Below are 72,089 nucleotides of genomic sequence, written 5' to 3' on the forward strand. Positions count from 1 at the left end.
TACTGTCCTACATTATTCTCTTTTTTTTCATTAAAGATAGAGAAAGTACTTCTGTGGTTGCAAAATCTGTTCCTCCTCAGCAGCTGTGCTTTCCTTTGTAGAACCAACTATAAAAATGTAGCCTGCATGTCCTGCTAAAAGATGTTTTTTGGAGATTCTCCACATTCTTTGCAAAAACACTGATTGAACCAGAAGCTGTGAATACGGATCTACTTGAATCTGTAGTCTGGAGCAAGGGCCTGTTCTTATTTAAAAGCCATTCGTGTTCCACTGGCTTTTAACATGAACAAGGCCAGTAAAATCATCTGACGCAATTTTCTTTTCAAAAGATATTCCTCTCTGTACTGCCCAGGCCGACCCCTATTCCCCACGGGCTTCTGAGGAGCCAGGTGTGCTTTACATGGGGGTGCTGAGCTGTGAACAAGCTCTGCTACTGATGGAGGTGTCAGGAGAAAAGATGATTTGAAAGAAATAAGGGAATCACCCTCACAAAATGCCTGCGGCTTTAACGAGTTGACAGTGCTCCACCTGGTGAGCTCAAAAGGCTCCCATCCTAAAATGGGATTTCTCTTATCTTAAGAGAAACTGAAACTGTCGCATGCTACTTTCCATGAATAAAATTCCATTTGTTGTCTGGTGCCATCTTCCTCTCCTGTCCCTTCTAAGGGAGAACAGTAATGTAGCAAAAAGAAAGACAGTTATATTAGAAGTAGCATTGTGTACACAGATGTCACTCAAGGTATAGCTAATAAGTATTCTGTAGACAGATATCAGTTTTCTTCACTCATATTTTAGGCTGGGCAGTGACAAGCCAGTTCCAAACCATGTAGTGTGGCACTGTGTTTAAATCAGTAAGCCTATAAAGAACATGTCTATTTGCAATCATATCCTCCATCTCATATTTACACTTTCTTCTTTCTAAAGGTAAATCTATGGTACTGAAATGGGGTCTTTGGAAAAAGTCCTTGCTGATTTTTCTGAAGGCATACAAATGTTGGAAATCTTGTGAGAATATCTGCTCTACTGAGTTTTCAGAGAGGCAAGAAAAATTGTTCCTGCAGCTGAGTAAAAATTCTAGATCTTGTTTGATGAGGAGTTAAGACAAACACAAATGCTATTTGTCAAATTCAGAACAGTTTTCATCAGGGCAAACAGTAAATGCCCTAGTGTGATGACCTTAATTACTGGAAGTATCAGCAAAAGATGGATTTCAAAAAGAAAAAAGAGTTTGGAGGGTCCTGCAGTCCTGGCTACTGTGCCTGCCAGCAAGGCCAATCACTCTTCCCTCCAACCCTGTTCACTCTGTGTTTGCAATAGTTAGCCCTGTCCTCCTCATCTCACCACAGCTTTGACTTTCCTCCTTCAGCTGATTGTTACTCACCCTCCAAAATTAAAGACTCCTGCAGTGATAAATTGGTGTTGAAACGGTTGTTCCTTTCCCCCAACTCATTTTCATTCAGTCACTCCTTTTATAATCCCCTCCTTTTTTCCCCTCTGTTTCTCCCTCAGTCACTGCTGCCAAATTCATATAGTCCCCAAGGTCTGATAAGTCCCCTCCTTCTCTAGCTCAGTGTAAGAGGCATAAACCCAAAGCCATGTGCTGGTGTTTATCAGATGTGGTTTAATCTCATCAGATCTTCTGATGAGAGAAAAATCTCTGCATAGATCAAGCAAGGCTTAGCATATTTAAGCTTATTATTCCTTCTTGTGCCCAGCAAAAATAAGTGTACCTCATATGATGTAGTTAACAAGGTATGTTATTGTGGAGATGAGGACAAATGTTATCTGAGAAAATTTTCATGCATGCAGTAGGTAATTTCTTTTAGTTTCTCTAATTTCTGGTACTTACTTATTTTAGGAATTTTGAATTAATCATGTGATCATGTATATTGTTTGGCTAATGCTTATGGGGGTTAATCGCTGTAAACCAGGGATCTTTTGCCCCACAGATATATCCACGTTGCTCCCTGTAACACTATTACAGACACACTAAGACAAGAGCCTGCTCAAAGTTTTGCATTATCTCCCTTAAGTACAAAAAGGCTGGTAGATCTTTAAGGCTTTAGAGATAGGTATTTTTACTTCCTTCTTCATACTCTGTTAGAGAGAGACCTGTTTGATTCCAAAAGATTTTCCTACATGGTGACAGGAGACAGGCAAACTGGTCTGGACAAACTCAGAATCTGTCTGAACGAAAGATGAACCTCTACACTTTGTGTGAGTTTTTAATAATTTAGGTATAACAGTTACATTTCATATGGTTCTTCAAAGGCAGTAGGTTGATAGCTGTTAAAATCAGCTCTTCTGTTTGTCTCCAATTATAAGTATAGCACAGTACGTTTTTTCAGATCTGTGATAGATATTACACTCACAAGGATGATGGTGCAGAACTTTTCAAACACAGTGATAAACAGTGCCTCCCCTAAGGTGCTTACAATCAAAATAAAGACTATGTCCTAAAGAGTATCAAGACTGGCAAGCCAGGTGCCAATTAATCCCCAATCAAATTGATTGTTTCTTATCTTGTGAACAGGATCTGGACTGAAACCAGCTCATTATATATAGGCTGCTATTCACCGTTAATTGAATGGCAACATTTTCTGTCATTATTTATTTGACCAGATCAAGTTAATGATGACCTAGTGGTGAAAAGTTCTTTATACTATTATCCAGTGCTTCATTTGCTAAGCTTGCAGAAGAACATTATTGCTATTATCAATGCAATTGCTTTAAGAACTGCTAACGTAACTTAAAAATATCTCTGATAATTACATAAGGATGGCAATCATAGGTCGGGGAGAAAAGAGAGGTAGCTTAAGGTCAATATGATGGTTTCTAGCAAGTCTACACAAATTCTCGTTATGCAAGTCATTTATTTTCCCCCATAAGTTTCCTTTTGCTCAGAACAATAGCTCTCTGCTTCCGTGTCTTCTGATTCCTGTGGGCATTCTTAGTTATAAGGAAAGCTATCTGTCGTGGCTATAGGGTCTGAAAATAACGGAGTTTAGACTCTGGAAAAATAACAGTGAATTTAGACTCTGGGAAAGCAATTAAAAAAAAGGGACCACCCTGAAACTGACTTTCCATATGTTGCTTTTCTTAGAGGCAATCTCTTCAAGTTAACCTTTCACTTTCTTTTTCATTCTTTCCAGGGCCACGAATATTCATGAGATGCTATTCAGTTCAACCTGAAATTTCACCTACTAGACTAACTGCAGGTATTGTAGCAAATTTCAGACTTAACATAGGTTTCCTCCAATTTTCCCAGCTCTTGAGTAACTGACTAAAAGGTTTCATTGTCTTCGTTCTTGTCATGGGTGATTCATGGCAAGGATAGAGCTCTCACATGAACAGATAGGGCAAACCACAGAATGTGTCCCCAAAACTAGAAAGCAGCCATAGAACTGGGTAGTTTGTGGATCCTCTGTGCAGAGCTTGAGCAGTCTAAGAGGGAAGAATGCCACAGACTACTGGTGAGAAGAAAAAATGGCAGGTTATTGTCTGTTTGAGAGGTCAGACAAGATCAGAACTGCCCTTTGGCCATACAGTTGACTGTGAAATGTCAGCTAAACAAAAATCATTGTTTAAACTGCATGTCATGGACCACTGCTTCTCTGCAAGAGACATGGAGCAGATGCATTATGGCATATTTGAAAACAGTGCAGAGCCTTGGAGAGTTGGAACCTAACAATGCTGAATAAAAGCATTGTCTATTTCTATATCTGAGTAAACTAAATGCTACGGACAGTTTTAGTAGTGATTGCATTGGCTTCCATAAATGGTCTTTTAAAGAACCTACATATTGTTGATACATGTTCATTCAGTAGCTATATACACACAGTGTTTTAAGTTGTACTTTCATTTCATTTTTGTAATCTCATCTATTGCATGGGAGTTTTAATCATCCTATAGCAGAGAGACGTACCTCTCTGTACGTTTTTTTCACACCTACCTTAACCTTTTTTCTGAACCACCTGGCAATGATGGTGCTTGAATAAGTAGCATCAACAATAAACTTAGAAGCTCTATGGAAATCTCAGATTCAATTTTTCTCTTTTTACAGTTGCCTCTAAAGAAGAAAAAGAACCAGAAAAAAGAAAGCATTAAAAATTTACTTTCCAACAGGGAATTTAACTTTCAAAACCAGAGGGCAGAAGGAGGCATGGTTGTAAACAATAGGTTGTGAAGGCTTATTGAAAACAATGCACAGTGTTGCTCAGTGTCATCGAACAAAGGAAAGGAAGTTATCCTTTCAGTTGGACTGAAATCACTCTAAAGAAAGCTGCTATCAGAGAATTGATCAATCCCGTCCCTGTAAGTAGCTCTCCATGAAAACTAAAATAGCAAGGGAAAATTGGAAGAATTTTTCACTGTTTCTGTTTTAGAAAAGAAAAAATATAATTCAAGACAAATAAATGGAGACTTTGTTTAGTGAAATTGTTAAACAGCAGACAGAAGGGAATTTAGTATATGGTTTAGTGAGCAACACCATTAATCCCAATAAGACTTATAATTACTCGATTAGGTGCCTTCACTATCCAAAGAGAAATGAGTTGGGCCCCTTAAGAAAGAATTTGTCTGTTAAGCAGTTTGAGGATGTATATGGAAGCTGTTGAAGATGCATTGTATTTGGATCCAGCTAAAAGAGCAGATATTGAAGAATATACTTTTTTTCTGTGCAGACTATCAAGTAATTTTAGAAATAAAGTACTAAACATTAAAAAAAAAAGTGGAGAAAAACCTCCATTTTGGCCTCATCTTCACAATCTGCTAAGCTAAAACAATGCAGAAAACTAATTAATGCAAACAGAACAACTCAAATAATACTACTCAGGAAGAAAAAAATTTTAAGCTGGCACATAACAGATTGATACCAATTTCTGCTGATGTAAGGAGTGAGTGGAGCAAGCTAGAGGTGGTAAATACCATTTAACAATCTCAGTGAAATACTTCTGAACATTGTGCTAGATGGAACTGTTATAATTACTCTCAAAGGCACTTGGATACCATAGCAATGAGCACAAAATTGCAATAAAGTGGAAAAAAAAGGTCTCTAAAAAGTGCAGTGACAATGCAGTTCAAACCACTGTTTCTAAGGTTGTGCACTTTTGTATTTGTACCAACGGGAATACTGAAAAATATTGCACAACCCCATGGTGTGTCCAGTACATTTATGCTACTCAACTGAATTGGTTGTCTGTAAGCACTATTTCAGACAGAGTAAATTTTAGGACTGAGAAAATATTCTGGAGCAGGCAATATATTTAGTAAATCAGGTTTGTTTTTCTCTTTATTAATGTTCTGCAAAACCACGCAGCACCCCACAAATTCCTGATTCTGCTCCTGCTCTGGCCTCCAGCATGGGCCTGTCCTGGCTTTTGGTGCATATTTCACTTGTGTGGAGCTCGGCACAGGGGAATGAGCACTTCTTGCAAAAGCGGTACTTGGGCTGGCAGCTGTCTTTCAAAGCAGTAGAGGAAGAGGATATATTTGGCTCTGGTCTCCGCTGAAAATATTTTTCTTTCCACCCCCTAATGCCACTGCATATCAGACTCCAGTTAGATTGGCCCACGGTTGCCTTCAAAAAATAGTACTGACAAAACGTGCTGTTAAACAAGGGCATCCACGGCCACTTTTCTGTCCATCCTGGGCTGAGCTGTCAGTGAAACATTTATGCAGCAGACCAGCCTGACCAGCCCTCACCACTACAGGGACCCATTGCTCTCTCCTTGTCTTTTGTTCTCTTTCCATCATTTCAGAGAAGTATTGAAACTCTCTTGTAGAGGCAATATCATTTATTCTGATCTCGTCTCCCCTGCCACAGATTCCCATGTTTCCTTCTTGTCCGTTCATGTCTCAGAAATGGATGCTTCTAGAGAATGAAACTGGGAAAATGTGTGAATTGGCTTGGCCACAGAAGGTTACAGGCATGTGTGCCTCTGTAGGTGCAGAGACTTCTGCAAGAAGGAGGCTTTACCTCACCTCCAATGTAGCCCTCAGCAGAGGAGCTGGCCTAAAAGATCCAGCCAATGTGAAGGAGAAGCCGGCAGAGAGAAGCAGCGGCTATCACTAAGGACTCTCCGTCAATGAGGAGGGTCATAACTGATGTGGGAGTATTCGCTTTCTGAGAATTTTGGTTAAGGTTGGTTTCGGTACCATTTTTTTTCTTTTGACTTGCCAGCCCCAAGAGGCAAACAATTATTTTGTGGGACTTTGATTTGTTTAGAGCCAAGTATACTGCTCTGACGATGTGGTTAATTTGGAGGACTTCTCTACAGGTCTCCAGCTGGAAAACCTCTCAGATGTTGCCTGCCTCTCAGGGAGCCTTTGGCTCAGGGCCCGGCCGGCCAACCGAGGCCTAGTTCTTCCTGAACTGGTTTCAGAAGACTTTAAAATGTGGCAGAGCCTCATTTGGGTGGCTGAAGTGTCAGTACAAAACCCTGAGACCCTGGGGAAGGAAGGGTTTTTTTCTCTGAGAAAGGAAAACAAAGATGTTTAGTACTGAACCAAAATAAAGGTTGCCGACACTGGTGGGCGTGAAGAACATGCAAGTTTTTAACATGTGTCCTGTTTCCTGATTTGGAGCCTGGGGAAGGGCTTTTCTCCCAAATTCAGTCCCTTTTCCCTGTGACCACACCGATCTGAAAGCTCTGGTTTCTGCTTTTGGCTGTATCCTTTGGCCAGTTCTGCACAGCCTCGGCTCCAGGGCACATCCCAGGGGGATGACAGTGTCCTTATACCAAGGTCCTAGGAAAGGTGGCGGCATGTCCTCTTCCGCACAGACATGTAGCATGCCTGCCTCCTGGGCCGGGTGCCTCGTTATTGTAATGCTGCCCAACACTGCAAACAAACTGATGAAAACAGTTCCCCACTGATGAAGGCTTCCCTGCTCTGGCCCATATTTCTTTTTTCCCACCAATCATCCTTAAAAATGCTGCTAAGTAAGGGAAAGAGGCACACTTTCTCTATGAGTTGGTGGGAGAGTGGGTGTATTTGACTCAGAAGTGGGTACCTGTGAAGTCTTCCCAGGCAAACACCACTGGTGGGATGAATGTCAAGGCTGAGTGTGTCCCATGCATCAGACTAAGGTACTCTCAAGGAGAATTAAGTCTTTGCGGTGTGGACCCATACAAGGATTTCCAGTCTGGTGTATTATCATCAAAGCGCTTTTAAAAAAATGTTGGTGTATTTGTTTGGAGGTGACTTGTAGTGGGAGGAAGAGCAAGCTTAAAAGGCAGTGATTTCTGTAAAAAGATAGTGAGCTAATGACCTGCCTCCTGACTTTTTGATTCCTTTTGTGTTCAGAGAAGCAGGAGATTATTTGCATTCTTTGAAAAAATATAGTATTCAATGGAAGAAATATCTGTCATCACTTTCTTTTCTTTATGGCAAAAACTGTGGAAGTCCTAAGAACTCGCTAACCACTCAGGTCAAAGGGGAAACACTATGGAAGACAGTAATAGTAATCTTTAATGAGGAGTCAGTCATCAATGCAGTTAATAACCAGCTTTTTGAAGGGTTAGCATCATTGGATTTTTCTCCTAACAAGCCTGTCATTGACTGCTGACACAAATTAATTGCTTTAATCCTGTTCAGTAGAAGCGATCTATGGCCTTCTGCAGCATGTTAGAAAGTTAAAGCCAAGCTTGATGGAGTTGGCTTTTGCATTTAGGTCTTTTAAGAAGCACCACACCCACCAGGGCAAAAAAATGTGCAGGTGTGTGTATTTAAAATACTGAGTGCACAGAAGGCCAGAAAGGGTTCAGTAATACTCATTTTCATTCTTTGTGTGCCAGCAGAGCTGTTGACCAGCTTTAGTTCTAATTAAGTTGGACAACGACATATTTATTCCTGGTGTGCTATGCTGTTGTTTCCCTGTGCATGGAACAGCAGCTCTTAGTGAGAACATGAGCTCTCAGATAGCTACATTGTTTAAAAAATATTAAATTCTGTAGTCATGCACTAATAGATTAAAATATGAACTCTGCTGTATTACAAACATATTGGGAGACTGTAATGCTTCAGTTACGTCTTTATTGCAAAGGTTAAAGGATATATATCATATTACACCAGCTGGGCTTTTGGCATTAAGGATTTATGTCTATAGAGATTAGCATTGGAAAGGAATGCTTGTATTGAAAGATCAGTAATTTAGCTGAACTTGGGTGGAACCAAGTATCTGGTTTAGGCTTTCCATGAATTGGGCACGATGAGCTTTAAAGTTTTCAAAGCAGAAAATTGATTGTGAAAACAATCCTTACTTCATAGATCTTGACCGTCAGAATTAACATTTTGAATACGACAACTACTTTTGCTTAACACTCTTTACCCCACTAAAATCCAAATGAAAGTATTATTGGAAAATGATTACTATGCTAAATTACATCTAATCTTTTGGTGTATAAGTCACTGGAGTAATTTGAAACAAACAGCCATTACAGTGCACTAAAACCCAAATGTTTCTTCTAACAGCAACAGCCAGGGACAACTGTTATAGGATTTGATCTGCTTAGGATAGATAGTACTCTCAGATGGTCTATGGAAAACTAGATCTTGAAATGCAAAAGGAATGGGAAGTATGTAGGTCACATACCATACTGATGTCTTAATCAAAAGGCAGTGGACACATTACTGTAGCAAATCAGAATAAATCATTCAAGGACTTGGGAGGCAGACTGAACACTGTCAAATCAGATTAAATGCTCCTAAACCATGGCTAGAATAAAATTTCTTGTGGGAATTGACCAGAGTGATGCTAAATGGGGCCAGGATTAACCACATGTGCTTGCATCATGCAAGTAGCGATGGGCAACTTCAGAATTTTCATAATTTCTGTTTGCTTTGGATAAACAGCTGAAAGCTTAGATGATTGTGTGAAGACCATCCAAGTCATTTGAATCTGGAGGAATGAGCTGGAAAGCTTTCAGAAACAGATTTTTCACATGAGATTTCCAGCACTACTAGCTCCAGTCTTAGGAAAAACGCTTTTGAGAACATTGTTTCATAGTATTCTTGGTCCTATTTGGAAAGTATATATAGGGAAAGAAATGTGCATCCCATGTGAATCCCAGTTTGAGTTCTAGAGTTCTTACATGTATAGGGAATATGATACCATTTGTTTCATTCTTACTTCTAGGAAGGGTAGATGTGAGCTTCCAAGAAGAGTCTTGGCTTGGCTTATGACTGGCTACAATAGCAGCTTCTGGTAAACCATTTCATTGCACAAGCCATAGAAACATCTTTACACTGCCTTACAGTGTTAGTTGCAAAATGTGTGTTGCTAATCTTTGATTTCCCTATTTTTCAACTTCAGTCTCTGTAGGAATTCTGTGGGGGAGATGACTGACTTCCAGGTGGCTCAATGGTACTGCTAGGCCACAATAAAAAAAATCACTTCTCAGCTCGCAATAATATGTCCGCTGTAAAGGCTGTCCTTATTTCACTTACACAACTTTTGCTCATCCAGTACTTCTACTCACCGTCTACTAGTTCAACAGCATAAAGTGGCAGTGCTGCCAAATACCCAGTTTACTTCCTGGGAGCAAAGTGCCTGGAGTTGTGCAGCTGGCTGGGCTGAGGGCTCAGCATCTCAGCACGACAGCTCACTGCTCTGTAACGCTTTCTCTACCCATCTGTATAAATCGTAATTCCTAAGACTGGGGCATTACAGTCTTTAGTTGAATAGAGATGTTTGCTATGTCAAAAAGTAAAAAAGAAACAATATTACTAAAATAAGCATAAAGTCAGTCCTGAGTAACAGCAGGAGCTCTTGAAAAAAGTGCCACACAGCTCCCAACCAGACCACCAGTAATTAAGACAATTCAAACATCGGGGAAGAAAATTGATCAACTAAGCAACGAAAAAGAGATAAATTGACAATGGTGGGACCTTAGTCACTGCCTATAGGGAATCTATGGAACTCAAAATTGATGATTAGACAGCTGAAAAGTTTGTTGGCTAGCTAGAAGACAAAAGAAAATGGGCACTACTCTAATAGAAAAGGATTATTTTGTTAATTGTGGAATTCCCTAGAAAGCCCTATTGCTGCTGCAGCAGAATCAGATGCTGGTTTTGTACAAAATTACCTTCTCAGATCTACATAATATATGTCTACTCATACTGCATATAGAGAACTTGACAAGAATAGTTGTCCTTTGAACATAGGAGAATCATAGTATCAGAACAGTTTCCCTGGAGAACTGCAAAATTAATCAGACTTTCGCATTCAAAAGCTATGCAGTCTCACACTTTCTAAAATGTCCAGAAGGGTTAAAAACACTTCTTTTTATTTTATATTTCTTCAGTTTCTTTGTATCTCTTTCCCTACTTTTTTCACACTCCCTTTCTCTCTGACTGTCTTTCTCTGGGTTTCCCTTTTCTCCCCCTTTTTAAGGGTTCAGGGGCAATTCCTCTTCCAATTTTCCTTTAGTAGAATTTCAGGATAAAGATTCCATGCTGTAAATTTTGGCAGTAATGTACTTTCTAATTTCCATAAACAGACCACTTTTTTTTCACAGATCACACCTATCACTTTCTGTAAGTTCTTTAGTTTTTATTACCACTACAGAAATTACTGGTTATTTTTTTGGACTTCCATTGCTTTTTTCCATCATTAGGATCAACATGATGATGACTCCATCATCAGTATGCAAACTAATCATACAGGGTTTCCTATATTTTCTTTTCCTACAATACATTCTGGAACAGAAGCTTCATTCCCTATAATTCAATGAAAATTAACTATCCTCTGAAAACATGTATTATATCCTTTGTTCTCCAACACAAGTCCAGCAGTATTTAATTTCTGTTGGTCCAAATAGAGAGTTGCAGAGACATGGCATCACCCTGAACATTTTTTTTTCCCTGAGGGGAGCTTAATGTCACCAGTAATAATATTAGCCTATTGCAAAATTTGTGCTTTGTATTATATTTTTTTGTGCAGCATCAATACTGTTTCTCATTTCCTTTACGCTCCTTAAATCCTGAACCAATGCCATGTCCAGAACCCATGCTCTATCCATTTCTTACACAGTCCTTAACTAAACACCCATATAAAGATAGACAAAATAGGGTTTTGTTCACCTGAGGGAGAAGCAATGATTAGCAAAAACCAAACCAGCAAATGTGAAACATGAGTAAGGACTGTTTTCTGCTAATGTGGGCTAAAATGCAGTAATGATACAATTGAACTACATCAGGGGGATAGGAAATTAATAGAGGAGTGTCAAAAGTACTCTTGCTGACATAAGGTCCTTCTAGCCAATTACTCCTATAGACTGAAAAGGGAGGGATTGATTTGGATTTTGCTTCCATAGCAAAACTATTTACTGTAAATGTGGCTTTTTGTTGGTTTGGAAGTGAATCTTGGCATTGAGGAACATATAGGGGAGGAAAAGGAAGCACTTGGATGGGATGGGGAGGAAAAGTGGGAAGTGTGTAGTGTACAGTTCTTTGACACAGTTCTTAACTACCGCTTAGTTCTAGCATTTTAATGATATGCTTGCAGGAATATTTACCAGATTCCTTCAAAGGGAGCAAAACTCTAATTTACATGCCACAGCCATCTTTTTCAAGACTCAGGAAATCTGATTTTTTTTTTTTCTTTTTTTTTTTTTTTTACTGGATACTGCAAACAACTTTTTTGACATATATTATGATTTAATAATGCTCTAAAATTTCAGCACAATCAGTAAAATCATTAGTTTGCCAGCATAACCAAGAATAAATAGCAAGGCAAATAAGTGAAAAAGTACAGATTATGTTAGGTAGTACACATTTCTGTTAATTCAGAAGGCCTGATAAAAGCATTTAAAATTATGCCTCTCATGTTGATGTCAATGTTGAAAAAAAACCCCAACGGCATCCTCTTCCATCAGAACAAATTATTAAGGCTGTGCTTTTTTTAACTGTTATCTCTGCATACACATGTAACTGTACTACCTGATTTTTGTGGTTGTATTGCTGCAGATTGTTTTCAGAATCCGTTTTATTAAGTCTAATATCTATGTTAATGGAGCCAATGCTCTAGAAATAAAGCACAAATGTATCCCACATTTCCAGTTTATCAAATACGCCTGGGTTTAATATTGATATATGGTGTTTGTTTTCCTAAGCATTTCTTGTTTTTTTCAGCGTGTGGCTTGCTTCCTTCATAATTCAGCCAGTCTGATCTCCTGTGGGATTTAAAGCACAGAATAAATATGCCCCCGCTCAACATCTCCATGGAAGTTAAGCTGGGAGGGGGGAAAGGTGCAGATGCGGAGGTGTTGCTGGACCAGACAACGCAAAGCAGGGGTGGACAGAAACATGGAAGGTAGCACAGAGCAGGGCAAAATGTGTTTGCAAGACAGAGTGATAGTTTTTGTGCCTAATAATCTTAATATTGTTTGTTAGTTCATGAATATAGAATGAAAACACTTGAATGGTATCTATTTATCTCTTACCATTAGTCAAAGACTACTTATTACTTCTCCTACATTTATTTTGTAACAGGGTAATTCTGTTGTTTTCAGTTTATCTACTTCATGCTGACGCAGGGAGACATCAGAGAACCATGACTCAAAGCTTTCAAATGTGCCTTGAAATAAAAATATTACCAGGAATCACATTAGAAAGGGATTTAAAATATGGGCTTTTACACTACAATCTATTACCATTTTCATAGAAAATGCAAGTGTATTTTGCAAGTGCATTGCAAATGCAGTGCACAAGTATATTAGAAAAGGCAAGTGTGAGATGAAGAAAATAATTGAAACTATTGCTATGTCAATAAGTTTTGCATAAGTAAGTGGTAAGTTATTGCAATTGGAATTCAACAAGGGTTCCAGCAGAAGTGGAAAGTGATGCCTTTGACTAAAGACAGAAGCATCAGGTTGAAAGGACCTGTGGCATGAATGGAAAAACATGGGAATCAATTTCCATTTCCTTGATAAGGCAGAAGGTTAATAAATTTAGGTGGATTTTGCTGATTCTTGCAGGCAAAAGGAAGTTGAAAACTTGTTACAAAGAACCAGGAGGATGGGCTGAAGAGCAAAGAAGGAATGCCAGAAACAGCGAAGACTGAAGAGAGACTATGAGCTGATTTTGATGTTCTTTTCTTTCTTAGTAAAAGCAGACTCCATGGGCTATGTAATGTGGACGGTATTTGCAGGTCAGGCTGATTAATGCATCTCTTCAGACATATTTACACTCAAAAATCATTAGGATAAACAGAATCCATGAATACACAGGGAATATTACACATGTATAAAGATTAACTAATGCAGAAATTAAAATTCTTTAGGCTTCGCAGAGGAAAATAGGTTATAGATCAAGCTCCTGAAAAGAAAGTTGGGGAGGAGGGAGAGGAAAGGGTATAAAGCTACTATAATATTGACATACCGGCTTTGAAAAGGAACGGAGAAACAGGCCATCTGCCAACATGAAGATCAGTAGGAACAGCAGATAGGGACCCAAGAGACATTCAAAAAACCCCCAAAATTCTGTTCTAACTTGTATTTATCTCAATAAAGTGATTCAAAAACATTAGTGCCAAATTACTTGACAGACTTAACGTTCTCAAAATACATCATGAGTGAAGCTAAGACCCTAGAGGAATTGCTCATATGCACTGAAATAGAAAAGGCTGTTCAGAGCTCAAGAGCTGGTCCAAGGCCAGATGGCTTTATGATGGTGCCTTAAGACTCTAACAGAGGAGACACTCTTGTTCTGAAAAGAGTATTCACAGAGGGTAATATGGGTTCCTACTGGAAAAATGGGCTGCCATAACTCTTGTAGTGCCTGAACCACAATTTATTTTGCCCATGGGGAGACCGTGGCTGGAGCAAGAGAAGCTCATGGAGTGATGCTAAGGAACTTCATGCGTTTAGGCAGTGTATCTCACTAACTTTGATGTTTATTGAGTATGATTCAGAACAAATTAGAGGTTTTCTTCATATGATGTTGGAGAGAAGCTGACAGGCAGGCAGGCAGAAGACAGTTTAAAACTGACACTGAAATCTATCTGCTTTATCTGGCCAACAGAACAGATGAGGTTGCTTCTGTCTCTTTTGATATTAATTTTGCTGAATAGACTATTTTATTTGATCAACTGTGTAATTCTGATGTTGTGTAAAAGGCAGAAGACATGAATTGTGATTTCCCTGCATTTTTACACCATGGTAGCCCTATGGAATTCACCAAAGGAGTTTAGCTAAGTTACTGTGTTTCTGTGCTGGTTAATAAAACAGCAATGCAGATATTAATGAATGGACAGATGACTCTGACTAAATTTGAAGTAAAGAGAACATCTATGGACAAGCAAAGGGAAAATATAAAGTAAAAAAATAATTGAAAATTTGATAGTAAGGTTTTTAATTGTGGGATTCCTTTATTGGTTTTAAAGGATAAAGCATTGTTAGTTTTTGCAGTCATGCAGACAAGATGTAACTGGGAGACAGGAGGTCATATGCATGAACTAATCCTTTCATCCTCTCATTCAGGCCCCTTCTCAGTGCCGTTCAATACAGCCACAGCTGAGATGAATAGAGTTTCATTATAAATCTTATATTTGCTTTCCTTTTGAACCAGGTACAAGGCCACAAAAATTTATTTTTCTCACAACTATAGAGAGATATAAATTTGAGACCATCTTGTCAAACATGAGACTGTTGATACTTGAAAATAGAAATTTTGAAGAATATAGTTGTTTGGGGTCTTAACAACAAGGGCATATTCCCACTCTAACGGACCAAAATTTACCAAGACAATGAACAACATTATTAAAAGAAGTACCTTACTGTGTTTACTTGAGCTTTCCTCAAATCTGTTCTCTTGAGGCAAGACTGCAACCACTTCTCGTATGTATAACACTGTACCATATATGTGCACCATGGTCTCGCAGGATTTACTGCACTGGGCCATGCACAACGTTCGGGTTCAAGCTGGCTTCCCTCTGGACAGCTGGAAGTAGAGCAAACGCAAGTAGGTCTGCAAAGACCTGTGCAGGCAGACCCAGACTTTCTTATTATAAATGCATAAATCCAACTATGAGCTTCACAGAGATGCTTTAATATTCTGTGGTCTTTATTTTGAATGAGACAGTAGTTGAAAAATACTCATGATTTGCTGTACAGAGAAAGCAACATGGGCCAAAGAGGACTTTGTAAAGCATAGACAAAACCAAATGAATATTCCTTCATAACCTCTTATTCTGCTCAAGTCCTTAAAATGGAAAAATTTGGAGAGAATCTTTCTTATACAGCATGGTCCTTATTCTGGGGAAAGGTGGACTGTTTCTTGAGAAACATTGAAACATATTAATGTTTCCAATAACAAATCACATTTTAAAGTTTATGTCCAGGAGAATTAAGGGACTGGAAAGAAAGGATTTTTTTTCACCTGAACTATTAAGAAGCATCTCGTGTTTCTTACATATTTTGGCAGCATTTGTAGAAGATTGGATATGCTGACACACAAATTCACGAGACATTTTGGAGCCCAGATCTTAAGGGATTCAATGAGACTTAAGCTCCTAAAAGCCTTTCTGAATCTCAGTCCTACACCAGATCTAACGTTTGCTATGTTTAATTTTTTTTCACTTTTAATCTTTGAATTATAGAATTGAGTGCTTGCAGTGGTGGCAATTAAATTGGAAATACTTCTGCTTTTTGTGACAATAATAGAAAAGCATAACAAATGCAAGTTGGAGATTTACATGGTTTAAACAGACCTAAAATTAAAACTTTCAACCTTTTCTTAGCCTCATGTATCGTGTAAGTATCTTAAGTGTACTTAACTTCCAACATTTGAGTTTGGCAGTTTTCATCACCTCTGTCAAGAATTCCCCATATTTTTGAACCCACAGGTGATGGATGAGAAACTCCAGCTCGCGGCAGCTGAGCATCTCTGACTGTTTCCTTCTTTGATCTTTGTTTCTAATTTGTTGCTACATTTCTTTTTTTTTCCCAGAGGTTTCTTTGGGCTTCTTAACAGATTTACCTGGGATTATTCATCTTCTTCTGCTCATTTTCAGAACAAAGAATCAGCTATTTGAGAGTCACATCGTGCTTGTTAAACACCTGTTGCCTACAGACATTTAGTTGATTATCCTGCAAATTATCCTGTCTTTAATTTATTTCACCTTTGTTTCAGTTTCAGGAAGGATGTTGGCTTTGAACTAAGATACTGTTAAATCCACAGGTAGCTTCTAATATTGTTTTCTCCTTGTCAGATTCAAAAACAAATCTGGATATATTCTTTCTGCTATTTCTGGTCATGCCTGCAGTCCCTGGGACTGTATTTCAGCTGTTTGGATAACACTGGATTATAGTCTTCAGTCCCCCCTGGATGCAGACAGCTAACAGGCATTTGTTCAAATTTTTAGTTAAAGCACTTGAATTCAGAAACCCTCAGTACTTGTATTATTAACTTCAGCTTCTGGAGGCCAAAACGATGAAACATCTATGAGGAGGATTGCACTGCTCCTTCTGGGAGCCTGAAGCCAGTCGCTGCGGTACAGCTAAGCACAGGAGGAATTAGCTGAGCCAAGGTATGTGTTTCAGCAGGGTCTCAAAATTTTATTACAGAAGCAGCTTTCATTAGTTCCCAGCCCGAGACAGACTTAGGCCAGATGGATTGTGGACACTGTGCCTTGTGGAGGGCTGATCCCCAAGCGCATCGGTAAAAACATCGCAACACATTAATTCTTCATATTTCATGGCTTCAGGATGGCACAATAAAATAGTATCTGGGGAATGGTATGCATTGAAAGTTGAATTAAGAATATATGAATGTTAGCATTTCCTACTTATTTTAACTATACAATCACAAGGTTCTTTTTAACGTAGTTTTTGTTAAACTTCTCACTTTTTAAGGATTCAGTTTAAAATTCAAGACTCTATCTGATCCTCTAACCACTCAAATTCTCAGAAATAGCAAAGATGCAATCCCAATACTATTTCCCTGAGAAAGTAACTTTTTCTGTCCCAAAAGAGCAAGATATTGTTATTCTCATCTAAAATTGGCTTAGGAGTATTGAAAAGTAGGCTGTCCCCACTCTGTTACCAGTGAACCCAATGCTCTCCGGCACACTGACACTTGTTGAAGTCAAGGCACTGCCAGTGTTGGAGTTGGTCCGTCTTTCCTGACCTTCCCTGAGTATTCTCCCTTGCTGTGGCTGAGCAAAATGTTGCACCAGCACAGGCCAGTCAGGCCCCAAATTTTCACCTCCATCTCCTACCTTGTTTGGCACTGCCTGGGTTAATATAGGTAGCATTAAAAACAAAACAAAGCAACAACAGCGGAGAATAATTTCTTAATCTAATAGCTGAAACATTTTCCTATTTGTAAGAAATAATTAAAAAAAAGCAGCCTTTTGACAAGAAGCAGGCCTTGATAGGTTTGGCACAACAGATGAAAGTTTGGTGAGTGTAAACCCCTGGAAATACAAGCCTAGAACGAATATTTTTTATCACTATCACTGTATATTTGTTAATTTGCAACCACATACAAACCTGTACCAGTCACAAGGGAGATGCAATATCTAAAGATCTATGCCTCTCAGTGCTTCGGCTGTATTAGCTAGTGTTAAAACACCAGCCATAAAGACTTTGAAAATATTCTTCAAGTAAAGTCAAGGTGTGACTCTCTATGCCTTTCCACAGAAGGTGTAGAAAGTCCTCCCCAAATTTTGGAGGGAATCTATTCATCAAGTGCCCACAGAGACCAAAGATACACACTCAATATTGTTATCTAGTAAGTCATGTACATCTAGTATTCCTCTCTGCTGTACTTCACACACACATCAGTGAAATCACATTTCCTACTGAAAAATAACTTTTTTTTCCCTATTCAAGCCTAATCTTGTGTGTGACCACTGGCATTAGTATCTTCCGTCTACTTAGCTTGTGGTATTTCCTATTGCTTTTTCTCATGCTCAGGAAAGTATTCTGTTCTGAAAAAATAAAATAAAAGTATATGTTCCTAACTCCTCTTTTGCCTTCACATTCTCCAACAAATTTTTCTATTTGTGTAATAAACAAAGGCAGGAGACTTTGAGTCTAAAAATTTTCCAGCCAGTTTTCAGAAAATCAGTAGGTGATACTAATGATATTTGACAGAGAGTCTCTAACACTATGGTGACACATCTTTCTAATTTGATTCAAGAACATAGTTTAACTGAGGGACTGGGATCTAAAGAAACTCCTTTAGGTTCCTGTATTGGGTATGTGTGTTTCCGTATCACTGTTACCTCTCCAATGTAAGAAAAAAAAGGAGTTTCCGTCTCTGTTCAAATTTTTTATCTGTAGAGTGTGGGTCTTATTATTCATCTAATCCCTTTCATACTAGAAGAATAGCGTAATGACCCTTAATGGTAAATGAAATTTCTCTTTCTAGCGAGAATTATATACGTAGTCTTCTTTTAGAAATAGCAATTTTTGTTTCATCAGAGAACTCAGTCCTGTCTCTACAAAGTCCAAGAGCTGTTCAAGACCTCCAAGGCCACATTGACACTAACAATATTTGCAAATGCTCAGAAATTCACATGATAAGCCATTAAAAATTACTTATGTTTCTCTGTCACAAACTGCTTACTATCATTATTTCCCCACAATTACCTCCCATTTGCTTGCAGTGACTTACAGAAAATCTTTTTCTTTCTGTATACATAGCTACATGTAAAAGGGGAATTCTGATTATTATCATCATCATATGCTAAAAAAGCCATTTAAATGTGCATGTAGGCTGACTTTCTTGTGTTCTTAAGGTAGTCATTTGTACCTGTGATCAAACACCAAATGAAAACTTTAAATAGCTATTCCGTGTGAAAAGTAATGGAAAATAAGACCCATACTTGCTTGCATTTTCAGGAACCAATGCTCTTAGAGTACACTATATTAAAGATTTAGGAACAGATTAGTTTTACTATAAATAATTACTATAAATGCTATAAATAACACTGGGAACTACTCAGCAACACCTACAGCCTAAGGTAGCATGACCCATTTCTAGAAATTGCTTTTGTAGACACACTTAAGTCATTGTGATCTAAACATATGCCTGAAGCTGAGCGTGTAGATGTGCTTTTTTAATTTATTCATAAATGGCGATGTTTGTGTCTATATATATGCACACATATATGCACACATGCATGTATATGTGCATATCTGTATCTATCTACAGATGAAAAACGTGGACTTTCAGGGAGGTAAGTCAGAGTATGAACTGAGAGCACATCACATCATTGATATCGAAAAACTATTTCAGTTTCTTGGCAGGGCTTAATATATCACCTGGAGGGCTGCTCCACGTCCTCAGCTCTACCAGAACCTGAAAACCATTGGCAGGAAGGTTTACCTGTACTAGGGCATTGCTTTTCCAAGGGTTGTGCTGCTGAGCCTAATGTCATAATCTGTGATTACTCAGTTATTTAGGGAGGACCCCAGAGCTCAAGGGCACTGCAAAGGGCAGGAGTAATCATTTTCTGTCTGTTTAATCTTTACCGAGTCAAACTTTCCAAGTGAAGGAAATGCACGTAAGCCCCATTACCCTTAGTGTCCTCTTTGTCTCCATTTGCCTCTGCACGTAGTGACCCAGTGCAATGACAGATTAATGGTGACATTAAATGAGGTATTAAATTTAATCTTCTTTACTTGATGTAGCAAAAGTTCCCTTTCCAAATCGCCTTTCTTTAATTTTTGCTTCATGATTGCCATTTTTCATTCGCTGATTTTATTCATGCTAGACTAGGCCAGTGACCTAAAACTGCCAATTAAGGAGTGAAACGCTAATCACATTTCTTCAATTGAAAGCATCAGTGTAAAAGCTTCCCATGCATTATTTACATTAATTATTTTCTGTCTCAGGGATTCCTCTGCTTCCTCTTAAATCAGTTCAAACAAAACAAACAAAATGGCTTATTTTGACTCTGAATGTTTATTACAGTCCTTCGAATTAACAAAATCCATCTATAATTGCTTATTCCTGGTTGTTTTACAAAATTTCTGGCTTATGGAGGCCACTTCACTACCCAATGGACTTATTAGCCATTTAAGAGCTCTCTCTCAAGATGTTTTGTAGTCTTTTCTTTCCTTATAATGTATTAATGGGGTGTGGTGTTTAGTCTTTAGGTAGGAAGATTATTAGCAGTTTCACTATGGCTTACACAATGGTAGTGTTGCTAAATGATGACTTCTAACATGAAAAATGAGTCACCAGCAAAGACTCATTAATAATGTGCATAGTGCTACAGGCTATATGACTTGATTCCCCATTAGTTACTTTATAGAAGACTTTCCTATCTAGTTTTTAGTAAAATCAGCAGCTTTTGCTGAACTGTCAGAAATGGTTTCAGTGCAGGACTTCACATTTTTCCCTATAATAATAAATAGCAAAAAGAATAAGGCATTGGTTGAAGTTTCTTTGAGAAAACATTTTAAAATAAAACACAGTGCTTAATTTAAATTATTTTCTCTTTTTTTGAGAAATTATACCAGTTTCAATAAAAATGTTCCTAGAATAATTTCTCAGCTCTAGGACAATTACCCTTGTGATGGCATGATTCTAATTCTGTCAGATATTTTGCATCCTCAGTTCCTACCGATGGAAATGTTCACTGAAACTGCTCAATTCATCATAGCACATGCTAAAACCCCAGAGGCTCAAGTCTAGGGTATACACACTGTCCTTATTGTATAAGCTCTCTAACGCTGACTGTGCCCTTTGCTTTCAAATGTGTTTCAATCCCAACACCATCTTGCAAATTTTCAGTGCTTCACTATAGCGTGAAACTTTATCCGCAGGAACTCAGTACTGTCTGAGTCAGTAGATGTAGGTATTAGAATATTTTTGTTTAACATATCACAGGCTGAATGCTGCTTGCTTCTGACTGTGGTATTGGCTTTTAGTCACCTCATCTAATTTTATGTAAAAGCATAGTGCCAAAGCATTCTTTATGGAAGCGTACAATTTATTTTAAATGAACCGTATTTTAATAGATCTACATTTATGTTATCAAATACCAGTAAAAGGCAGCAGATTATATGCACCTAGCTGCTGAAATAAAATAAACCAAAGAATTAAATAAAGGAAAGATGTTTCAAGGAGGATATTAAAACAGATTTTGGGAGCATCAATCATTCCGTGCTGTAAACATAAAAGGGCTTATACTTTGATCAGGTAAATCCAGAAATTATTATGGTGCACCCGCTCTGTTTATTCTCTCGGGGGTCATTCACACATACAGGAGTTCCCATATAGCATCCCTGAACCCTGGGAGTAAACTCCAGGGTACGTTTCAATTGGAAAGCAGCAAACGTAGCAGGGGTAAGTAAGTCAGGAGGCAGTTGTGCCCCTGGCACAAGAATACACTGCTAGCTGTCTGGCCACATCGTCGCTTTGCCAGCGTCTGTCCTGCAAAAGGAGAGGAGGAGGCCATCCGTGCTGGCTGTCAGGGTGTTAGGAAAAAAAAGCGCACCCCAATCTTTCCTTAGGAAACAATAGCGACTAAAAGAGGATTGCAATGTGCTAGAAGCTGGTCTCTGCTCCTCCCCTCCAAAGATTAATACGGATGCTGAGGAGAGGTGGAAAATGAAGGAGTGGTGCTGTGAAAAGAGAGTTGCATGGCTCTCTTAGGGACACTTTTAAGATCAGAAGAGATCTAAAAGCTTCAGTTTAAGAAGGAAATGTTTTAAGTACTTTGATGAGCAAAGCTATGTAGCCTGTGGCACTAAAATATTTACTGCCATCCACACCTCTCTTCCTGGAAGGTAGCTTTTCTTTCTCCTTCTCCTCCCTCACTGCAATAGGATCTGAATCAGCACTCTTTCATGACAGCTTTATCCTCATGGTACTGGGGTAAAATCCCCTTTTTTTCCTGCAGTAAATTGATATATGGGAGGCCAGATGAATGTTTTTAATATGAAAACTCATATGTTGACAGTGTTAATGGTTACAGCCTTCGCCCCTTGGTCAAACAGAGTACTGTACTAAATTTGATCGCTGCCCCTTTACAGCACCAATGTTACCTTTGGTTTTTCAAACTTGACTGTATGTAGAAGTCAGCAAGAGATGACAATACTCTATTTAATTGAATATTCTATTTCAGGCAGCTTGACTATGTGAGGTTTCTAACAGGTCATTTTGCAAGCATTCCTCTCCTCAGCCACATGATGGTCAGCTTACATATTCACTTTTCAGACAATTTTCCCATACATGAGGTCCATTCATGAACTGGATAAACTGTCTGAAAGCAATAAAACACAGTTAATTAAGAACATGTACAAAGTACAAGATGTCTAAATAAAAAGAAGAGTTGGAATGAATAAGGTGGATCACAGACTGAGTAGTAATCAACAGTGTCATGTCGCTTCTAAAAAACCAAATCTTAGGCTGTCTAAAGAGCGTGTAAAGCTCAGAGTATTTCCATTTTAATAAGGCTGCAGCCAAATTATTGTGTTTGGCTACTTGTGACCTTTTAAAGAATCCTGAGCAGACAAGTCTAGAAAAAAAGGAGTATGAAGAAAGAAAGACAGACAGACCTGGAGTTGTTTAATTTAGAGGACAATGCACAAAGGGAAGTTATAATAATAGTCTTCAATTATATAAAACCCTAGTTGCTACAAGTTCAAAGGCAATAGACTTTCCAAAGGATAAGACAGGAAGTAACAAACTTAATTTACAGCAAAGATCTAGATTAGATGGTAGAGAAAAAATGTGCTGACTACAAAGGTGAGGATAAAAGGAATTCATTGCCTGAGAAGGCAACAGAGTCTACATCACTAGAGATTTTACAGAAAAGATTAAACAATTATCCATCAGAAATATCTGACATTTAGTTGGCTAAAAATCTTCTAAAGACCTTTCTAGGTTTACTCAGTTTCCGATTTGGAAATCTTGGGTTCAGGGAGACAGCCTAGAAAAACATAGGCCACAGAAAGAGCAACATGCTCTTCCACCTCAAATTTTGTCCTCTGTGATAACTTGGGGGGAAAAAAAAAAAAGGACAACATAGATTTTCTATCTGAACAGTGGAGCAATAAGGACTGCTCTATTGACAGTAGTGACTGATTTTCTCAGTCCAGCTGGTCTTAAGAATTTAGTCAAAGCAGGTGCAAAACGTGAAGACAATCCTAATGTTCTGATAGAGAAAAACACAGATCTTTAGGATTAACCCTTAAGATTAATTAAGACCAGATTCATTCATGCATGAAAATTTTACCTTGGGAGAAGAATGCTGATAGGTGAGAACAGACCCATCCAGGTACTAGCTCCTCTTTAACAACTTTTTTCTTTTAGCTGTTATGTGTTAAAGAGCTCTTAACCCCAAACTCCCACTGCTCAGTTTCTCAAGCAGACCTTTAAAATCCCACCTCTGTTAGAGGAAGCTACCCTCACTTTCAGGTGAATCTTGTTAAAGGGGCTGTAGGGAACCTCCTTTAGGTGTAAGGTATTAGCTGCTAAGCAGGTCAGTTGTCCTCTTAGGAAATGCAAAGCTAAAATTGTAAAGATTTAAAAAAATAATAATAGTACGCCCCCCCCCACCCATGGTTTGTTCTCTCTAAGTTTTGACATTGTGAGAGTACTTTGCTGGTTTTGCGGTGGTTTAAAATTGCGTTAAGGTATTCAGATAGAAATAATGAAAGAAAAGCTGTTACATACTCTCTACACCTAAATCTGTTGTGTTCTAAAACTCATTATATTACTTTTTCATCCTCGGGATATTCTACTACCTAAGTCTAATTCAATATTTGTTATGGAAAGAAAAGCTACATATTTTTAGAGTGTAAATAATGAAGTTTAAGAAAACAAACTCTAACTGTAAAATATCTGGAAACCAGGAATGTTCCTAAAAGGGATGGAAAGAGACTCTTCTTTGTAGGTCCTGAACTAAAATTTCACTGAAGAAAATGACCCTATCTTATTCTATGCAAGGTGAGAATAATTTCATTTTCATCTGTGAATTTTAAAAATCTGAAATGTAATGTACATGCCACAATACTGCATATTGTGTAGCTTAGACACGCTATTGTGAATGCCCAAAGCTCACAGAGAACTTCAGGAGAATTTTCCCTCCTTCAGGTTTTGTCCTTTTCTGAAAGAAACAGCACTTCTAGCAAAAGAAAAAGGTTGTTTAGTATGATGAAATTTTATTATAGGGTTCTATTACAGAACTGGACTTTATCACACGGGCGCTTTTTTAAGTAGAGGGCCTAACAAACGTTCTTTAATCTGTAGGGGTAGGCAAAATATTTGGGGTGTATACTTTTTTTTTTTTTTTTAAAAGGTATAGTCTTGAGACATGTGGCATAGAAGAAGATTTGCCAGACAGAACAGGGCTTATTCAGCCAGGATGTTCCCCTTGGTTTCAGAAGCACGTGCATTTGCCAATGCTCTGCCTGTCACCTGATGAACTGGTGGTTCTAATGAGCCTGGCTGTCCTGAGGATGCCCGAGGTGTACGGAAACTTCTGGTCTGGGACTTGCAGTGACTCCCTTGTAAGAGGGTGTGGACAGGGAACACACCACCTTGTTTTGAGCCATAAGTTTCTCCCAGGGGAAAAATACTGTGATGCAATGGAGAGGGGCTGCTTGCCTTGCAAATGAATTGCTGAAAGCCTTTAGAGAAGGCCCCCTTACCCTTCTGACAGACTGTGGGCTGTTGAAAAAGGCGTTATCTGACAATCAACGGCTGATGCTTCTGCTCTAGGCCTTCACAGCCTTTTATCAGCCCAGGGCCACCCAGAGCAAGTGCAGCTTTCCTACGGATGGGAAAGATTTTGCTCCTTTCCTGTCAGCTGACTGACTCAGCTGAGGTGGGGAAGTCATGTCGTAGCATCTACGGGGACTTTTGGAGGCTGTGGAGATCAGCTACCCAAGCTCTTCTGGAAAACTCTATGGGACAGAGTCAGCTCCTAGGCCTCAGGGAATGCAGCCCAGGGTAGGGGAAGGGTCCTGCTTATGGATCCCTCGGATGACTGATGCGAGCGGTAGGTTGGCTCTTCCTTCAAAGACAAGAGCCTCTCCGAAGGGGCTGAAGGGCTTGCTTGCTTCTGGCATCAAGAAATGTTCTTTCCTTATCTAGACTGCCTTATTTTCCTTTAATGTTATTCAAAATAAAAACCCATTTAAAAGAGAAACTGCCAATGCTGGAACAGTTTATTTACTTACCTGGGGAATGAAGAGCCTATAATATGTAATTCTATGTATGCTAGGGTCCCTTTTGCTGATAGAAAAAGTAAGATGCTTATAATAATGGTTGCTTGTCCCCTATAGGTATGAGTGAATGAAATGAGAAGTTTAATGATATCATCTTGTTACTCTGTTGCCTATAGACTGTAAGCCTTGGATTCATAATTGCATTAAGAACCATAGCTTATGCTGATCATTAACAAGGAAAATTTCACACTAGAGATTCATTGTACTAAAGACCAGTTAAATTACAGTGTGCGTATGCACATTACAGATATTATGATTCATTTCTGGAAGGCTTTAAAATACTATAGTTAGAAGAAATTATCTTGCATATTTCTCTCCATGTAAAACTAAAGCCTGGAAGAAGATTACTTAGTGTTCATAGTATTTGACTTCTTTCACTGCAAAAATCTATCTTTTTCCTGTCACTCCCAGCTCCAATTACTCTGCCAGTTTTCCAGTGACCGACAGTAAAAATGTTATGGAGGTAGACTTATTAATACTTTTTTGCTCAGCGGAGCAGTATCCCTCCTTGACTATTTGAGCAAAATAACAAGAACCAATGTCAAAAGTGCATACAATGTCACTGAAGGTGCCTGGAAAAGAACAAAAAATTTAAAACAGGAAAGCACAATATTCCACTCTGGCCTGCTATGCCAAACTGCTTTATTTAGCATTTCTACTCTAGAAAGCTTACAGAAGAAATACAAAGAAGAATAGAGGATACCAGCATTGAAGGATCTACATATACACCCCTCTCTTTTGGACATGAAATAGATTGAACAGTTGATAAGACGTAATTAGGAACCTATCTTGCAGTTACGCATTCATATGAGAGAGGACTGCAGATCAAGGGTCTACCAAATAATTAGTTTTTCTTAAACATGCACCTAATTAAATTGCAAGATACAGCAACTCTGATTTTCTCCCTAATGTGCTACTTAAAAGGTCAAGGAATAGGGCTTCAGATAGATCCTCCTTCTGGGAAATAAATGTATTCCTCTTTTCCTGAGCATTACACAACAAATTTACTACTTAGTCGGGACAGATAATTGCTTTTGTTCATTTTGAGAGAGCCTGTTTTGCTGGTGTCTTGTGTGTGGGTGTGGTGGTGGTGTTTTTCTTTTGTTTTGCTTTTTAACACTTTGTTTTCCCTAATGGTTGCCCCTTAGCAGTTTTTGCCTGGGCAGCTGTTACCCTGGACACAAGCACTGCAGCAAACAAACTGAAAACTTCATCCATGGGGAATAAAGATGGTGTGGGATCCTGCCTTTCTGATAAATAACTCTAAATAATGTATCAAAAAAATGTTCAATGGATGCTTCTGTGGAGCCAGAAGAATAGCTTTTGCCAGATAGAACCAGGAGAGAGCCTCATCTTTGCCCCCTGGAATTTAGTCTAAGCACGAAAGGCAGCCTGAGATGAAGGTGGGGATGGAGCACAGGGCGTTGTGTCTCAAGATTTAGATATGGATTAAGAAAACCTTACAAGAAAATAGACCTGAATTTCCTTATCCCAGAAGTGGGTCAGCTTCAAACTGTCTTTAGGGGAATCTATAGCCTTATCTCTTAGACCATTTTAACACTCTATAACAATGTGTAGCAGGTTCCAGACAAGCATATAGAGAATTTGCTTCCTGACCCCTATATTGATTTGTGCTCATCAAATGAACAATGCTATTCAGCTAATCATGCGGATATAGTTTACTTTGCTGTGCTTTTGTTTCACTAATCAAAATATACGTAAATTAGAGAAAAATATAATGATTTTTACCTGCCCTTTACTACAAGAGGAAGTAATGTGTCTAAAAGTTTCAGCAAATAGCAAGACTTCTGAGGTTGCTGAGTCATGATCTTGGTACTGAATTTGTCTCCATCTAGGTAGGTGGATAAAAACTTGATTGTTTCTGATGGTATATTTTGTGGGAGCCACCAAACTGAGGATAGAACTTGAAGTTCAGATTTACAGTTCACACTCTCTTATTTTAGGTTTATGGTAATAAATGCAGGTGTTTTTCTAGAATTTCCAATGCCCTCCTGAGTCAGTTCCTGTTTCAAAGGCAGTCTTAATAATTAGCCAAAATTCTAAGACATATCTTCAATTGCATTGTAAAGACAGATTTTTAATCTTTTTTTTTTTTATATGGATGTCCATCAGTAAGTATTATCATCTTGACTGTATTTTGGGGGATCCTGCAGCTCTTTCAGTCAGTTACACTTTACGATAGAATCCTGCCAGTAGGAATCTGTCTTGGATCACACAAACACACAACTGTGTACCACGAGCACATTTGCACACGTTTTTTTCTAGGTAGAGAGGACAACACTGAGCACAGTTATGTTTTAAGGACCAATTTATAGTTTTGTTTTGGACTGGTGCTGGCTATTCCTGTGTCTTTTCTGCAGGCTGGTCATCTCTTACTGATGCCTTATGTCATCTCACTCATGGTTACTGTAGTTGTTTAGTATCATCCTTTCATCTTGAGTCTAGTCAGCTGCATGCTGCATTTCTCTTTCCTCAAGAAATCTAGGTGTGTATAATATTGATTTATTTTATTTTTTAAACAGATTTTTTTTTTTCCACTTCTCCATGCTGAACTAACTCCTAAAGGACAAATAGATGAACTGCATGAAGACTCAGATTACTTTGCTCTTTTCTCCCCGGTAATTATTTATGAGCACACAGCTGCTACACTAGGCACAGTTTATAGCAAAAGACATGAAAGTTGAAGGTAGGCAAATGCGGAAAAAAAATTATGCAAAATGTTATGAGATACTACCAATGCAAGTAAATTGTTCTGAGTTCCCCCTTCAATCTGTTTGTAGTCAGATTGCATGTACTTTTAAACTCATCTAATTTTTCACAGAAATTTCATTACAAATTTCATTTAAATATATTTTCATTTAAATCTATGCAGAAATCCAGCAAATCATTCGGACTTGCTGTCATTTATTCTCTGAGTAAGAAATTAATTTTCTCAACACTTGCAAATTTATCCACCAGTCTTAATTTAAATTACTAAAAATGTTAGATCCTTTGAAGAACTTCAGTATCTGGATTACTCATTTCTCTGACCTAACTGAATAATTCTGATACTTCACACTTTTTCTATGGAGAGAGTTAACTTTAATCCTTTGCAAGGGTTATTTGGATAAAAGTAGGATCCAATTAACCTACATTATTAACAATTGCATCTTGCTATTCATATAGATTATGAATAGACTCATTAACAAAACCGATAAAACAGACATAGGATTACTGTGACTGAATATGCTTCACGCAACTCAAGCTATTGCTATTTTTTTATACCAGTTTATAATTCTGTTATTATAATAACTTGGTGGCTTGATGAAAAGTATTATATATACAGATATACACGCATTTGTTGGTGGATGACCTGCTCAGCTCTTACTGCTCTGTGAAGGCTCTGCAAGCGTGTTGCCTCCTGAAAGATTCCCACGGCTTTAATCTCTCAGTTTTGCTTTAAATGCAAAGGGCATCAGGGATACTTGAGAAAAAGTACAAGATGGAGACCCAAAGGCAGGACTCTGGCACTGCATCTTCTTTGAGACACCCACTATGTGTGATGCTGATCCTGTTAACACAACACTCTAAATGTGTGAGTTCATACAGAACAGTGCCAAAAACACTGGATTGCAACTCTTCAACTTTACCCAAGCAACTCAAAGGATTTCCAAGCTGTATTTTTTACTGGAGTTCTCCAGCTGCTGCTGAGGGTCTACTGTTCCACTGAATTTACCCTTAAATCATATATGTTTATTGTATGCATGTGAGACTACTGCCAAATAGTTTCTAGTTGCCTGAAACTGTTGTGCAGTTGCACTCTATGGCAATCCCTTCTTGAGCATGGCACTTGCCATGTTAAATTATTTTTTTCTTAAAAAGCCTGTTCTCAGACATATGATGTAAAATGGGATTACTGACTTTGTGTATATTCATAGGACAAGACTATTTTAATTATCTTTAAATCAAGTATTGTGGTTGCAATAGATTTGAGTCAAAGTACAATGTATGTCTGAGTTACACAACTATTATTCTGACCTATGGTAATGTTTTTTGGGAAGGAGGATAAGAGTGGGGAAAAGGGAGGAAAAAAAGTCAGGATTTATCAAGATTGTACAATCAGATCATAGCTAGCTGATTATTTTGTTGATGTTTGCACTGATACTAATGAAAATGCATTAGTGCAAGCTCCTAATAAAAAGGTATTCTGCTTTTGCAAAGCTTTATACCCCCCAAAATTTTTTTTTAAAAAATCTTCGTTTTATGTGGAAATGTTTTCACAGTCCTAAAATATGTATCCTTCTTGCTTCAGTGGAAGGCTCTCCAGAAGCGGGACTGCTGGATGCAATTTCAGGGACGCTTACTAGGACCAGCTCTGCTGAACCCTGAACTAAACTTCAAATGGAGCTAACCATGTAGTAGAGCTACCAAAGAATGGAATTGGAGTAATCAAGTACTATGTGAACAGTAGAACCGAGTGTACTAAAAATATTTGTATCTATATTGCATATTGTGTGGTGCTGTTTGGTGTATTAAATCGGTGGGATAACTTTGCCCTTCTAGAGAACCCAAGGCAAAATTTGTGGAAGTAGGCTGGCAATTAATACAATTAAGCTAGCAGAATCTGGATAAACTATGAGATTAATTCCTATGTGACAGTCTTTTCAGCTATAGGTACAAACTAAATTTCATACCAAATTTGGCTGCACACATGCGGCACCATAGTCTACAGCTGTCTCTGAGTGCTTCATAAAACAAAGTCAGAAGGTAGGTTGCTGTCTTCCAGATCCCACTTCCAGATTTTCCCCTTTCATATGCAACAGTAACCTCAGCAATAAGACTTTTTTTCTAATGAGATAGATTAACGCATTAGTGCAGGTTTTCCTTTGAGTGGAATCAAAATTCCTTGAGACAGCTTTACCAAAAGTATACCATCTTCACATTAAAAGAGAGACTGGTCCACTGAGGTCATTGTCAATGGGAACTAATAACATAACGAAGCAGGAGGCTGATACATGCCTGACCTTTCCACAATATATTTTAGAACCAAACAAGCTTTTTCTTTTTCCACCTCCTCCAATATTCTTGATTCGTTCACTTTTTAAATGCGATATATCTGACTTCCCAATTCCATAAAAAACAAAGAAGCAGATTTATGCTTGGGCAAACTACCAAAGCAGTGTTACTCATCTTGTTTTTCACAGGAGTTAAAGGTGACCTGTAAAACCACAACAGTTTAAAAAAGCAAAACAAAGCAAAAATGCATCATGCACATATGGGTGAGGTCTTTTCTTTTTCTCTCCTTGCATAACTCATAAGAAACCCTTGGTAGCATATTTGGGTGCCATCTCATGACTGCTCCTGTCAACACCAGCTGCTAGGCTCTGGGTCACGTTCTTTTGTTTAATTGTTTACGTTGGAAAATTTGTAAGCCTAAGAGTAAAATTATGACCTTATAAAATAGTAGCATCTTGTTTATTCAACAGCAAAGTGCTTTATCGTTCTATCCAAACGGAAAAACTGTAGCACAGGAAAATGGGTCCATAGGGTTTTTTGGACGGTTTTTTGGACTGGGATGGTGTGGTGGTGCATTTCATCCCCCTCTCTGGGCTTATCTATGAACTCAGGAAGTCTCGCTAGGCCTCAGCATAAATGTAATGAGTTGGGTGGTTAAGCGTCCCTTGACCGTACCAGGAACTCTTGCATGGCTAAGACAGGGAGCTGCACTGACTGTTCCAAGGACTCCTGTTGCCTGGCAGAGGCTGGGGAGGGAAGTAGGGATAATTAGTCATTTCCTGACAACCTTGGGACATATCTCAGTCCCGTCCTGACAGCCTTGGAGCATCCTGTATCTGAATCTTAAGTCATTCTCTGACAGCCTTGGAGCCTTCTTTATCTGAATCGTAACTCATGTGAAAAGGTACCAGTGCTACTGGAATCCCAGTAATTTGCTGATGACTAAAGCCAAACATCTCACGAACCTATAAAGAGTGGTACTAAGTGAGACCCTTTGAGCTCTCCTGGACCGCATCAAGCTGCGACCAGCATCTCCCTCTGAGGGGGACGCTTCTCAGAGCTTGCAAACTCTTCAGTCTGTGAAGATTGGAGGTCCGTTGCCGAAAGTCGACAAGACTTGGCCTGATATTCTTCACTCCTTGAGGTTCAACCCTTCACCCGTTGAGAAAGATGCTGAAGCATTTGATGTGAATATTTTCAATGAACTCGAGGGGAATTTTTAACAGGTATACCTCTTTGACTCACTTATGTATATCTCTTAGTGTCTTTGTGCATGTGTGTGTACTAACCTGAATATTCTATAGCAAGTATATTACAAATACTGCTTTTCAAATCTATACATAAGTTACTGTTGTGAACTTTATTCAGCTGTGAATGGATCTCTCATAATCCCTTTAGATATAAACCATTGACCAAGTCTGGGACTAGGAGTTGATCCAGCTGCACCTAGACTCCGATAGGAGTTTAGAAAGCAAGGGGGTCTGCTCTGAACCTCGTGACTCAACAGGAGGGTCTCCCATACCTCTTTACATTCCCTATCTCTGTACCAATGATGATAAATCAATTCTATCCCAATTTTCCTTTGTATGTTTCTCTCTTACCTTTTTGCATCATCAGTTTCATAGTTTTAGTTTGATCCTAACTTAATTTTCCTTTGTATATTTCATCCAAGTAATAGAGTGAACTTTGCCATCGAATTCTGTGAAGTCGTGCTTTTATAAATTCCTATTAAATAATTTTTGGTAATATCCTTGAAGGTGATTCTTTAAGCTGTCCAAACCACTCCATTTCGTGACAGGTGGGGTGGTGTTTGCTTTTTAAGTTAGTGATCTTTTTTTACACAAAAATTGAAAAAACAGTAAGAAGAACATAGACAAAAAACAGCTTGCACAGAACTTTGTACCTTTAAAATAGTTCTTTATTTGAAAGGATAAGTAGCCTTGCACAGTCTTATATAGAACACATAGATTTTGACAAGATTAAATACATTTGGAAAGTAATGTATACAGCTTACTTTATGGCCAGTTAATATTTGTTCCTTTTGCAAGGTGGAGAACATAAATTTTTACACAATTCACTTCCATTGTCAGTGCTAGAAAAAAACAGGAAAATAAACTTGGATCTCAACAGACAATTATGCTACCAGCGTTTCTTTACAAACACAATTTTCACCTGTTTTGAAGTCTGTCCAATTTAAATTCCTATTTTCATCCTGAAAAGGCAATTTCACTACAGGAATCCCACATATGGCAGGGAAAGAGGTAGTAAAGAAAGTTAGTATTAGCCTTTGATTTCTAAATACTGCGCTCAGTATTTAAGCCCCATTAAATGAAAATAAGCTGGAGGCTCTCATTCCAACACCTCTTTGTGGATATTGCAGAATCATTACATAGTTCAGCTGTTTGGCAAAAGCAGCAGTCTCTGCTTAAAAGAAGCCCAGGGAATGAAATAAAATGGGTCCCCTTGCTTCAGACAGAAATGTGTTGTAAGACCATATAAAGAAACGTTTACTGGGGGTCGCCTGCCCTGCTCTCGCACGTGGCTGGGGATCTCTGCAGCGGTGAGGAGGGTACCAGACATGGCTCAGCGCCGATGGAGCTTTCTAAGGTCAACTTTATTCTGCTCCCCCTTCTTCCCCTCCAAAGCTGTGTTTAGTTGTTCCTATAGTGTTTATGATTCTTACTGTTGTGGCTCATATTGCAACATCAAGATGAACTATCAAGATGAATTAATTAATTAGCCCCTTGAGTATAAAGAGGGAAGATGTGAAAGTTTGGTTCTGCTCACCTTATTTAGCAGTCTGCAAAATGAGACTGAGAGGGATTTCTAATTTGCTTCCGAGTTGAGAGGAGGTCTGTTTAAGCCTAAACCTGTTTTGAATTGGCTTGCAGAATAAAAGCATACTGATGGGCTGCAAGCACACATGCTACAACTTTACTTCACAAGAGGTTTGTTATTCCACAGGTGTATTTTCCGTATGAAGTTTGTATAGGGGAAGAAAAAAGACAAAGCAAAGGGCAAGTAATTAACTCTATTCCCAGCTCCTTCAAAAGGCCTATTCTGAGGTAACTCAAGAAGTTCATTATAAGCCTGCCTCTTCCATCCTTGTTAGAGTAGCACTTTACTTTTCATGTAAGCAGACTGAGCTTCTCATTTGTGACAGTAGAGCCATCTGCAACCTTTTCTGTGCCCTCTATTTCTTCCCCCAGTTTCATGAGCTCAGGTAGAGTCTACTTTCATTTCCATCACTATAGGCACAGCTATGATACCAATTTTTTTCCCTAAGCCTGAGACTCTAAATTGAATAATTTTTTTCTATAACTCCTGACAGAGTATTCTTCTCAGGGAAGCAGATTATTTTAGAGCAAAATGTGTTGGGGTGCGAAACAGCTTATCCCAGCTATTGCTTCAGGCTGTCTGCAAACTCTGGAAGACAACAGCGAGTTGTCTCATTATGTTGTCAAGTTTTCCTTGACATCCCTGAAGAACAGATGACTACACACCGATTAAAGTATAGACCACGGTGCTTTATTTATTTATTTATTTATTTTAAAAGCACCTCTACAGCATGCAAAGTTGCCTGACACCCTGTGACATCTTCAGGTTGTCTAATCCTTTTGGCACGGTACCAGCTGTTGGCTAGAAGTCTGTGAAGACCTGCAGTCAGCTGGTAATAAACACTGGGAACACACTGTCTCCTAGAGAGACTTGGGAGGAATTCAGACCTTCTGAATATGGCTACTAGTGCTGATAACATAATCCGGATTTTGCAGGCATGTACTATTGTTCAGGCTCTCCTTTTATTATTTCGTGTAGTTCTAGAATATCTGAGTAAATCTCTTTCATCTTTTCTCTTTAAACCTCTTAAAAAGTAAAACTCTGTCAGCCCTCAGCCTTCTATTAGGAAAGAAATCCTCTTAAATATATGTCTGAGTTCAAGATTTGTTTTGTGTGAATTTTGAACCTTAAATGCCAAGTTCAAAAATGTAACCTGTGGACCCATTTTCATGTTTCCTGAGGCATAGAAATGGACCCCTGCTATGTATGCAATAGCAAAAACTTTTGGATGTAGAAAAGAAAGTATAGGGAAAAAATGGTGATTGTTGATTCCTTTTCTGAATGAACACAGTATATTAATTCTTATAGCCTTTCTGTGATATGTCTATCAAATATTTTTCACACTAAAAATTATTGTAAAATTACCTTTATCTATATTAATATTTTTTTCCTTCTCTTTCTTTCCTGGAATTGTGATTTGCAACTAATAGTTAAATTTTGTCATTACGTAGGCCAAAACTACCTGTTATAAATATTTACTGGGATACTAATTTATGTGTAACCATTCAATTAGAGCATATAGTGTGGTCAGCAGGACTAAGGGAGCGACCGTCCCCCTGTACTCAGCACCAGTGAGGCTGCACCTTGAATACTGTGTTCAGTTTTGGGCCTCTCACTACAGGAAAGACATTGAGGTGCTGGAGCATGTCCAGACAAGGGCAGAAAAGCTGCTGGTGAGGGGTCTAGAGCATGAGTCTTATGAGGAGCGGATGAGGGATCTGGGGTTGCTCAGCCTGGAGAAAAGGAGGCTGAGAGGAGACCTTATCACTCTCTACAACTACCTGAAAGGAGGTTGTAGGGAGGTGGGGGTCTGTCTCTTCTCCCAAGTAACAAGTGATAGGATGAGAGGAAACGGCCTCAAGTTGCTCCAGGGGAGGTTTACATTGGATATTAGGAAAAATTTCTTCACCGAAAGGGTTGTCAAGCAGTGGAACAGGCTGCCCAGGGAAGTGGTTGAGTCCCCATCCCTGGAGGTATTTAAAAGACGTGTAGATGTGGTGCTTGGGGACATGGTTTAGTGGTGGACTTGGCATTGCTAGGTTAACAGTTGGACTTGATGATCTTAAACATCTTTTCCAACCTAAATGATTCTATAGTAGTACTTACAGAGCTGGCCTTGCAGCCCTTTTTTTTTATTGTAATGATGCCACAGGTTAAAAATCACATTACACTGATTTACTCTTAGGCACGTGGAAACTTTTGGATGGTCAGCATAGCTCTGTAAACTTAATTTGGGTGTTATTGGGTTAGTAATGATTTTAAATTTTGTGCCTGCAATGAACTCATTTAAGGTAAATACTTTTTTTCCATAACCCAGAATAAGAGTATGCGAAGATTTCATTTAAACCAAGACCTCCAAAATCTGACCCCACACTTCCTATGTATTAAACGGATCTATTTTACTTTCAGTGAAATACTTGATAGGTTATTAACAATATTCTCTGGAAAGCTGAGTTGGAGATTGTTTTGTATTCTTTGACTTCAGCTACTTCTTTCAGTTGCCAAAGCATACAAATTAGAGAATTTTCAAAGGAGTTTTTCCTCTAGATATCTCTTAAAAAGAAAAGCTAAAATGCAGCCAAAAAATACAGGAGGAGAAATGCTGCATTATATCAGGATTATGAGCATGGGAAAACTCACCTACTATGGATGCTTGCTGTACTGTGGTTTAGGTTATGTTTTCTTTGGTATGGGTTTTTTTGGTTTTGTTTTAAGGTGTTTTTTTAAGTGTTAACTGAACTCTTTGGAGAACAGGAAGAAATAGAACTTCCCAGTTCCTTTTTCTTTTCTTTTCTTTCAAGATACTAATAAATGTCATGGTAAAAAAAAACCAGAAAGTCTTCCTGTGCACTTGGTATATAACCTTGCCCAAAGCAGGTTCAGTATGGATGAGGATCTTTCAGCACAATCATAGAATCAATCCTTTTATTGATATTAAGCACTATTGGATAAATTATTTCATCTTTAACTACCGCTGGTTTTAACTTCTGTCCTGATACTTTCAGTCTGTTTTCTAAAGGAAACGAGAGTTAGACATTTACACTGTTGGTCTCCGGTCCTCCTATTTCCTTCCCTTTCTTCCCAAGTTTGCAACCATTGACAAATTTGCCATATGTTTGACCTGAGGGTACAGGTTCCAAAGATGCTAGTACATTTTTATAGATGTTACGAGGCTGTAGTTAAAAAGGAGAGAGAGCTTAAGAAAGACATCATTAGCATCTTTTTTAAGGAAGTGGCTGCAGTGGGACCTCACCTCCATAAGACAGGGAAGTAGCCAGGCTCAGAAGATTTTTATTTTTATTCAGTGAATCATGTAGGTCAATGTTCTCTAATGATGATGAAATAGATGTGGAATTAGAAGATGGCTATGTAGTGTACATGCCTACAAGTCATTCAAGTTATTCAACTCTTCTGCTCATACCTTCCCTAACTCTGCCTTGCCTTTAGTACTACTGAGCTTTGGAAAACTGTCATATCAAATTCTACTAAGATGTATTGGAACTGTGATGTTACTGAAATTGGCAGATAATAAAATAATTTTTTCACAGGTCAAAGCTTACAGGTTGACATTTCTGTAGGCAGCATCTTTTGAAGTTGGTTAAAATGACAGGATTTGATGAACCAAATGTTAACCAGTTAGAAGGTGCGTTGCTGGACATCTGATACTTCCTGTTTTCCAGTAGGCTGCAGCCTGTTTTTACTCCGTCAAAGCTCTTGAGGAGATTGCTGAATTTTAAATACACAAATAGTGCTGTTAAATTTACCCTAGCTTTTTTTAGTTGTTTAAAATGCCAATCTTTTAGGGAGACCTATAAGCTCTGAAGCAAGAATCTGAGGGAGAAGTGGTATTTCCTGGTTTCCATTCTGAGGTGTTGATTCACAATCATATATGATCCATCTCATCCAACACTATTAGAAGTCAGTTTTCGTGACAAAAGATATGAACTGATGTCTTAGGCTACACAAGCTTATAAACACATGAAGTGCAATAATGTCTTGTTTGTGTTTCACTTGTGTCTATTGGTACTCTTTCACTTAGTGATTAATTTCTTTGTTGTGATGTACTATACCATTACCTACTGTCATGCGGTGTATACCCAGATATTAAGAAATACAATGTTTAATACTGAGAAGATAATTTCAGCAATTCTTAAGCATGGTTTATTTTTTAAATTTTTGCAAAAGCTTCATTTGGGTCACTCCTTAACTGGTCAGGCTTATCCCTACTAATTGAAATTGTACCACATATTTTGGGACCACTTTAAAGGAGCTGGTTTGACTATCACAGCTTTAGATGTAGCTGAAATAAGCATTTTAATCAGCTGGGCACTTACAATAATAGTTCCATACTATTACTTGAACAGTCAAAGAAACTTAGCCACTCCAGACTTCAGGTAATGCTTGCAAGTTCTTCAGCTTAGATTGTTCTTTGTGTAAAATAGCTCATGTTTAATTCCCCATGAAATAAAATTTTACTATTATGGTTAGCTGTGATGAGATTACAAGGAGAAATAGGGGGTGAAAGGAATGAAATTCAATTTATTTCTCCTGGTGTTGCAATATATCACACCTTCTATTTGTTTTGCATGATCTAGAGGAAAATAATTTCATGTCAGTCAAATAATTCAGGAGGACTCAGAAAAAGTCTTCACACCAAACAATAGGGGAAAAACAACTTAAGTGTCTAAGTAACAAATAGCTCAGAATAGCTAATTCCCTTCACTGTATCTGATAACAGACCCCTAAAAATTGCAGTGCCTGTTTGGAAAGGGCGTTGGAGAAAATGCTATGTCACAAAGTGCATTGTGTATTGTCATATGTAGCTATTGCAGAAAACTGATGACGTACTGAAGATGCTGAGCTTCACAAAATATACATGTAGCTGGAATCATGTTTCATGTTCTCAAGGATGTGTTGGTAACAAAAATGAAGAGTATAGGCAGGGAGGGAAAAGTTTGGACTTAAACTCTGGAGAAACCCAAGTCATTAATAATGTTTGCAATAGCCTGCATATTGTATTAATCCAGCAGATTAAGTATAATAAGTAACACAGAAATTGCAGATTAAGCTGTAAAACAGTTGGAGAACTGCAGTGACATTTACATCTGTAATTTAGTTTTTAATCACAAAGGTATTTAAATAGTTCAGGGTGAAGAAAAGAGTTGTAAAACTGAGGACATCATCCAGAAAGAGGTCAAGCCGTATAATTTGAGTCTTTCCTTCTCTGACGGCTTCTCACCAGTGAGAGTACAAAAAGTACTGTTCAGTTGAGGTGAAAGTGCTTTTATATGTATCTTTGCTTGTAAACTTTTTTTCCTAATCCTTAGCTAAATGTTTGACCTTAAGTTTTGTCGAGCTCAGATTATTCTTCCTTCACTGTTAAGCCTTGGTGGCTTGTTGAAAAAGGTGGACTGTGATGTAAGGATGCTTCTCTCATCTGTCATCTGAGATGGACATATTAAACAAAGCATTGTGAGCATTTTGGGAGGGTTTTCTATTTGACATATGTTAAAGCCTAGCAGAGGCTTGAAAGTGTTTTCCAACAAGGACCATTTCTGTGAAGGCTGGTGTCACCTAGTGCTGGAGTTCCCTCTTCCTGTCTCAGACCAGTGTCACCACAAGAAGGCAACAAAAAAGTATCACACCTTCCCATTATTTTTTGCCCTTCATATATTTTATTGCCTTTTTATACCGTTGCCATGTGTAATGTAAAACTTTTTGTGGTTGAGAGTTTAAACTGTTACTTTTATTAGCCTTTTAAACAAATAATGCCCTTGTTCTTTCCAGAAATGTATACATTTTAAGGCCTTGATATTGTGCATGAGCTGACTTTGCTTATATGAGTTTGTGCATAATTCTGTGCTAAATTTAGGAACCATTTGAACCTCTTGCATCGACTTCATCTTACAATTCAAGCAAATCTGTTTATTAGCACTTGCTTAAGAGGAACACACACCTGTATGTGAGCAGGTGAAAGGAGCATGGAGGAAGGATCTAAGAGAATTTCAGTTTTGGAGGAAACTCAGACTAAAAATTGTTACTTAAGAATACGTGCAGCCTTATGAAGAAAGATGAATTTTGAATACCGAGTGGGGTGGTAAGAACTTAGAATCACTTGGCTCATACATTTAATAGCAATATGTTGTCCTAACATAGTGTTATTAAACTTTCTAATTCAGCCTCTATTACATGGAGGATATTTATTTAGAAACATGAGATTATCTCGCTTAGGGAGGAAAAAAAGGTTTAAGACTATCTTGCTCATTTTATAGACACATTGATATGTTTTATGGCTCATATATAGATTGGTTCCATGCAGCAAACTAGGTCAGGGCAAGAATAAGAATTTTAGAAATATGGAATATATTGTGTGGAAATAAAGAACCAAGATTGAATTCTTCCCCATTATCTTTATAACATCTTTATGACATAACACAAGTTGCATTTTAATAGTTAACTTTACTCTGAAACTACTTAGCTTATGTGGTCATAGCTATTGGACTGTAGAAACTGGAATTAGCAGTGGACAAATCGGCTACCACTATAGAAGGAGATAATAACCCACTATAGCACCTCTTGGGAAATATAAAAATAAAATAAACATAGCTTGACACAGCTCAGTAAGTAGAAAGCATTTTATGGTCCTGTAGTTCTTATAGATCATGATTAAAGGTCTGAGTGCTTCTGAAAATAATTTGAGGGGAGAAGTGTAATTAGTGTATTATATTCCCAATTTGACTTTAAAAAAAAAAGAAGTAAGTTTGACTGCCGAGACTGGGGCTACTCATTGTAAGTGTACACTCAAACAAGCCATGTAGCAGAAGTAGTAGTGAACCCGGGCCATAACCCAGGCTTTCAACTTATCAATCGATGACTGGTGACCTTATGCTGCTGCTTTTCTATCTGTGGGAAAGCCAGCTTGGGTGTGTCTCCTCTGTTTAGCCCCCAGCTTTCATAAAAGTATAAGAAGAAATGAAGGGGGATTAGTCTTCACTAACTTTAGACAACTACAGTGTTTTGTGTGCATGTGAACACAGGTCATCCATCCTTAGCTCCTTTTTTAGACAGCAACCCCCACATCTTTAGAATGATGTAAATCATATCCTAAAAGTTCCGCTTTCTCTCCATTGTCATTCAAGACTGCTTTTTGTGGTTAAAATCAGATGCAGATGTCTGTATTTTGTCATCCTCAATCCCTCTCAAGAGCTGTGTCAGTCTGGCAAGACCAGACTCCAGCTCTACTTTGGAGAAGACAATGAAAATCTGCCAGTTGCCCTAAGAGGCTCCTAACATGCCTGTGTTTTTTGGTTCTTTTTTTTTTTTTTTTTTTGGAACTGACAGCTACAAGCTGCCATTTCTGTGCCCATGGCTGGTGTCGTGGTTTAACCCCAGCCAGCAACTAAGCACCACGCAGCTGCTCACTCACTTTCCCCCCCCCACCCAGTGGTGTGGGGGAGAGAATCAGAAAAAAAAAGTAAAACTCGTGGGTTGAGATAAGGACAGTTTAATAGGACAGAAAGGAAGAAAATAATAATTATAATTATAATAATAACAATAATAAAGTAACAATAATAATAAAAGGATTGGAATATACAAAACAAGTGATGTACAATGCAATTGCTCACCACTTGGCGGCTGATGCCGAGTTAGTTCCTGAGCAGCAATCCCCCCAGGCCAACTCTCCCCTAGTTTATATACTGGGCATGACATCACATGGTATGGAATACCCCTTTGGCCAGTTTGGGTCAGCTGCCCTGGCTGTGTCCCTTCCCAACTTCTTGTTCCCCTCCAGCCTTCTTGCTGGCTGGGCATGAGAAGCTGAAAAAAACCCTTGACTTGGTATAAACACTACTTAGCAACAACTAAAAACATCCCTGTGTTATCAACATTCTTCTCATACTGAATCCAAAACAAAACACCATACCAGCTTCTAGAAAGAAAATTAACTCTATCCCAGCGGAAACCAGGACAGCTGGGAGCATGGGACTTGAAACACTTTGGTTTCACAGGCACATGACCTGCTCCTTAAGGCTTGGAGCCTTACAGGCCACTAGAAAAAGGAGCTGGAGCCAAGCTGAGGTCCAGTTCCTGTGACTGGATTGGCTCGTCCCTCTGAGATGTATCATGACATAAAGAAAATGAAATATGAATGCAGCGAAGAAGTAGTTAAAGCAGATTGCTTGTTGATGTAGCAGATTTCATATCTCCATGCAGAATCTGCTCACCTTTTTTTTTCAGTAAAACAAAACCATCTCCAGTTTAAACACTAATGCAATTAACTGGAATTAGAAAGGGACTTGGAGAGATAGCTGGAACCAATTTCCCTGTTCTTTTTAATACTCCCATCCAAGAAAGGAAGTCAATGGCCCTATAGGTGCTCCTCTGTGACACGCAGCTGAGAAAAAACACAGACATGAGTGGGAAAAGGTACATGGCAAATCTCTGGTGGGATATGCACGAATCTACTCTCATTCCCATTCAGCTTTCAGAGTGTTTTTTTCCTCCCCTGCTGTCAGAACAGGCTTGTCCCACATTTGCGTACAGATTTACTGCATCCAAGCTGACCGGCTGCACTTAAGAAGTTGGAACAAGTTTGTGTGAGTCAGGTGGATGCCTATATCAAGGTACAGGTTTCCTGTAGTTCTGTCTGTGTTACGGAGAGGGGAGACACACATAAGCCTACTTTTTTCACTTCCATTCTTTGCCAGACTCCCAAATGAGAAGAAAGAATGAATTGAAATACCTAAACACCTTCACCATGTAATGCAATAACTAATGAAAATATACTATATGAGGTAATCCATTATAAAAGCATGATTAAGGGAGACTTTTAGTAATTGTAATCTTTGTGAAGTACCTAGGACATTCCTGCACAAGTGATGCTTTGAAAGTCTGATGAGTAGAAATATTCTGTCAAAATAGCTCTTTTTAGAAAAACAGAATAAAGCTTAGTTGGTAATTTGAGAATTCATATTTGCAGAATCTAGCAAATCAAGAACTGCATTCATTGCTTAGTAGCAGAGCAAACCGTAGTCACAGCTATTTTAGTGTCTGTCTTACAATGAACAGCTTAAGGGGGATATAGATGGTTCATCACAATTCTTTTCCTGTGGTATTTCATAATGCTGAAGTTTATAAGCATTTCTTTAAAAGTGCTCTAACATAGATGCCATCCTTACAAGAGACCTGTTCTGCTTTTGGAGGATTACAGTACCTGAAGTTCTTGAGAGGGCTCTAAAACATATTGCCAGACTGATGATCTAGAAAGTTTCTGTAATGTTCAGACTGTCTAGATATTTCTGTGCTGCTTTGTGGTTGCACTTTTACAATCTGCCCAACCATAGGGATACTGTCTGAAAGAAGTCAAAATAAAAGGAAGCTGGTGTTCAAAAGTGCACTTGTTTTTTTCTTGTTCAGCTACTTCTACAGGCTGTGCAGAAGTCTGCAAAAAAAGTTTCCTACTATAGCACCTGCAGGGATTTAATCAATGGCTTAATTTTAAAGTATTTGTCTTAGTTTCTAGGCACACAAGACATCCTAATGATTATTAAAATAACAAGTCCATGAGAGTTTGTTGTGCTCATATTCTTTGTTCTTTAACTAAGCAGAGGTCTCCTAAGTAAACAAGTCACAGATCTTAAAACTGAGGGAATGTGTGCGCTCAAAGACCACAGCCTAATGTAAAAGTGTAAAATGTTGGAATAGGGCTCTACTTCTCAATTGCATAATATATAATGGTTTGAGTGCGTGGCAACAGATGGAAATGTATCTTGTAGTACCAAGGAAAGATCTTCCTTCACTTAAATGTGAGCAGACATGATGCACAAGTGCAAATAAACCTCTTTCAATATGTGTTACGGAATCCTTAGAAAGCTCAAAATATTCTGTAGAGAGGTTTATTACCATACGGCTGGTTCCACAGACTACTTAAAAAGTAGGTTTGGGCTCATTTAGAAACTCAGCATTCTCTTATAATAATATATCCACAGCAGAAATATACTTCTCTATTAGTAGGGCTCTGCCAATTGATATACCAATAGACTTTGGTATAGTAATACCCATACATGAGAAATAATTTACTACCCTTTCTAAAACCCATAATCAGACCCATTGGATATGTGAAGCTCTAAAGTTCCTAAAACCAAGAAAGGCCTTTAAAAACACCTGCAGGTGGTAAATGCAATCAGATGCTCTGTGTGGATTCATCACATAATTCCCCCAAGGAAACAGATGAAATCATTACACTGAGCGGCTGTATCCTTGGGAAGTACTGTTCGTAATTGAACTATTCCAAACAGTCTGCCACTAAAATGCATCCTTCACATGTCAAATTCTGCTCTGCCGAGCAGCGTACGTGATCCACTGCTGATGTCACGGCAGAGTTCCAATGTGGCTGAATAAGCCATTGATCTAACTATTTTTCTGTGAAGAGTGTGTAAGCATTTATTTGTTTATATTTATAGCTAGGCAACACTACTCAAAACCTTCAGAAATCCAATATTCCCTTTTACAAGGAACTTTTCACCTTTTTATTGCCAGTGAAAAGAAAAGAAGTCATAACAGGCCTGGAACCCTGTAACTTTTTAGGAGTGATGGGGGGAAATGCTGTATGCAGTGAGGACAGTCCCTAACTTGAGCCCAGTGACTATTTCCTATAAACAAGCAAAAATATTGGCTTGGTTTTCAGTAAGAGGATGTTTTGATAAGGCAGGATGGCTAGCTAAAAGGTGGGTGTGGAAATGGAAATGATCAGCCTGAGGAAGAAGCAAAATTCAGAGGTTCATGCACTGCATTTAGTAGGAATCTATCGGGTAACATCTACCACAGAAACCTGAAGAGCTGGCACACAAAGCTGGCAGGAGGGCTTTCAACAAATCTGAGTCAGAGTAGTACTGTACTGCTGGAAAATAGTAAATGTAGTAGCTACCTTTAAGAAAGGGGAAATAAATCTGGCCAAATACCAGACTATTATTCCAGTATCAATAGTACGCAGCACTTCTGGGGTACAAAAAGAGCTAAAGAAAGAACTCCTTGGAAATGGGTTAATTAGAATATTGGATTGGCCAGAAGTAGGTTTTGTGCAACTAATTTCATATTACCTATGATCCAGCAGTGACTGTTTCAGTCTTTGCACTGTATCAAAGACTTCAGTAATGTGGAACATGTTAACCAACTTGGACATACTGGGGATTAGCAGAGAAACTGAGTGGTGAACTTGTGCTAGGCAAGAAAGCAGTGAGTTTAGGCTAAAGGGAAGCTGTTTAACTAATGGTAAGTTATTAACAGGTGTCCATGCTGAGGCAAGATTGGCACAAGACACTGCCTATACAGTGGCCATTCGTAAGTGCAGTCTGAATGTCAGAAATAAGTTTCAAGGCACAGCAAGCTTCTGTGTGAGGCTTCTAAGAAGAATTTAAGCAGACCAGAAAAATCTAGCTTTCTTCACGAAGGAGCCAAGAAAGTTTGCGGAAGGGATTATGTTTTAAGGGATCATACTAACCACTGCCTAAAGCAATGGGTCTATGACCACAAAAGTAATTTCTACAACACTCAGGAACTGGGAGGGGGACTGCCTAACTGTGGTTGATGACTGCCCATTATTTTGAGGGTTCACTTGGTAAAGAGATGCTGCTCGTCAGCACTGTTGGGTAACTGCAGTTCAGCCACCAAGCGTTTTCCTTGGCTGAGAAGACCCATTCCCTGTGTTTGCCCCTGAACAAGAGGGTGCGCTGGCAGCTCTGCTGCAGTATGACTGTGGGGTGCCCAGGCTGCCCTCAGGTCTTGGGCGGTCCACTTCCATGAACTGGAATGATGGTATTTTCCCAAAGCAAATGTGTTTTGGTTGTTGAAGCTGAATTACTGGAAGGTATAAGTAAACCTAAAACAATTTTGGAAGCTGAAGCTTTTTCTCATTCCTTTTCTTTCCTCATAAAGGAAATACTGGCTATCTTCTCGAGGCTGCCAGTGGGTCTCTTGCCTCTCCAACAGCAGTCATTACCCTTGACTCTCGAATTTTTCTCTCACGAAATATTTCTGTCCTGGTAGGTTATCCTCAGCTCCTAATTGCTATGAATATGTAATTTGTGGGGTTTTGCTTTTCCAGCCCCAAAGTATACTGACTTCCTATAGTACATAGGTCTGTTATGGGAAGTTTCTTTACGGTAGGAGAGATCAGAAGGGAAGACAACACTGGTGGTGAGAGGATAGTGCATTTTAAGGATGCAGAATGGGAAAACAGATGTCTACTGAGCAATCACAAGGTAAAATCAGCTCCATGGAGATTTCTGGGAAAAAGCTATACCCAGCTGTATTCCATTTGACTCCAGTTTTTTTAATTAGACAAGTTTTCAGGAATGAATTTTAACTTCTAGTATTAGTGAAATGAGATTTGTTTTGCTTTTCTTTTTTTTTCCAAAATGGCAGCAGTTTAAGGCAGAGGCTTGAGAAAGGAAGAAGATTCAGAGATGACAACAGAGATAGAAATGAAATTTTAGCAATAGAAAGAGAATAAGTGTGTGGCATCCTATCTAGTAGTGTTAAACCTGCCACATCAGAAAATGGGCAAGGCTGTATGAGGAAAAATGAGTGGAGACGGAAGTTGAAGAATGACCATATTAAAAAAAAAAATAAATTGATTGGGGTGGAGGCGTGAGGAACCACAGATCCCTAACCCTCATCAGAAAATAACTAAAATAAGCTCCTCCATATTAATTCATAGCAAAAGTAGGAGCAATAGAAGAGCCATAGGTAAAACGTGCATCAGAGCAGAATTGTTTCTGCTGCCTTTCTGTTTGCTCCTGTTAAAGTTAGAAGCCATCACAGGCCGTGCAGCTCCCTCCTGTGTTTATTCCTTCCTCACAAGCTTCAACCTGCACAGTATATTGAACAGCGTGTTTGCAGAATTTGCAGCTTTGAGTTATTCCACGTACAGTATTACATGGGCAAACTGGAATTGCAATTTATTTGTTTTTAATAAACAGTGAACGTGAGTGGTGTTCAACACCAGGGGCAAAGAGGACTTCTCTTAATGCAGGAGATGAATACTTAGAAGACCAGTAAGAATGAGGGTGTTTCAATGGTGCGAACACAAGGCAGGTGCCTGGCAGGCTCACACTGTTTGCTTTTCTATTATGAACTTCCTCTGTGACCTTTACCAAAACCCTCCCTTTGTGTGTCTGTTCTGCAACTGTAAAATGGGAATAAGTGTATCTCCCTACTTCTAGAGATAAAATAAAAGCCATATGGGTCTCAGGTATTATGGTTTTATGAACTATACAAACACCTAAAATGAAATATATATTTAAAAAGAAAAAAAAAGTGAAGGAACAGAATTACAACTTTCCATACTTCTGAGCTATTTGTTGTTCTTCTGCCTGTTGAGACCTTATGTTAACTTCCTAAATATTAGCAGGTCTGAGGCATTGCTTTGGGCCATGCATACATGTAATACATACTTTCAGTGTTATCACCCCATTCATTTCTGCGTGGCTAATACAAACAGTAACAAACAGGCCGTATTTTGCAGGATTAAAGGTGAGCAGCTCTCTTCCTGCACTGGTTTTACCTGCTTGCAGAACTGGGTTCTGCTCCCTCCCCTCTCTGCTGGATCAAGCACACAGACATTTTGAGGAAATGTCAATTGTGTGTTGAGAGCCCCATCCAGTGGCAAAGTCGCGGTTTTGCACTAAAGACCTGTAGTTCATGCAAAAAAAGCGTCAGATCATTTTTACTGTGAAAACTCAAGGCTGCAGAACAGCAGCAGGGTCCAACCAGCAGCTGGGGCTTACAGCTCTCACTGCAGAGCAGAGCCCACCAAAGGCAGAAAGTAGTCAGTGAGGAAAGACTTGGACCTACTCTTGTTTACTTAAAAAAAAAAAATTTAAAAAAAGGAACTACATATCAAGCTTGACTTACCTTGCAGCCCGATCTGTATATAAATTGGAAAACATATATAAATATTTCTAATGCACAAGCCTGATGAAAATAGCTAGCACTTTTTGAAAACACTTATTTGTTGTACAGGAACACTTACTTCAGTATTTAATAATTCAGTCCCCATCCAAGTCTATTTCAGGCCTTACCACCTGAAGAAGTGTGTACTACATGTTTAAGCAACCTGACATATAGCTGAATTCCAAATTTAAAATTATTACCAAGCAAATTCTGCTCTTGACAACTAAGCCAATGGTGAATTAAGAATGAGCGTGCAGCCTCTTCATGAGGAATCCTCATTTCTAGTGTTTGTTTGATTAAATGTTGACACTTTCCAGCAAATTACCTCTGGTAAATTATACTAATATTACCATTGTCACTGTTGTATTGTCAGTCATACTCCATTGCCTGCCACTGCCTTGCTCTCCCCATTCACAGGCCTCTTTGCCTGTTTATGCTGCAGTAGTCATGCAAAGTGTTACTACTTCCATCTTCCATCATGGTGAGAACTGAACATTTGAATCTCAAACATACCTTTGAATGTATCAGCCTAACTCTTTATAATCATTAAATTCTCAAATAGTACAGCATCTAGTAAGTATTCAAGTTGATTAAGAATGAGAAGCACCTTCCCCTGATTGCAGCAAGCAGGCTTTGGAGTGCCCTCTTCCAGATTTTTTTGTCATCTCCAAATTTGTTTGCCTGTAGAAATAACTTCTAAACAGAGTCAGTGATGAACTTTGGTTATTTTTCTTGTGCATGTTACATAAAACTAATTTTCACTGTACATGCTGCCTAATGCATGGTGAGGTTTAACCTAGAGTTCAGAAATCTGTCCCTTTCAACAGCTAGTTGGAAGAAGAATATTCATTGAAGGTAATTTGTTTGCATACTTCCAGACCAAATACTGTGGCTGGCACTGTGCTTTTTGCAGTTATGTTGAGAGTGTAGCTCAATGTATTCTTCCCAGCAGCAAAACACTGTTGTACAGCCACAAAAGAGAGAAACAGTGGTGCACAGGTAGAAATGAGCAGTTGCAGCAGAGGGATATGGGGAAGGCAGGAACACCGGAGCTGGCTTTGCTGCTGGATAAAGGAGTGCTGCTGGACCATCCGCTGAATGAAAAGGTGATTCACTGTCGGGGGGTGCAAAGGGATGAGCCTAAGAACCAGCGAAGAGGATTCCCAAGGTATGTCTTGCACCATGTTTGACTTGGTTGTGCTGAGAGAACTCTGAACCTGGAAACTAGGATCTGAGATGTGAGCTGGTCCTCTGCTTGAAGCTGTTTTGAGCATTGGTATCCCTCTGGATGAATTAACACTCAATAGAAGACTTACTAAAGTGAGCATGAGAGCAAATTTCACCTGAGTTACAATTCCATTCAAGGAAGGCAAAATCCAAGGCCATGACTTCTGAGACAATTGTACAGGCACTACAAAAATGCTCTTCGTTCAACTTGCCTTGAAAATCTGGTGCTTGAATAGAACTGAGAAACTGCTGTGAAGTCAAAAGAGACCAAAAGGGAGCTCCAAGGTAGTTTTGTCTTACACATTTATCTCAGTCTGACTAGTGTCCTGAAAGGTCTGCAGTTTACCCCAAAACCATTCAGGCATCTTATTCCTATGTAAGTAAGCTGGTACGCTTTCATCCTGCCAAGCATCCTACCACAAACTTGGATGCCAAAGATCTCAAGGATGAAGTTCTACTTAGTGGTAATGAGTGGTTCAGACACTTACTATATGAGACAAAGGAGAAAAGTTTCTTATTAGCAAGTGTTAACCATCAGGACAGGGAATGAAGAAGTGGAGGAGCTTTTTGGAATGGTGAAAATACTGTTCTGTTCCTATCAAAGGGAAGAAGGGGAAAGCTTGTTTATATCACAGAAGAAATACATCAAAAACTTGTTTAGCCTCTCTTACATCCCATCCTAAAAATGATCCTGAACAATTTGACAGTCACAAAACCTGGACTTTCACAAGGTGGTCCTAAAGGCTTAGAATGGAGCTCCAGGGTCATTTGGAGACGGTAAATGTCCCTTAACTATGTTTTCACAGTGCTAGCATTCACGCCATCCAAATTTAGGTACCTAACAAGCCAGATAATGTAATCTGTCTTGTTTCCCTTGAGTCCCACTGCAGTGAGTGGAGAGCAAGCGAGGACAAGTGCTTGCATTAGGGTCTGGCTCTGAGCCACCCTCTGGAAGGTCCCCTCCTCTGTCGCTGGCGACTGGGGCATCCAGGTACAGTCAGCACCTAAAGTGAAGTGCTGTGAAGTGCCCCGTGAAAAGAGTGCAGTTATGTCTTCCCACAGTGATTCTACTTGTCTTACATGGATATTACAGCCTTTTAAAAAAAGTATACCCCCACCCCAAAATAGGAATGGCATATGAGTTATGCTAAAGGAAGCACTACCAAATCCTTCAACTTCCCCTGCACAGACTGTAGTATTAAGAGGGAAAATTCAGCAGCTACTTCACAGGAAAGAGAATTGAACAATAGCTTAGAGCTGCATGCTTTGCTTTTTAAGCCAACATGTACAGGGTCTGACAGAGCTACTCCAGAGTGCCAACTGAAAACTCTGAAAGTATGGTATTTCACTAGAAAATGTCAGTGCCACAAAATGGTATATGAGAACAGAAGGTTATTTTTAGACTATTGTCACAAAAGTTAATTATCAAACCTACCTAGGGAACTCAGATTTCTTAATGTTGTTGTTCTAACAGATACCTTAAATTGTCCAAAACCCCACTTGTTTTAATGATTCTAATGATTCTTGGAAGACTGAGGCTTCTTTTTTTTTTTTTAATGTATTTACTTTTGATTTGAAGATGAAAGAATATTTCATCAGAGCTCCCTTTCAAGCAAAACCTTTTGTTTTAACAAGCTCTGATACCTGTAACATTGCCTCTAATATACCATTCAAATCTACTAGGGATTTTTATGTGTGGGAAGTTTAACTAGGTAAGGGTTTCTTTTCCTTGCATGCCCAGAGACTTAATGTATTAGCACTTTCAAAGTGCAACAACTGTGTTCTGAATATCTTGAAATAAAACTGGTGCACTTCATATTGAAGGTATTTGCAGCTATTGCAATAAATAGGATGTAAATTCTAGTAGTCCTATGGCTCTCACAATATGGTTTGTTTCTGCACTGAACTGATTTTTTCCAAAGTGAAGGCAAGTACACTTAATATTCAAGAACAGACTGCACCTTAAGGCTTCTCCAGTGTTCCTTGCTGGGAAGTCTCTGGAGGATCCTGGCTACTGCTGGTTTGGGTGCTGTGCCCATGCTGACCTTAAAAACCAGCCACCTTCCCTTTACGTTCTGCCTATGGTAAAGGCTGATACAAGTGATGTTCTCACAGAGGAGAGAAGGGAAATTTCTGCCAATGTTATAATCTCTTTTGCACTCCTTCTAGAAGTTTCAACTTCTAGAAGTATTTTTGAGAAAGCCTTAGATATCTGGCTGGTAGTATTTTTGTCTTACCATGGAAACACATGGGCCATACAACACCTCTCCTTGATGGGCAAGGTATGGCAGGCAAAAGAGTGAAACCCACACCCAGGATGCTCTCATGAAATGCAGGAGGCTCAAGTTCAGAATACAGTCTGCCTGTTCAGACCACTTCAGGTCCCTGAGTGTGTGCTTACATCTTTCACAATTATATCACCCAAGCCTTTGAAAAGTATAGTTGTTGTCTGAAAATTACCCCCCAAAAGCTGCACAAGCCAAATAGAGTTGGTCCAAGGAACCTGCTTGGAGTAGTGGACATATATGATCTGTTGGAAATGGGCAACTTAAATAGATTTTTCAGCTCCAAGGGAGTAAAAGTCCTGTAAGTTACATAAATCTAAAGGGAGTACTGCATTTGTGACGGTGTGGGCTTTTAATATAGATACAGTGCAGTTAGTCCATAGCAAAATAAGGAGCCCCACTCAGTAAGAGAAAGTGTTAATCTTGTGGGATAAGAAAGCTGTATAATTAAACGGGCTGCTGATAACTGTGGCTGTACCTTCCTGGTGTCTGGTCGCTTCTGTTCAGGAAGAGTTGTGCTTTGACTCTGTCACTGTTTCTGCTGGCATCATCCGTGATGATGTGCTGGGACAGATGGGAACTCAGGTGAGGAGCTGTGACGGCATACAGGCACACTCCAACACGTGCCCAGTCCAGGCAGCCGAAGGACTAAAACCCAGCATCACACCGCAGGGTGCCCTAGTGTACAGGTATAAACAAAGCCTTGAGAAACCTCAACTGAGGCTATGATTTGGGTCAGTGTCTCTCCAAATTCCTTCACAGTGTTCATACAGATAAAATTACATCCAGCTCCAAAGTCAATGTGTGATAGAATAACTCCACAACATGCAACAAGAGAAGTCTTGCATCTTTAGTATTCCTCGTGGTACTTTTCAGGGTCTTAGCTACAGCGGAAGAGGTATTTGGGACAGTTTGATACTTCTAAATGCTGGTAAAGCTTTCCCTTATTTCTCGCAAGCTGCACAAAATGCATGGCCAGTTGCACTCTGACAAAATGAAAATGGCCCTTGTCAGTATCTCAAGGCTAGACTTAAAAAAGCTTTATGCCATGCAACTTGTAGCTTTTGTTAGATTAAGTATGCTTTTTACTTTTGATAATGCAGAAAATCACAGAAGAAAACTGGTTTTACTGGTTGTACTTCATAGACTTAAATGAATTTTCTTTTATTTGTACCTTTTAAAATTTTTTTTAATATCATGATAGAACCAAAATATCAGCTTTTTGTGAGCTGCTATTGGAAATCATTTGGAACTTAATTTTCTCCTTTTTATAGCAAAAGGTTATTTTGATTGTGTGTCCCCCAACTTTCTCATTAAAAAGAAGTACACATAAAAAATTGAATTAGTAAAGAAAAATCTCCAATTTCATAAACAGTATTGTCATGACCAGCTGGCATTATTTGGCAGCAACAAGAACAACAAAAAAGTAAAATTTTTCCATTCATCTTTGCTAATGAATTATTTGCCCTTCAGCTGCCAAACTTTGCTGCATGTGTTAGTTCAGCTGTTGTCAAATGTTCTATATTGGCATGTAAATATACTCTCTTGAGCAAATAAAGCTAATCTGATTGTTGGTCTGAGAAGATATGAGGTTGTCTTTCACCACAGCATGCTTGTTTCATAAAGGTCAAAAAAAAAAAAAAAGGTGCGAGAATTCAGCAGTTTTTATCTCACCTCTGTGAAGGCAACCCAAACATTGCAGGTTGCATCTATTCCGCTTTTCCAACTTCTGTTTCCAGTCAGTCAGTGGCTGTGATTTGAAGACAGCATAGCTCTTTTTTGAGATGCCATCTGCTAATAAGACCACAAGGCTCCTCTTAGGTATAGCAGTATATATAGTGCAGGTAGAAGGAGTAGCTCAGTTTACAGTCCTAGTCTTGCAGCAGTTAGAAGTAATGACAATTTTCTCTGGTAAAATCAAGCAGCATTTTTTGCTCTTTTTTCTTTGTTATACTTCTTCCTGTCCTCTCTGCCACGAGAATCTCACAAATTCTTTGGCATTGTGCACGCACGATTTTCCATGTTTTGGCAGCCATTGTTTCGAGCAGGCTCCCCAGCATCTCACTGCATGCTGGAGGGCCTTCTTGGTTACGCCCTGCAATTGGAAGCCCTCTCTCCTCCGTCTTGTCCTCCTGACCCTTGTAAAATGAGCTCTTCTCCTGACCAGTGCAGCTTCTAAAGGAATCGGTTGTGTGACTCTTCAATACTCTGGAGAATGTTCTGAGGAACCAGAATACTTAAGGCATCCCAGTGGTTGGTTTATTGATGCCTTGGATAGCGGGTATCTTATTGCTACCCAGTTACATTGAAATTTCTCTTATCTCAAGCCAGGCTAAGGTAAAATGCAAGCAGCATAATTTATTTACAACATCCAAACCAGACAACAGTTACAAATGTTTATAAAAGGTGATGCTGCATAAGCTACTTTCACTGAGAATTAAAATAACTAGAAATGTCCCTCTCTTTTTTAGGCAACTTACTTGTTAGTCACACAAGGGACTGTATCTTTTGGCACCTATTATAGAATGCCTCTCCACAGTGGAGCTTTTATCAATGAATTTAATTTTTCACCTTGAAATGCATTTGTTTTTCTCATGGAGGAGATAAAGTTATCATGCTTCTTAATTAAAAAAAAAAAAAAGTGTCATTTTGCTTTGGTAATATCAGTATTTCCCTGTTTGATGATCTCCTATGTTTCTCCTGTGTTTGACTCCCTGTTTCAGTGAGAGAGAAAAACTCTCTCTCTTCCTCCCTCTTTGGAGAGCATTTTTCAATGTGAAGAGTCTCAGGGTTGGTTCGGTATTGATGGTGAAACGCTGAATCTTGTAGTTCAGAAAACTCAGTACAAACATATAAATGGGAGAGTTCATTACCGGCTTTTGACTGAGGTGAGACATGTTGGTAATTAGCCTCTTCAAGGAGCTTCAGACTGAGGGAAGCTGGCTAGCCCTTTTCCTTCAAGCCCACTGGAAATACCTCTTCAAACATTTATGCAGATAGATTTTCAGTGACTAATTGGACACACAGTTATACTGACACCATAATAATTATGACTGTCCACAAAGCTTCACACTTAAATAAAACAGTACGTTTGGGGGATTCAGTAAGTCAAATAACCAAGTAACAGTTTGTGAAGTTGACTGAGGTAAAAGTGAGTTGATTACAAGGAAAATGGTCCAACACTATCTTTTTTTATTCTAAAAGACTAGGCACAGTGATTAAACAGTGTAAGCTTCTGCTTTGAAAACAGAGGTGTCAATAGCCTTTGGGCCTTGGGATGTATGATAGATACCCACTACATGCCAAAGCCTCATGTAAAACACACTGAATACATACGTGGAGGTGACAGAGAATGAATCAGGCAAACTGAGGAATGGAAGGGGAGGGAGGTTGGGTTTCCCTACGTGTGTGTTAGACTTAGCACAGCTGTACTATGGAAGAAATCATGGTGTGCTGTGTGAAACAGGGTTGCAAAGGACATGACTAGCATTGTCAGCAAGGCCCAATGTACACATTTATACTCTACAGGGGGTTTTGTTGTTGTGAATGCAGACAGCGATACAATTATCTTACTGGTTTCTATTCAGTTAATTTAGCTTTTTAACTTGTTTGCAAAAGAGAACTTGTCCTCTCTGTGCTGCATCTGTTACGAGAGCGCTTGCAGTTGTCAGGCAATCTATGTTTCTGCCCATTCTAGTGGCAATAGTTTGCCCAGGAAATGAATTCACCCTTCATCTTTGAACAGCATTTGTTGGTATGGTCTAGTGAACATGAAGAAAATAACACAGAAGCTTATTCAGATTGTTTGTGGTCTCTTTCTTCCTCCCTGGAAAGGCTTCTAATACTTGTTTGTTGCCTTTGTTTCCTACTGGTCGACTCCAGAGTTGTTCAACAGATAATTATATTTTTCCTCTCCTGAACTGTCTTTTCAGTAAAATACTTCTTGTGAAGAGCAATAGACTGATAAACCTTTGTTAGAGCCAACCATTAGGAATAATATGTGTATATTTAGGTTTTGTGTGTAAATGTAATGGAATGGTTATTTAGGGGTGCTGGTCCCCCTACCACAAGTTCTTAAAAAACAAGGGACAACAAAGAAGAGGCAAGCATTAAGTAACTTTTATCAGAGGGGAATGGAAAGTTATCAGACAGGGAATGCAGAGGTGTGCAGACTGAGTCTTGGAGAGGAAAGCTTCAGGTATCGGAGCTATAAGCTCGGGTGGGGTGATACTGATAAGGAGAGTAAGGAAATAAAATGAGAAGATGGCCACTATTCAGATGTCAGTTAGTCTCAGATGTGAGAAATGGGTGACAGTTAAAATAACTTATTTCCGTCAGACACATTCTGATTCATGACCACAAAGGTAACTCGGGCAATGCCGTCACTCCCCAGAGAGGGTTCGGAGCACGTGCACTCTGCGTGCCCGCGGCCTCCAGCATGCACATGCAGGTTCTCCACAGCGTTGGGAAGGAGGAAACTCACACCATCGTGAAGGCTAGGACAAGGACTGTGAATCACTTATGTCCCACTGTAACCTTGTATGGTTTTCTGCTTGTGTTTTTAAGGACTTCATTGCTGTTTTAGAGCATTTTGTGTCCCATGTGCATAATTTCTCTGAAAGTGCTATAAGGAAAAGAATCATCATTATAAAGAGAATGATATTCTTGTCAAAGAGGAAAATGTGGTGGGTTTTTTTTCCACCGTGATCAAGTCTGCTATATTAAATCATGTGGAGGGGAAGAGGAAAAGAAAAAAAAAAAGACTGTGAAACTGAGTGTAAATATTATATTCTTAAAAGTAAATCTAAAATTCAAGTAATAAACACTGCAATACACTATATTCTATGTTATTGTTTGATGCCTGTTTTGGGAAAATAGCCCAGAAGAAAACATGTTTCTAGCTTGCAGTTTATGTGCTGTGCTCCCAGTGATTATTTTTCAGGGCATGAAGCTCTCATGTTTATTATGCGCCCTCAAGCTTAAGCATACATATCATATCAAGTGTTGCCTCTGCTGGTTCAGCAGCCCTGAGAGATGTTCTATGAATGCCATTATGTTGTCAGGCTGAAATTAAATGGCAACTTTTAAAAATAAGCCTTGATGCCATATCACTAGAAACTGTGATAAAGACATCGGACAAAAAGAAAGTTGTTGCATTCCTGTCATTAAATATACATATGAACTTGTTTAAAACCTTCAGTTACATGTAATTTGTTATCTAATGTCAACAAAGATTTATCATTAACTGTATTGACACAAAGCAGACATTTTACATATGCAAATAGATATCCTGGGTCTCAGAAGTATTCTACAACACGTTACTATCTCTAAGGTACGAATTAAGTTCACCACTGAAGAAGGTATTTTAAAGTTGCAAGAAAGATTGATTTTGCAATAGCAGTCATGCACGGTCACAGATGTGCAAGACTTCATAATAAATAAAAGACAAATGAAGTGAAGAGCTAGGCTGGAGCTTACTATCCCTAACCCATACCTCTCAAAACAGACACTGAATGGTGTCTATGCTGCAGTTACGTATCTGGTATCATCCAAAGAGTAATTCAGATTAGACTCGTCCCAGCATAAATATAATATGATGCATTAAAAGAATAAAGACTTTTGACCAGAAAGTATACTAAACTTTACTTCTTAATAATGTTTTGTACTTCTTTAGCTGACAAAAATATTAATAGAGTACAGTGAATCCATTCTTCCATGACTTCTATAATTTTCCAAGTACTGTTGAAACATTGTGTTTTGCCTTGCTCTTAAAGGCAATAGCAATAGAAGCATTTTGGTCAAAATGACCTTTCCTTTCAATTTGGTTTACAGAGTATTAGTTAAAACTCAGTGTACATTTTGGTTTCTTGAAAGTGAGATGGTTTAATCAACCTAAAATGATTTTATTTTGGCTTTTTAAAAGCTGTGGGTGTGTTCTTCAGTTACCTTCAAAACTGGGGGGCTTTCTTGGTACTACAGCAAAAACAACTGTGAAAAAACTTAAAATCCTTTGCATAGCACTACTTCTATTACTTTCCTAACTCTGCTTTTCATATAAGGCATGTCCCTGTGATTTTTAAAAGGGACACTCCTTTTGCCAGTTTTTATGCTCCCACCCCCTCAAAAAAATAAAAAGCCCAGTTCCCTAAAAATTACAAATACCCTAAGTATCAGAGCAGAAGGTTGCTCAGCTCTTCAGGCTGCAGGAGCATACAAGCTGGTATGCTGAAGACACCAGGGAGGAATGCAAGGTGCAGCAGTGGTGGCCAGCTGCCTTTAAAATGCCTGGGAAGTCTTTAAATGAAGACAATGTTCTCAGTCATCTCATGTGTGCTAAGTAGAAATACACGCATTTTTGAAGGAGGGCGTTGGGGTATTTATCAGCAAAATACACTTTTTCATAGAAGGAGTGTCAGGCTGATCCAACAAAATTTTCCCTTCCCATGCCTCTTTGCTGCCATAGGGAGAGGAATGCAATTTTCGTTGAGTTTCCTTTCTAACCTCATGGATGGCATTCATGTGAAACGACTTTTGCTTCTGATTAACTAAGGAGCAGATTAGCATGTTTCAGGGATTGGCTGTCTACTGTATGTCGAGAGCACCAACCAGTGGTAAAGCAGAGCTTAAACAGAATCTTTATTAATGGAGAAGAAGGGACCTTTTCTACAAAAATTTACAGATTGAATAAAGCTGTATGAAACTATTGGCTACATTACTCAACAAAGATTTAGTTGGCAATCAGTATGATTTTCAAGCCAAAAAAACCCCTATCAAGAATGGAGTACAGAACCAAGTTTGCCTTCCAAACTAGTTTACAAGCAGACTTGTACATTGCCTTGCTTTAACAGTTTTGCACGTAAGTGTATATGTAACCTGGGCTGCCCGATAAGCCTCAGTGTTCTGGTAATATAATCACCTCACTGAGTGTATTTTGCTGTTTTGCAAAATGTATGTTATCATTTTTAAGAAAAAGAGCACCTAGCCTGTTCTCAGAAAAGAGTGTAACTTATTTAAAAAATAAAAGAAAAAAGAAAAAAAAAGAAAAAAGAATGTATTCCAACCAGGAAGGTGATGCAGATAGAATGTGCAGAGAAGAATATATTAAAAAGCTAAATAATAGGTGGTCCAATGTGTACTGATTAAGAAACAAGTATATCAGCTGCAGCTAATAGTCATATTTGTTGGGGCTGGTTTTGCAGCCACCAGTCTCCCATCAAATAAATGTGTCTCTAGGAAAGGAATAGAAAGGAAATAAAGAGATTTCAAATGCCATAAATAAATAAACAAAGGCAATGAAAGGAAATGCATTTTCATGTATTGGCAATTACTTAGGACTGGAAGCTTAAATCAATGTGTGGGTGCTGTATGTAGGAACCAAACCTGAAACATAAGGTGGGGAATCCATGTGTTTGCTCAGTATTAAAAATCACTTGATCTAGGGACAAATTGAACATTGCTTTGAAATAGCTCAGTGAGCATTTGGTGGCCAAATATTAAAAGACACCCTGGGAAGACTTCACTTAGCATCTTAATATTAGATAGACTTAATGTTCATTTGGCCTTTGGGCTTCCAAATTGAAATCTGAGCAGAAGTGGGATGAAGGAACGCGACCATCCCCTGAATCAAGAGTGAGACTCTCCTCTGCCTTAACATGGCTTCCTGCAGGCAGTTTTCATCCCATGGTTCTTCTTAAATGGAGCAAGTACCCTCCAGTGCAGCCCAGTCTCACCCATAACCACAGTCTGAGAGGCCGCAGTGGTGCTCAAGCATCCCCCAAGTTCAGCTGTCACTAAGGAGCTCTGAATTTCCACAGTGATGCTTGTGAAACTCCTTCCTTTCTCCCTGGCCCAGGTCTGAAGCTCAGAGGCTCCCAAATTAGTTATTTCTCAGGCTCTCTGCTCTGTATCTGTTCATTAAAGCTCAAAGAGAGCTGGAGACATGAAAGCCCTAGAAACCTTGGCGCCTACTGCTATTGGCTCAGTGTTGCTGAAAAATACATTTTATGTTTGTTAAACACAGGTCTTTGGACTTTCCCTTTCACAGGAGCTGCAAACTTTCTATAATTTGTCCCAAAACAAACAAGCAAACAAACAAAAGTGCTGTGGAAGGAATTTGATGCTGAATGCATACCTTTCTCTCACAATTAATTAGGAGGATGGAAACAGCATGTCATTACCCTAGACGGTACCTTGTGGCCATCTATCTCTGAGCAATAGCAAGCGTACAGGCTGTGAATATATCTAGCTCTACCTCTTCTGACCCAAACCATTAGCCAAAATTCAGTTCTTGTGCAGTTTCCATTAGGCAGATAAATTGATGAGGGACCTCTTTGATACAGTCCTCTTATTTGTTACAGGGAACATAGATATGACCACTTTTCACTGCCTCACTGTAGAAGTTAGAAAGAAAAAAGGAAGCAGCAGCAAAACCAGAGGTTTCTTTTTCAGCAGTACAAGCTACTCTCCATTTTAATAAACATATTTTTTTATAGTCTTCTTTCTCAGGTTGAGTGTGTTTTTCTGGCCATCTTCATGTCTTTCTCACTGCTGTTTCTGGTTCTGTCTCCGGCTGGCTGATGCCCAGCAGCAATTAAGTCAAAGGCTTGGCCTGGAGGTTTTTAACAGGCTCCTGGGAAGTCTCTTAAATTGCACAGACAAAAAATAGCTTCAAGAACTCCAATTAAACAGTGGCTTTCTGTTGATTTAGCCATCATTAAAGTGACAACGAAGAAGGCTTTTAGCTGTTCCTTTATTTAGGTAGCAGTAACTGAAAACAGTGACCAACAACTTCAGCCAAGTAGTAAGGTTTATGTTTTTGTTCACTGGCTTGTCAACTGCAGGACACTATCACAGTAGTTGGTAAAAAAAGACTGTATTCCTCCCCTGACAAAAAGCATGTAATATCAATCCTATGCTTTAAGTGTAGCTCTCCAGACAGGGCTTTCTCTTGATAAAAGGCTAGTTTAGCTTGCCACGAAGTCTTTGCATACATCATGATTTGAGGTGTCATTAAAGATTAAACCTCCTAAATTTATTCAGGTAGTAAATTAACTTTCATTTTTGCCTCCAAAGATGAAAGAGTGAATTCCCTTTTAAAATGAAGAAGGCTAGATAAGAAGGTAAATCACTACTGATAGTTTCTGACTTGAATATGGGTGGGGTTTTTTCATTTAATAAGTCTTTCTTTAAAAAGCAAGGTATTTATTAAATTTTGGAATTTAATGTTAGAGAGGAGCACAAGCACTGAAGAAACCAGAGCAAGTCCAAAACCTGCTTTGCTGTCAATGAAGCTGTAGTGATTAATTTTGTATTCTCAGAATTCTATTATCAAACCACAACTTGATTGCCTCCACCATTTTTTTGTAGAGTTATCAGGTCTGTCTGCATGACAAATGATTGCTGTCCCAGACCTTTGATCAACCCTTCTTTATCCAAAGCATGCAAAGAAAATCATAGGAAAGAGGTAACGTTTCTGTAGAAACCACTACGTATAAACAACATTTTGCCACTTTATCAAGTGACATTTGTCCCTCTAAGTCAAGCCATTTCAGAAGAAAACAGCAGAAAGCTGTCAGGTAGTGCAGCAACATGAATCTGAAAATTAATTACTTTGCGTCAGAGGCTATTCTCAACTAAATTGTAACGAGACAGGGCCAAGTCCCTGCTTCTCAGAACTGTGCTGCCTGTTCAGATACTCTAATTGACTCATTAAGTCTGACCACACAGTGCTTGTCATCAATTCCAGAGAGACCTTAGTGAGTGCACCTGAGTGATGCTCCTCTCCCAAAACATGATGAAGGGCAATGCACTCACCACCACTACTTAGCGCTGCATTGGGCTGCAGACAGAATGGCAAAGTGTTCACAGGCTGAAGAAACACTCACAGTTCAAAAAAGACATTCCCTTTCCTCCCCAGGAAAAGACAGATGTTTAGATCAAAGTGTTGCATAAGATACATATTTGACTATACCAAGATACAGCTAGATGGAATGCCTTACTAGGAAATTTGCTTAGAGTAGACCCAGTTTAAAAAATAACTCATTGGTGATAAACACTGATTCCCTGCAGGCTGTTGAAGCAAGATGGAAAGCTCTCATGTCTGTAAAGTGATACCAAAGACCGGCTACCATTCCGAACACTAAAAAGACCATGCAAACATTTAGAAAAAAGCAGCAGCTGAGGATGAATTTTGATCAGGACTAGATTCTTACTTTTATTTGTAAGACACAGGGAATAGGAACATGAGTGGAGTCGCACCATACCACAGGGAGTTTAAGGAGCATCCTGCCATGGCAGACTTCTACCTCCCCATACAGAGACAGGTGGGTAATGCTGTGCTATGTTCCCCTGAGTGGAGCAGAGTCAGTGATAAGCTAGCTCTGACTGCCACTGCAGAGAGACAGCACTTTTCTCCATCCTTATTTCTCAGCTGTTTGGGTGAGTTATTGCCATGCTAGGTTTCCTACTGAACAATCCTACTATTCTCTCCTAGGTGTTTGGAAAGTGACTTCTTGCTAGCCCTGTCTGGAGGCTTGTGTTTTCTCTCCTTCTTTTTTTTCCAAAACATTTCCTATTGGGAGTTCCAGTTTCGGGAGGATGTACCTATCCAATTAAAATAATTCTTTTATGCTTTCTGATCTGGCAGATCTCAAAATCCTTTCCACAGCACAGAAGAAACTTTAAGGCATTGCATCCAAGTTACTGTTTTAGTTTTCCTTCCATTATCTCCTTGCTGCAGGGAAGACACAGTCCTTTCTCCAAGGTATCTAACATGGACAGGTACGTGACAGACTGGGCATCCAACATCAGTCTTCCAGAAAGTGGTACAAGCAGTCTTTCTCCATGGATTTTGTAATATTAAGCAGATACAGTTCTTTTTCTGGAGGCAAAGGTGAAGGATGTTGCTATTGATAAAAGACAGGTTGTTATGGATTGTCTGCTACATTGATGTTGACCAAATAGAAACTTCAGAGATTGCAATAGCCACTGTTTCTGTAATTTACCTCTCCCATGCTGCCATCACATGTGTGGATCGTTGCTCCCCAGTGTGTTGCAGTTTGAATACTTAGGTTTCTAAGTTCCATGTTGGTATATTTAAGGTGCAATCAAACTGAAAGTTCCTTTAACTATGTATTAAACACATGAACTAATTTATAGTGTTATAGATATACCTGGATACATAACAGTGGCATATTGTATAACAAAGCATGGTATATTTCCTTTGTAGCATGTAAAAGAATCTTGCATGTGAAACTTGTAAACCACTACCATCTCAAGTCATCTAATTTACTTCATTTTCTTCTATCTACAACATAGCTGCTTATGTCCCACACAATGTGTGTAGGGTACCTATTTCTGCTCAGTCAGGCTTGGAGTTGATGCAGTATCTTTCATTTTTCTGAACAAATGAGGTTAATGCAAATGAGAGAGTCAACTACCCAGCTGGGCCTATGAGCATCATTAAAGCATCCTATGGCTTTGATAGTTGTGTACTGATGTGTATTGTACATATGCTGATACAAGGTTTTGGTCTGATAAACTTGCAAAAATCAATAGAATTTTTCTTTTTGTCTTTTGAGTTTCCCAGGCTACTAAAAGCCTATTGTTTTGACAGTATCCTGCTGGCACTTCAGAATAAGTTTTTGATTTTTAGTGGTATAGATTTTATCGTATGGCTTTCAGGCAGCTAGCAATAGCTCAGCATTAACATTTGTGTTCAAATGACCAGAGAAAATTTCTTTCTAATATTGCTTGTTTATCTTAATAAGGATGCTGTTGTATTACCTGGTGGCTTTAGGGAGAGTGACGAGGAACATGGCATGGTACAGGAAAATCATAGGACTCTTAAGAAAATACTCATAAAATACCCCAGGAAAGCAGTGTTCTGGAAGAAAGAAGCAAGCTTTTTGCGGCAGGAGAAAGAAGCATAATAATGTCCCTTGAAAGAGAATGGACAATTTATTTTTTATGAGGAAAGGGGAAAATATATATGCATGTCCAGATATGCATGTATTTTATTAAACAAAGAAATACTAATTTTTTCTAAATTGCTGAGCACTTGGAGGTGAGAAATTTTAGAGCTTCTGGGAGCCTGCTTATGCAGCCCAACAGGCTGACAGACTGCATGATACCTTATGGCACCCTCATTCAGTATCCTGAGTGAGCAGTAGCTTATCAAACACATGGGGTGAGATTTTTTTGTCTCTTAAAATGACAGTGTTATGTACTCACCTCTGTGCCCAGTTCACAAGGGATACAATTCTGCAACAGTCCTGCATATGCCACTTTACATTTTAATAAAAGTTGTAGAAACTGTTGCTTTTAGCCTGCGAGTACCCTGGCTGTGTTCCCAGTATCTGGCAATGTGGTGGCTGTCCAATCTGCACTTACCTCAGTTTCATGACCTCTTTAGACATGGAAATGCTTTGTCAGATATGACTTTTCTTTGGAAAGAGTTTCTAGGGAGAATCAGATGCAAACAAGTACAGTCAGCCTGCTGAGAAGGGGCAAATGCAAAAACAACCCTGAGAGCATGCATTACTTCAAAAGTACATTGTCAACATACTATCTCAGTAAGTCTAGTATGTTGACAGATAGAAAATCCCTCTCAGTTAACAGAAAATTGAACAATTATTTTTCAAGAACTGACAAACTACTGAACTGCATGATATTCTGCAAGAAAAAAACAGCACTTAACCTAAGGATAAAGTGTGAAAAAGTGGCTGTAAGCGAACAGAGTCTGACAGACTACGGGAGAATATATACTGAGGTAAAAAGGAAAATTTCTGGATCACAACTCCTTTAAGATACAAGAGGTAAACATGATGCTGAAGCAATACATCAACCATACAGGACACCCAGCTCAATCCAGAATATTGTACATTTTGGGTCCTGACTGGAAACCAGGTTTTGTTGAGTCTTCTAAAAGATTTTTTTATGGTGGTAATTAGCTCAAAAATGAAAGCATTATTTCTGCATCTGAATTGATTGACTTCTGAGACTGAATGCTGAAACGCACAGCATCACATTGTAGAGGAGCTGGCCAGTAGACCAAGAAGCCTTTGGGTTCTGGCATGATAGACTATATCTATAGAAGTAGTTATTAGCTAATGACTTGTATTGCAAAACAATATTTTATTATACAGTTTTCCATATCTGTCCTAGCTACAAGACCAGTTCAGTTTCTAGCCTTTGTGAAAGTGTTTAGAAGCACTTTCTTTAAGAGCCAAGTCAATATGAAGAGTCTTGCATCCCTGCCTGAGGCACTGCCACTCTCTTGGGCCATACTGGAAAATGAGTCAGAGAAAAGGTCCAGGTTCAAAATAGCAATAAACAAAAAACAGCTGCTGATTTTGTAAATGTGCCTTGCATGGAATTCCAGAGAGAAACAATGGCAACGCAGTTTTTTATGCCAAGAGATATGGAAAAGATATACCAAGTAAAACTAAGGGAAGATCACCCTCTAGTAACTCCTTTAACATCAATCTGTTGAAGTGTTTTTTGAATCCAGAGAGTGTCTCTTGCATCTGGAGATGATGGCGTTAATGCCCCAAACCAAGAATACCATGTACTATCCATGGTAAGACTCATATGGCTGCACACATTTCCATGTGAGGTCACCTTAATACTCCCATTAGGTGCATATGACGTCCAGTTGGAAGTTTGATGGGCTGGCACTTTGTAAGTTGAGGACAAAAACCATGGGCAAGTGAAGTAAAGGAAATATGTAAAAAAAAACCAACCCCCCCCCAAAAAAACCAAAACCCAAAAAACAAAAAACAAAACTTGACAGGTAAACAATAATCTTTCCAATATAAATCAATTTGGAATAAACTACTGAAATCTTATGTTGGAGGCATTGAAAAGTCAAAAGCAGTAGCTCAAAACATTACCCTTTTATGGATGTTTCTCCTAGTCTGTGTTTTAAAATGTTCTCAATCACATTTTAATTAAAATTTTCTTTTAAACAAACTTTCTGCAAGTGAAAATTCCACTCAAAGACTCTTAATAGCTCTGTCAGTGCAATGCTAGCCTGAGAGTTTGGCACCTTTGGCGATAAGGATGAATATGGAAGCAGGGTCCTCACTATGGGCTACTTCTGCCTCTGAGCGAGATTTGTGAGGTTGAGAAGGGTTCCTAAGAGCATTAGGGATATGTGAAAGAAGAAAGACAGGGGATTAGCCCGAGAAAATGCAAGGCTAAGGTTTGTCAAGAAATGAAGCAGATGACTCTCAAGAAGACTGCGGAGCCGGCTATAATTCTGATAGAGAAGGGCAGAAGCAGGAGTTTAAGAAGTGAGTCACTATTTCCCCCCTCCCAGCCCAACTGATAAACCAAAAAATGAGCAGCTTTAAAATTAAAGTACGCTGCCAAGGACCTGAACTGGGAACAACTTGTAGGCTTTATATAAATCTTCTTAAGACCTTAGCAGAGCGTAGAACTTAAAAGGTTGGAATTATTATATGTGAGATTTTTTTTCATCCACTTGGATCCCAAGCTGCCTCAGGCCCAAAAGACTTAACTGTTCAAGGAGAGTATCAGGCAGGTGAAAAGGTATGAAAATTATCATAATATCCACTATCCTTTAAAAAACAAGTAAATGAATTGTTCAACATGCTTGAAATAATAAATATGCCTTAAGTTTTAGTGAATTAGGATGTTTACTAGTTCATGGGTTAGACATTTGTCTACTATACCTTGTTTCTGCCTTTTGTAATACTACTACATCAATTCTATGATGGCACATTCAAAGGCAGAAAGGTGTGAGAAAGAAGAGTTCTTTTTTGGTACGAAAACAGCAAATTCAGTGTGAAAGTCAAAATCATTTCTAGGATAATTACCTTCAAATAAGTCTTGCTTCTTGACATTAGAAAGGTAGCCTGTGCTCTGATAGACCCACTTACTGTAAAGGCATAAACGCTCCATTATAGATACAAGGTAGAGCAGCCTCCATATACCCTAACACCTCCTGGGAGTGTGCCCAGAAACCAACACTCTCACTCACAGCACTGCTCTCAAAGCATATTAAATGGATACAGAATTTAGCCCATGTTCAATAATGAATTTTATAATGAATATCACCTGTGTATTTTCCCAAAATCTACCTGGTTTTATTTAAGAAAACCATGCATATCTCTGTGTATATATGAAAAAGAGAGAGAGAATGAACTACCTGCAGAAACTCGAAGTTAAAGAAAGGTTGCTTGTATCCCCAAAGGCTTGCCCTGTTTGAAACTTGACTCCTGGAGATTTAACTTTAGAAACAGCACTGGAGAATGTTGATGTTCTGTCACTCTTAAACACCAAATGGTTGAAGGTTGGGGGCTTATGAGAGCAACTCTTGCCTCACCCCGCAAAAGCATGTTCTGAACCTTACAGAGGTGAAAATATGACTTGATTTTTTCAGGGTATTCATCAGCGTCAGAAGAAAAGTAGGGGTAGAAAAGGGCTCTGGCTTTGCAGGGCTCTTCTGACCCCTCCCGCCAGCTCCAAGTTTTCTCAAACTTCAAGTGATGTAGATTAATCTCTAGAAAAAAGTGTAATGAAGAAGCCTGCCAAATCAGTAAGATTCATAGAACTAACATTCCCTTATACTGAAGTAATCACCACATTTTTTATAATCCTAGCTGTTGAACAGGCAGCCCCAAGCACATAAAGATTTTAGAGGCCTCCAGAGCTGCTGCAACAGAGAGAAGACATGTATGTTCTCCGCATTGTAACTGCAGTACCATGAAGGATGTGGCCAAGTTGGTGTTCAAAGCAAACATTTTTCAGGCTTAAGAATACCCCACTTTGCACAGCTCTGCTCCTTATGGTGGTGTTTCTTACATTTTATATTGTCATTAAGAAAACTGTGCTTCCCTTGGAAAAGAAACGGTGGGAAATGAGACAATAAGCTCTGAAAAAATATATTGCTTCCCACTTCTTCATTGCACAGAGTGCTGTGTTCAGCCAAGGATCACATTTCTGTGACTGTGACTCTTTCTTATGCTACTAAATTCTTCAGTGCTAGTTCAGTAATACAGTGAAGAAAGTGATGCAGAAACCTAAGACTGACAGCTATTTGGATGCTTCTGGCTGAGAATATTACCTTCAAAAAACCCCTTCATGCTCATACGTTGCTGATCTGTGAGCCATTCCTCTGACTTCCACTGACTAGTCTTTTTCTACTTATAGATCTGTTCTCCAAATTCAGTAAATTGTTATTATTGGAAACTTAGGCAGTCTTTGCTATGATACTCCTGGTGCAGTAATACAAACATAATTCAATGGAATTTTCTGAAATTAATGTTTAATGAATAATCATTGCATTGTGTATTAATTCATAGTGCAAGCAATATGTTAACATAGACAATGCTAAAAGAGTGGGGGCAGACCTAGGTTCTTCTGTTGTAAAGATATTAGAAAAGATCTGTAACAAAACTGTATTTGTACCATATTTGTTCCAGTTCCTCTGTCCTTTCTGTTTTGTATTTGTCTCAGCTACCACCAATCAACTGTACTCATAACTCAGTATAACCCACACTCTTCATCTATCTATTTACAAGAAATGTAGGCAATAAAACTTTTTCTCAAACAAGTTCAACATCAAAATAAAAAGGAAGAATGGGAATGGAACTGCTGCTTTGCAGTAAGACAGCAAAGGAAGACAGTAAGGAAAGGGCAGCAGAAATTAAATTACTTTCTGAGGTTTCAAGGCAGATTTCTTCCTAAACTCCTGAAAACCCACTCCAGACCCACCAATGCACTTGTCAGAAGTGGCCTAATACTTTATAGGTCTGCTTTCCTAAAGCTAATTCATATGAGCATTAGGGCAATTATGAGAACATACTGGTAACAACTGAAAACTCACAGTGAGTTCAGACAAATGAGGAAAGATATAGGTGAAGGAAAAACCAACCTTCTAAAAATTCTTTTGAAACACAACTCCTGTATGGCGTTATTTTTACCTTTGACTTTCTGGAGCTTCAAGAAGCAAACACCATCTGCTAAGAGCATAAATAGAGCAGGGAAATAAAACTGTATCTGGAAAACAAAGCCCTCTTCTGTAGTTGTGCATCTTCAAACAGCTTCTCTGATGCTTTCAGCTTCCCTTTAACATAATTTCCATATTAAATCCACGCAACAACTGACTGCTCAGTAGAGCTTACAGTCATTCTCCTGCTACCTCTTACTTATCACTTAAATAAAAAAAATGAACTGCTATTTTTTTTTTCCCAAGTATTTACAAATCATGAGAGCAGTGGATAGCCTGTGCTTGCCATTTTTTGGATGCATGCTTTCCCTCTCTTCTGAAGGAAAGTCCTTTCTCAGGTAAAGTAGAAGTATATGGCATACTGCTTATATTTATTGACCTTGATGATGTTGTGTATACTTATAGAGGTAAAATTTAACAAATTACAATTACAAGATATGTTTCTTATACCTAAGGCAACTAATGGAGAAGAAGTCAGAGAATTAAATGTTTCCTTTATGTTAAGAATGAAAAACTGGTAGCCAGTTGTCTGTTGCTCACTGACCTGTGATAATTTAACTGGCATATAGTGATACTTTTGCCTCAAAGGGTTGTTCTTGAATGCCACATTAAATTGCTGTGGCAAACTATAGATAGCCTAGAAATGCCCCAAAGCCTGCAGTGTATACCACTCCAAACACACACACTACTATTCACTCAAAGCTGCATCAAACTTGAAAGGCCGATTTGATCCACTATTTTCCTTCCCTTGCCCTCTGTAATACTCTCTGCTGCTTTCTTAGTCTACTGATTGTTTTCTTGACATGCTTTATTCCTTCCCCTAGCCTGTCTGTTATTCTCCAACATTGTTTTCTTACCAGTAATACCTGAAGTTATACTGAGCAGCAGTTCTTTGGTAATACGTGTTGTTTTTTCCTTAGTAGAGATTTTGAGACTTTTTTTACTTTTGTTTCTTTCCTTTTCTCTCCCCCTTCACTGACCCTGTTTATCTACCCGTCACCGATTTCAGTTTGAGAAGGAAATCCATAAAATAGCATATCTCCCATATTCTCTTCCTGAATCCTGCCTGAAACAGCACACACTAGTGTAACATTTGGAGAGCAATGTTACAACCCCATTTTTCTCGGATTCTTTTTCTTTTGTCTTCGCTATTTACGAACTCTGAGACATGCTCTAAGCTAATGTTGCCATGGTGTTGTCTCAGATTGGGTCTGGCGTCCTCCCAAGGAGGTGTGTGGGTAGCTCTTTTCCTGAAGTTTAAAGATGCACCATTGACATTTTTCTCCCTCATGGCCATTTCAAATGAGTAGAGAAGAACAACCAAACCATCAAACAGATTTCATTGAGCAGGGGTCAATCCAACATCTGTCTTGTGTGCACTGTGCCTGGATAAACACTGATATATTCAGCACTGATATATTCTGATGCTGCCATTATCATTTCATGTATTTTACAAACAAAGAGCTCATAGATGAGATGAGGGATTAGCAGGGCATATGGATTTCTTTTTTCTTTTTGATGCAGATGGTTAATCCTCCTGAAGATGGTTCTGAATTTTTTCTTTAGCTGATCCTTCTCACCTCTACTTAACCAACATACATTTTAACAAAGATGTTGTTCACCTTCCCTAACCTGGAATTTTAGAATTTTTGCATATTTTAGACATAACTATTTATCAAAATATTATCTTAATGAAAATACTTTAACAGTTTACAGCACTCTTACAGAGTGCTTACTTTTTTTTGGTAATATATTAAGTTCTCAAAAGCTGTTGTAAACATTTTAATTTCATGACAAACCCCAAGATTTTCAATCCTATTTTCTGAAAACAAGGAGTGCTTCACTTAATATTTTTGATAAAACTGTATTTTAATAGAAAAAGCTCTAGGATGTAGTGCTTGTTAAAATATGTCAAAGTCTAGCAAAGACATGATAATAACCAAGCCTTTGCTGTATAATATTATCCATTCCGTTATGGCTTGTGCATTAAAATATCTGCCTATTTTTGTTATTCAATCTAATTATGCAATAGCTTCCTAGTAAATGTTTTTTGCTGAGTAAATTGTTATGGAAAGCAATCGTTCACTACCACCAGCATTTCTGTCCTCAGTGCTGTTTTATATGCTTCCCTACAAACAGAATTTATAACTGAAATAATGTAAGGCTATCTTGCCATGAAAAAACATGTACTAACCCAAGAACTGATATTTTAATCTCAATTGCACCTGAAAAAATGGCAGATTTCTGGTATTATATTTGACTTCTGCTGTTTTAACTTTTGACCCTTGTGTTTAAACATTAGCTGTCCTACCTGACTATGGCGATCTCAGGCTTAGCAAAAAGAGAGAATGTTTCTAAAAGGATCTGAAAGTTTGAACTTCTTTTTTAAAAATAGGTGTGTCTGCAAAAAGTGGAAAATGCATTTTCATATTAATGAAAGTAAAGATTTAAAAATTCTGAGGGCTGTAAACATCACTTTGAAAGCTGCTGGTAGGGAAGATGATATAGTCACAAACCTCATCCCTGCATTTTTATTGATAAGGAGATAGGTCAGACTAAAACACTACAAATCTTGCAGGCTTTTGATGATTTTTACTGGTGTCAGAAGTTATGTTAGTTTTACATTAGCTCACTTCTAGCTTTTGTGCACTTTAGTATTATCACTAAACGCTGTTGCTAGAGGCGACTGGCAGAAGACATGTTCTTACTTGTCTTCTTCCTCTGCCATAGACCCTCTCCTGTATGGTTTTTTTTTAAGCATTTTGGCAAGTTAGCTAATTGATGAGTATTCTGCAAGCCAAGTATTGGGCTGGGTATGAGCACTCAGAATTTAATCAAGGAGTTCCCAAATCACCCACCTCTAAAGGCAGGAGTTAACCCCAGAGAAGAGGGACTCACCAATTTCATTTCGCTGCAGTCCCTACTGGGTTAAGTAGCCACATTCAGTAGGAACTGCATTTCCTCAGAGACGGGGGAATGCAACCCTCTGTGCAGCTGCTCTCAGAGGCTTTTTTGACCAATTTAAGATCCTACATAAAGATAAAACAGATATTGTGGCAGTTGTCTTTACATAGTGTAGAGAATTTGGATGGATTTTATCATGTTCAGATTCAGGGAGGAACTTCCTCTGTATTGGAGCCTGCAGCAATAGACAAACAAGAGAGAAGCTACTGAAAGAAAACAACAGAAAATGCATGGAGAAGATAAGTGGTTGCTCAATAGCTTATGGTGAAATGCAATGTAAAACCTGTTCATATGTACAAATAGCCTTGAAATGGGGTGGCTGCTGATGGACATCTCTTCTTGCTTGGGGCATTCAGCATAAAAGGTTGAACTGCTTTATACATTTAATTTTTCAGATGGCAAGTTTACAAAAATGAAACCAAACCAAAAGAATAATATAAGCATGGAAAAGATTACATGATGTTATTGAATTACTTATTGTTCTTTTCCCAGAATCTTTTACTCTCACTACATCTTGCATTGCCTGATCACATAATACTGTTGTGCCAGAGCTGAAAACGTCTTCAGTAAGTTTTAAAAGACTTTGTTGTTTTACAAAGCAAAAACGCAGGAGCGTACTAGGTGTAGGTGGCAAGGAGCAGGCAGTGGGGGGAGCTGCAGGGTGGCCTCTGTGAGAAGATACCAGGGACTGCTCCATGCTGGACACAGGCAGTTCCAGTCAGCTCCAGAATGGAAGGAAGACCATTGACTTCTCATGGCATTATAATTCAAGTAATGAAAGTTTGCTAATGGACCTATGACTTTAAAGGAAGTCACAACAAGAAGGCATCTGCAAAAGGTGTTCAGGTTGTGATACGGTTTTTGAGTGGTCCTCAAGTGACAGTGCATAACAAGTTGTGTGGCTGCAGCTCTGTACCTATTCTTGCAAACTTTGATTTGGAAATAGAAAGAAAAAGTTCATCCTTAATTTTATAATCTAATTTTATTCCTTTGTGGTTTCTCATAATTCAAACCTGATCAACTGAAAAGTGGTATTGAAAAAGTGTGCATCTCATCATTCAGTTCAAATCACTGCTTTCTTGTTACTGATCTTTTCCAAAATTAATCCTGCACATTAACATCTACCTAAAGAATCTTCTATCTACCTAGAAAAGACACAGGAACTCCATTGGTCTCTAGAAATTATTACAAAGGGAAATTCAAAGAATCAGGTGTTCAACTCAAAGTATTGGTACTTATCCTACTTCCAGTTGCCTAAGTCTACCCAAGACATTTCTAGCCCAATTTTGCAATCATTTGAAGAACTGAATTGAATCCAATTCTGGTTCCAGGAATGATTATCTGCAGTAATTTGTATTGTAAAATGAAACACAACTTTTCAAAACCCAAAGCTTTGTTCTGATTGCAATTTTTGGTTCAAAGCTCACAGTTGCATTTTCATTTCTATATGTCCAGTTCCTATTGCCTACACTGAGCTTTGATATTCAGTTCAGCAGACAAAATGCCCACACTTAAAAATCAGCACTATTTCAAATTCTACCAAAAGAAAAATTACAAACAAGCTTAAGAGTCCAACTCCATATTTTTTCATTCACACAAGTAGCTTTGGTTGATTTTAGTGGCACTCCTCATAGAATT

The sequence above is a fragment of the Aquila chrysaetos genome, chromosome 7 (assembly GCF_900496995.4).
Source record: "Aquila chrysaetos chrysaetos chromosome 7, bAquChr1.4, whole genome shotgun sequence".
In the NCBI taxonomy this organism is placed as follows: Eukaryota; Metazoa; Chordata; class Aves; order Accipitriformes; family Accipitridae; genus Aquila; species Aquila chrysaetos.